At 31.6% G+C, this 61,937-nt stretch overlaps 5 protein-coding genes across 9 annotated transcripts; 1 reads left to right on the forward strand and 4 right to left on the reverse strand.

The window, feature by feature from the left end:
- Positions 1-14,031: 14,031 nt before the first annotated feature.
- On the reverse strand, positions 14,032-23,003 carry LOC108345994 (uncharacterized). The gene is made up of 8 exons (XM_017584896.2): positions 22,505-23,003; positions 21,212-21,306; positions 20,245-20,324; positions 19,999-20,040; positions 19,790-19,917; positions 19,186-19,366; positions 17,538-17,716; positions 14,032-14,890 (listed from the first exon to the last, which is right to left on the reverse strand). Exons 1-8 carry the CDS (start codon positions 22,894-22,896, stop codon positions 14,374-14,376), a joined length of 1,614 nt encoding a protein of 537 aa, XP_017440385.1. The 5' UTR covers positions 22,897-23,003; the 3' UTR covers positions 14,032-14,373.
- Positions 23,004-27,595: 4,592 nt separating this feature from the next.
- LOC108343879 (pentatricopeptide repeat-containing protein At4g21190) lies at positions 27,596-33,474 on the reverse strand. 3 transcript variants are annotated; one of them, XM_052867474.1, is made up of 7 exons: positions 33,339-33,464; positions 32,545-32,666; positions 32,161-32,253; positions 31,933-32,031; positions 29,122-29,265; positions 28,652-28,864; positions 27,596-28,487 (listed from the first exon to the last, which is right to left on the reverse strand). In XM_052867474.1, exons 3-7 carry the CDS (start codon positions 32,242-32,244, stop codon positions 28,017-28,019), a joined length of 1,011 nt encoding a protein of 336 aa, XP_052723434.1. In that variant the 5' UTR covers positions 32,245-32,253; positions 32,545-32,666; positions 33,339-33,464; the 3' UTR covers positions 27,596-28,016. The 3 variants fall into 3 exon arrangements, with proteins under 3 accessions (XP_052723434.1, XP_017437793.1, XP_052723435.1); XM_017582304.2 differs by lacking the exon at positions 32,545-32,666 and having other exon boundaries at positions 33,339-33,474; XM_052867475.1 differs by lacking the exon at positions 32,545-32,666 and having other exon boundaries at positions 32,161-32,263.
- A 637-nt stretch (positions 33,475-34,111) lies between these two features.
- Positions 34,112-40,375, forward strand: LOC108346066 (uncharacterized protein At3g49140). 2 transcript variants are annotated; one of them, XM_052867278.1, is made up of 12 exons: positions 34,112-34,258; positions 34,676-34,772; positions 35,332-35,376; positions 36,107-36,329; positions 37,279-37,381; positions 37,472-37,539; positions 38,005-38,178; positions 38,276-38,398; positions 38,544-38,879; positions 39,362-39,514; positions 39,892-39,987; positions 40,116-40,375. In XM_052867278.1, the coding sequence occupies exons 1-12, from the start codon at positions 34,198-34,200 to the stop codon at positions 40,218-40,220; spliced, it is 1,584 nt and encodes a 527-aa protein (XP_052723238.1). In that variant the 5' UTR covers positions 34,112-34,197; the 3' UTR covers positions 40,221-40,375. The 2 variants fall into 2 exon arrangements, with proteins under 2 accessions (XP_052723238.1, XP_017440499.1); XM_017585010.2 differs by lacking the exon at positions 35,332-35,376.
- A 1,620-nt stretch (positions 40,376-41,995) lies between these two features.
- On the reverse strand, positions 41,996-51,451 carry LOC108344820 (uncharacterized). Of its 2 annotated transcripts, none has more exons than XM_052866681.1 (14): positions 51,335-51,451; positions 51,059-51,204; positions 50,038-50,213; positions 49,764-49,910; positions 49,618-49,669; positions 49,321-49,495; positions 48,538-48,620; positions 46,159-46,371; positions 45,587-45,703; positions 43,989-44,145; positions 43,743-43,850; positions 43,412-43,477; positions 43,052-43,314; positions 41,996-42,440 (listed from the first exon to the last, which is right to left on the reverse strand). In XM_052866681.1, exons 1-14 carry the CDS (start codon positions 51,387-51,389, stop codon positions 42,333-42,335), a joined length of 1,866 nt encoding a protein of 621 aa, XP_052722641.1. In that variant the 5' UTR covers positions 51,390-51,451; the 3' UTR covers positions 41,996-42,332. The 2 variants fall into 2 exon arrangements, with proteins under 2 accessions (XP_052722641.1, XP_017438812.1); XM_017583323.2 differs by having other exon boundaries at positions 41,997-42,437.
- A 936-nt stretch (positions 51,452-52,387) lies between these two features.
- On the reverse strand, positions 52,388-56,227 carry LOC108344185 (DUF21 domain-containing protein At2g14520-like). The gene is made up of 12 exons (XM_052867887.1): positions 55,948-56,227; positions 55,678-55,754; positions 55,387-55,470; positions 55,176-55,289; positions 54,443-54,529; positions 54,236-54,375; positions 54,078-54,165; positions 53,829-53,902; positions 53,455-53,585; positions 52,872-53,131; positions 52,692-52,738; positions 52,388-52,608 (listed from the first exon to the last, which is right to left on the reverse strand). Exons 1-12 carry the CDS (start codon positions 56,225-56,227, stop codon positions 52,464-52,466), a joined length of 1,527 nt encoding a protein of 508 aa, XP_052723847.1. The 3' UTR covers positions 52,388-52,463.
- Between the last annotated feature and the right edge of the window lie 5,710 nt (positions 56,228-61,937).

Here is a 61,937-nt window from a genome sequence, read left to right on the forward strand (position 1 = left end):
AATCTGAGTTTAATATATATATATATATATATATATATATATATATATATATATATATATATATATATCAACTATAAATTTGCAAGTGTGAGATTATGGGATGTACCTTAAATGTAATGCTTCAATATATAAATTATGAATTGTAACATCCCATAATCTCACACTTGAAAATTCATAATTTATATATTGTAACATTACATTTAAGTTAACATATCGTAATCTCACACTTGAAAATTTAATGTTGATATTTATCTATGCATGTTTTAAACTCAGATTTCAACTCCAAAATTATAAATATAACTTGGATTCTTCTACTTTATTCTTCTATCTCTCTCTTCATTGGCACTGGATCAGACGACATTCCTTCATCTGCTCCCGTATAACGAATTATATGATCATCGCACATACCCAAACACAAACACAAAAAAGTAGGGTGAGCTAACATGCAACCAATCATTTATAAAACATGCATATTTACTTTGATGCACTCAACAAACCTCATATAATAATTATGTCAGTCACACTTATACCATCATACAACAATCGCATCATAGATACTCATGCATTACTTTGATACACTCAATATACACTCATTCCATAATTTCCAATAGACACTCATTCCACAAGACCCAATAGGCACTTATCCCGATGATATGTTGATGAGCGGTCAACGGGAGGTTACACACTTGTGATGCTTCTTAGTCCTCAACACTATGTCCAAAATCGGCACATAGACCAGGACCTCCTGCCCTCCATACCATCCACAAGGTTAGTCCTCAACACTATGTCCAAAACCGACACATAGACCAGGACCTCCTGCCCCTCTCACCACATAATTCATCCTTCTCTACTTGAGACTGGATGATTATTAGAGTATCAGGATAACCTCCAACTTCATGACCCTCAACATCAATATATACACACATACCATGGCATTACAAAATCTCTCCGCGAGACTCATACCATGCTCACATTCCTCAACTCATATATACCATTACAAAATCTCTCCATAATACTCATCTCATGTTCAGATGCATAAATTCAAATCCAATATAATAAATTACAATCATCACAGAAATCATACAAACTGAATATATCACAAAATAAATTAACAATACTAAAATATCACCATAAATGGTCACCGGAGAAGAATGAAATGTTTGACGAATCAAAGTCACCATAAATGTCAGTACATATGACTAGTCACAACTTACTGGATTGGACCAGGACTGCTCTATGATCAAGGATGTACCAACTCCGGTTTTTAAGATTCCTCTATCCTACCATCACAATTATAATTCATAATTCCATATCTACCACAATAACATGAATCCATCAGACATTTTCATTTCAACGAGATATATTATATAATAATTTAACAGTACTCAATCTGTACAACAAGATTTAAGTTAAAAACATATCGAGTAGACTTCCAGGAAAGAGAGGTGTGTCACAATGGACAACTTAAGTACCAAGTCTTTCCTTAGCCAAAGTGTTCCTCAACTAGTTTTTAATAAATTTTCTTAATTTACAGATTCAAAACAACAACATATAATATTAACACCGAAATTCAATATAAATAGATATACAGTAAACATTAACAGTATTCACACAGAATTTCAAGACATAAACAGTAATAAAACAATACTAAATCATAATATAAAAGCTTAGAAAGGTTAGCTTCCCTACCTCTATTCCAGACTTCTCTTGTTTCGAATTTGTTTTCCCCGAAAACCCTCTAGAGGCTCTACTATTCTTGCAACTAAAAATTTCTTCCTAACTCTTTTTTCTCTATTTTTCAAGGTTTCTCACTTGATTCTTCCTCTCTTCGTGCAAAATAGCCTCCCCTCATGGCTATTTATAGTCCAAAAATTTTACTATTCATCAATTTTTTAATATTATTTTATTATATTAATTTCTTAATCACCACTTACATAATGGATTCGTAATGGATTCCTCAATAATGCCTCAATGCTTTCTCCATTATCAATATTTTAAATTTTATTTTACTTTTTCGTTTTTTTTACAAAAAGATAGAAAAGAATTTGAACTCATCACCAAAATTTTCTATCAATTAAGCTACCAAAATTTCTTATTTAACTTTCCACATTTTATATTATAAACTTATTATATTTTCCATTCACAAAGAATATATTTTTACTAGTAATAAAATTGTAAATATTTTTCATGGGTCTTACATGAATTATCAAGTGTGAGATTTTGGGATGTTAAAAAACAGGTGTTGGAAGTTCCATATGCCTTTGATAAATAAGTATAGCCAAAACAAATTATTAATTTATCATATTTTTTATTTTAATTTTTTTGTGGGATAGTCTTTAACTTTAGTGGTGCTGATGACCTTGTTCACAAAAACTTCAACTTGATTATAAAATAAGTTATTTTATGAAAGAATATTAATCAATATCCGGTTTTAATAATTTGGCGTTAGCAGCCCCACTTGGAGTTTGGTAATAATATTTTGCTAACCGCATTAATTATCCACAAAATAGGTTACTATTAATAATTATCTTTTTGCCTAGCAAATTGTTTTACTTAAAGAAACACATTCTTAACAAAAGATCGGTGCTGTTATTAAAAATTATACTTATATTTTACAAAATTTCGAAATTAAATTTTAACACACGAATATATGGACCTTCTTGGTGAATAATTTATACTTTTGAATTATTTTTTGTTGACAATTAATTTTGTGCTTCCTATTTCACTCATATTTATTAATCTTTGCATGATTTAAATATCTGTAATCCAGAAATTGTATTTTTTTAACTATATTTTTTTTCTTATGAATAAGATTTTCGTGATGATAATACATAAATTTTACTCTTTTTATTATCTTTGTTTTCTTTTTATCTTGAGATCATATTTATAACATATTATAATCACACAGATTCTATAACGTGCTCAATTAGGTAAGTGAACTTCTATCTTATTTTTTTCCATACTGCAGTACGGATATATTCTTTGTATCTCTATATATTATAAATCTTATGTTTATTTGTGGTTTGTATAAACTTGCAATACTTTTTAATAATACTGTACAAGTGAAATTTTATATATAAAAAAATATCGTAAAGCTTGAACTTGTAATATGAGAAGAATTACTTATATTTCATATTAGATATTAAAATACGTTATGTAATGAATTTTAGTGATGACAAGAAACAAAGAAAACATTTGATAAAGATAAGACTACAGATTTGATTTTCTTTGACATTATCTTTATAAATTTAAAGATAGAATATAAAAAACTTGTCATGTTTCGAATATATTTATGGTTGTAGGATTTTAAAATTGTAACATTTAGAAATACTTTACAATTGGCACTGTTGAATATATATATATATATATATATATATATATATATATATATATATATATATATATATATATATATATATATATATATAACATGTTGCCATTAACATGTTATACTCATTCTTACAAGTGAATGCGATAGTGCACATTCTAGTGACACGATAAAAAAATAGAGAAAAAATTATATTTATAGGTTCTAATAGATATTAAGAAAAATTAACCAAATAAACATAAAACATGCAAAAATTGTGTCGAATGACCCATTTTAACCTCACTAGATAAATTAATAATAATTTTTGTATATTTATAAGCTCTCAACAGACGAACACTATTATCATTCCCATCAATCATGCATTCATAACAACACATCTCATATTATCAAGATGCACGGTATACTCAAATATGAATTTATGCATTAATCAAATACTAGAAGTCTTGTACCTATTAGTCCTAAATTTTTTTTTTTTATCTTACTAATGCAATTCTAAAATATTATATATTCTTTAAGAAAAATTACAATACCTTAATTACTCATTAAACATATTATATATGTATGTATCTAGTCTAACAAATAAGCTAAGAAATGTGATCCAATAAATCCAGACACTCATTCCATTAATTAAGAATTATAATCTTGATAGTTAATGTTAATAATTAATTTAAAAGTCCAATTCATAAATAAATTATAATTTTTATTAATAATAATGATTATTTTAGTGACCAATAATTTTTAATTTATAAATTAATATCTAAATTAATTATTATTGTAAGATCCATGAAAAATATTTACCTTAATTGTAACAATTTTATTACTAGTAGAAGAATTCGATCTATACTTATGAATTTGTAGTTGACATCTGAGTTTAAAACATATAGATATATATCAACTATGAATTATCAAGTGAGAGATTATAGGATACCTTAAATGTAATGCTACAATACATAAATTATGAATTTTCAAGTGTGAAAATTTGGAATGTTACATTAATGGTATCAGAGCAGTTCGTCCTTAGGATGACCTATGTGTTGTGGGTCTGTCGTGTCTTCTTTGTGAAGAATTGAGTCTAAATGGTATAATTTACCATTTCCTCCAAGTCTAGATAGTAGAGTATTGTGTCTAACTAGAGGTTTTGAGAAAAGAAAACGTCTTAATAGAAGTGATGAGGGTGCACACTCATGACTTTTACCATAGATATTTTCCTTTCTTAATTTTGAAGGTTTGGAAAAAGATAAAGTTGTGCTTGGAGTGTGGTTGTATAAAATTGAATTTAAAATTACTTTTATACTTTTTAACTTAAAAAATCAAGCTTTACTATCATGTGAGACTTGGCTATTTAATAGTTAATTTAATTTTTTTTGCAGTAAATGCTGCATAATAAACTAAAGAATATTAGTTAATATAATTATGATAATAAAAAAATAAATTAAAATAATCAAATTACTTTTGAGTATATAACTCAATCAAGTGAAATGTGTAATTTCTTCTTTGATATAATTTCTTTTTTTAATTTTTAACATGCTAATATATTAATTTTATTATTTTCAATTATTGTTCTTATTTTTAAATTCTAATTTACTTTTAACATTTAACATTTTACTTTGTATGTATAGAAAGAAATAAATCTGTTATGAGTGACCCACCACATATCATATTGAAGATCTATATATAATAGATTATTAACATATTAGGGGAAAATGTTATTTTTCATTTTCTATAACATAGGAAACATAGTTCTTTTATAACAGAGGATAAAAAGGAAACTTGCTTTGAATTTTTGAAGAGTATTTATCTATTGAGACCAATGAATGATTGTCAAATACAGCGTACTAAGACATATATAAACGATCACCTTTTCAAGTGTTGTTGTTGAAAAGAAATTAAAAGCGTTTTTAAAAGAAAAATGAAGCTAAATAAGGGAAAGAATCATTCTACTTAAGTGCTTTGTATAATATAATCTTAACAAAATTGCAGAATCATTCTCATAATCTTTTTTATGATATTCATCACACAGGGAATAGAATAAAGAGGTGGAACAGGAAAAGGAGAGAGGAATAGAAAGAACCATATACCTCCAGAAACAAAAAAAAAAGGGATACGTGTGCATAGTGTTACAAAGTTTAAAATAAATTATGTGAAAAAGACATGGTAACATCCCATAATCTCACACTTGATAATTCATAATTTATATATTGTAACATTACATTTAAGTTAACATATCGTAATTTCACACTTGAAAATTTAATGTTGATATTTATCTATACATGTTTTAAACTCAGATTTCAACTCCAAAATTATAAATATAACTTGGATTCTTCTACTTTATTCTTCTATCTCTCTTCATTCACACTGGATCAGACGACATTCCTTCATCTGCTCCCGTATAACGAATTATACGATCATCGCACATACCCAAACACAAACACAAACAAGTAGGGTCAGCTAACATGCAACCAATTATTTATAAAACATGCATAATTACTTTAATACACTCAACAAACCTCATATAATTATATCAGACACCCTCATACCATCATACAACAATCGCATCTTAGATACTCATCTCACAATACTACAATAGACACTCATCCCGATAATACGTTGATGAGAGGTCACGGGAGGTTATGGACTTGTGATGACTTCTTCTTACAAATACACTTCCAAAATACTACATACCTTCCACAAGGTTAACCATAATAAAATATCACTATAAATGGTCACCGGAGAAGAATCAAATGTTTGACAAATCAAACTCACCATAAACACCAGTACATATGACTAGTCACAACTTATTGGATTGGACCAGGGCTGCTCTATGATCAGGGTTGTACCAACTTCGGTTTTTAAGATTTCTCTATCCTACCATCACAATTATAATTCATAATTCCATATCTACCACAATAATATGAATTCATCAGACATTCACATTCCAACGAGATATATTGCACAATAGTTTAACAGTACATAATCTATTCAACAAGATTTAAGTTAAAACCTTGTCGAGTAGACTTCCAGGAAAGAGAAGTGTGTCACAATGGACAACTTAAGTACCAAGTTTTTCCTTAGCCAAAGTGTTTCTCAACTAGTTTTAAGAAATTTCTTATTTACAGATTCAAAATAACAACATATAATATTAACATAGAAATTCAATATAGATAGATATACAGTAAGCATTAACAGTATTCACACAGAATTTCAAGACATGAATATAAATAAAGCAATACTAAATCATAATATAAATAAAGCAATACTAAATCATAATATAAAAGCTTAGAAGGGTTAGCTCCCATACCTCTTTTCCAGACTTCTCTTGTTTCGAATTTGTTTCCCCGAAAACTCTCTAGAACCTCTACTCTTCTTGCAACTAAAAATTTCTTCCTAACTCTTTCTTCTCTATTTCTCAAGCTCTCATTTGATTCTTGCTCTCTTTGTGCAGAATAACCTCTCCTCTCATGGCTATTTATAGTCCAAAAATTTTACTATTTAACAATTTTTTAATATTATTTATTGTTTTAATATTATTTATTATATTAATATTTTAATCACCACTTGGCCTATTAATCCCTCAATAATGGCTTCAAATCAGAGTGCTTTATCCACTATCAATATTTTAAATTTTATTTTGTTTTTTTTGTTTTTTTTAACAAAAAGGTAGAAAAGAGTTTGAACCCATCACCAAAATTTTCTACCAATTAAACTACCAAAATTTCTTATTTAACTTTCTATATTTTATAAACTTATTATATTTTCCATTCACAAAGAAATTTATTTCTACTAGTAATAAAATTGTAAATATTTTTCATGAGTCTTACAGACATGGACGATGAATAGTATTATGAATGACTAAATTTATAAAAAAAAAATGAGAAAAGAACATCAGTGCAAAATAGGTATTCGAAATCACTTAATAGACTTTGGTTTTAAAATAATTGAAATGGATTGTTTAAAAATCGAAGCTTATTTTTATGTCTTAAGTTTAAATTTTTAGAAAATTTACATTTTTGTCACAATATTACACTTCTATCTCCATGGTAAATGTGAAACTCTTCTGTCATTTTTAAACTTATTTATCAATTGTTGGTCTCCTTTCTATACAAAGTTTTTTCTCCATTGTTAAACATCTTGTTCTTTTCTCCTCTCTTCACGAAGTATCTTATTTTCCTCTTTTCTCCATTTTTATTATTAGTCCCCACAAACTATATCTTATTGTTTGAATGTATGTTTTTCTCTTTCTCATATTTGTTTTGGTCTATTTTATGTCTATTCGTAACGAGGAGACAAATAATGACACATTTTAGTGTTCGTCACATGTTCGTCAAGGTTCGTCAAGTATCTTTCATTTGTTTTGGTCTTTTTAATGTTTTCTTTGTCACATACTAGCTTCAGTTAAAACTAATATTTATATGTTTTGATGATAAATTTTTCATTTTTTAATCTCATCTTTATATGTTTCGATGATAAAACTGAAGTAGAACTCTAAAAATAACTCATGTTAAATCCATTTCTTATACTAGTAAAAAAAATCTTATACTAGTAAAAAAAATCTTATACTAGTAAAAAAATAGAATGAGGGAAACCTTGTAAGACCCATAAAAAAAATAATTACAATTTTATTACTAGTAAAAGTATATTTCTTTGTGAGTGGAAAATATAATAAGTTTATAAGAAGGTTTAAATAAGAAATTTTGGTAGCTTAATTGGTAGAAAAATTTGGTGATGGGTTCAAACTCTTTTCTACCTTTTTGTAAAAAAAACAAAAAAGTAAAATAAAATTTAAAATATTGATAATGGAGAAAGCACTTCAGATTTGAAGGCATTATTGAGGAATCCATTATGTAAGTGGTGATTAAGAAATTAATATAATAAAATAATATTAAAATAATAAATAATATTAAAAAAATTAATGAATAGTAAATTTTTTGGACTATAAATAGTCATGAGGGGGAGGCTATTTTGCACAAAGAGAGGAAAAATCAAGTGAGAAACCTTGAGAAATAGAGAAGAAAGAGTTAGGAAGAAATTTTGAGTTACAAGAAGAGTAGAGGCTCTGCTGGGTTTTTCGGGGAAACAAATTCGGAGCAAGAGAAGTCTGAAATAGAGGTAGGGGAGCTAACCTTTCTAAGCTTTTATATTATGATTTAGTATTGTTTTATTACTATTCATGTCTTAAAATTCTGTGTGAATACTGTTAATGCTTACTGTATATCTATCTATATTGAATTTCAGTGTTAATATTATATGTTGTTGTTTTGAATCTGTAAATAAGAAATTTGTTAAAAACTAGTTGAGGAACACTTTGGCTAAGGAAAGACTTGGTACTTAAGTTGTCCATTGTGACACACTTCTCTTTCCTGAAAGTCTACTCGATATGTTTTTAACTTAAATCTTGTACAGATTGAGTACTATTAAATTATTATGCAATATATCTCGTTGGCATGAAAATGTTTGATGGATTCATGTTATTGTGGTAGATATGGAATTATGAATTATAATTGTGATGGTAGGATAGAGGAATCTTAAAAACCGGAGTTGGTACATCCTTGATCATAGAGCAGCCCTGGTCCAATTGAGTATGTTGTGACTAGTCATATGTACTGGCATTTATGGTGAGTTTGATTTGTCAAACATTTGACTCTTCTCCGGTGACCATTTATGGTGATATTTTAGTATTGTTAAATTTATTTTGTGATATATTCAGTTTGTATGATTTTTGTGATGATTGTAATTTATTATATTGGATTTGAATTTATGCATCTGAACATGATATGAGTATTATGGGGAGATTTCGTAATGGTATAATATGAGTTGAGGAATGTGAGCATGGTATGAGTCTCGCGGAGAGATTCTGTAATGCCATGGTATGTGTGTATATGTTGATGTTGAGGGTCCTAAGTTGGAGGTTATCCTGATACTCTAATAATCATTCAGTCTCAAGTAAAGAAGGATGAATTATGTGGTGAGAGGGGCAGGGGGTCCTGGTCTACTATGTGTCGGTTTTGGACATAGTGTTGAGGACTAAGAAGGCATCACAAGTGCGTAACCTCTCGTTGACCGCTCATCAACATATCGTCGGGATAAATGCTTATTGGGTATTGCAGAATGAGTGTCTATTGGGAATTGTGGAAGGAGTGTCTATTGAGTGTATCAAAGTAATGGATGAGTATCTATTATGCGATTGTTGTATGATGGTATGAGTGTGTCTGACATAATTATTATATGAGGTTTGTTGAGTGCATCAAAGTAAATATGCATGTTTTATAAATGATTGGTTGCATGTTAGCTCACCCTACTTGTTTGTGTTTGTGTTTGGGTATGTGCGATGATCGTATAATTCGTTATACGGGAGCAGATGAAGGAATGTCGTCTGACTGAGTGCCAAGGAAGGGAGAGATAGAAGAATAAAGTAGAAGAAGTCGAATTATATTTATGAATTTGTAGTTGAAATCGAAGTTTAAAACATATAGATATATATCAACTATAAATTTTCAAGTGTGAGATTATGAGATGTTACCTTAAATGTAATGCTTCAATATATAAATTATGAATTATCAAGTGTGAAATTTTGGGATGTTACAAACTTTACATTCACTTAACTTAGTGTAAAGAAATAATCATAAATATTATAAGAGATATTAATCATCTATATGTTGTACCTAGGGCTGGACATAATTAATCTAACTGTACTAAAATATAGATTATCTATACTATATTATACTATATTGTACTATAAAAGCTAAACTGTTTTTATTAAAAACTAAATTATACTGCTTTATGGTTCAATTTAAAAAAATTGAAGTTTCAAATTAGTAGTTCAGTTAACTAGTTAACTGCTTCAAATAAATGAACTTTACAAGGTGACCAAAACAAATTGTGATTCCATGCAAACATAATAAACGCAAACATAAGGAAAACACACTTTTATCATAACTCAAATAAATGAACTATTTGTTTTTTTATTAAATAAAAGTTATTGAAAAGTGTTTTTGAATAAACAAATATCTTAAATTAAATTTCTAAAATTACAATTTTAAGTGTTAGTTTAACAAAAAAATACTTTAAGAATTTAAATTAATTTTTAAAACTTATTCTGGAATAATTTTAAGACAAAAAAGAAAAGATACATTTAATACTATTTACAAATTGGTATGAATTATTTTTTCTCATAAAACATGTAACTTAGTCATTTATATTAATTTATATTTGTATATCATACTTTTCATAATTATATATCATACTAATTTATTATTATTTTTCATTTAAGTATTTATTTTTACTGATTTTAATAATTTTACTTAATTTAATAAAATTAGTAGAAACAATAATTTATATAAATCTATTTTTTAAAATAAATAAGTTTTACAATGTTATAGTTTTTAACTTTTAAGTACTTGAAAATAGTAAATTACACTTAAAAAAGAAAAAGAAGCGTAAATGAGAAAACTATTTTTGGACAGACTAAATATGAATGAACGAGCTACTTTTGGATAGGCCAGAGAAAAGACATAAATGATTAAGTTAATTTGAAGAAACATATTCAATTTATTATGTTAATGTTAATGAATTTTAAAAATTTAAGTTAATGTAGGTTATGCATGTCAAATACGGGCCAATCCGTCGTTGACGCGTGTAGATGACACCTAAACAAATCAACGAACTAAAATACTCAATTTATCTCACTCTTTTCACTTTTTCTTATAAATCTGTAAGTCAACTCATATAACTCATCCTATATTATCATCCTAGTAATTGAAACATAGATATAAGGCCTTATAAAATATTCATTTTGAATTACATACATTATAAGCTGCATGTACTCAAACACATATGTTATAGGTCTTTAGATAAATGTGCATGATTTGAGTTCCAACCCTATTACTTCAAATACAAAGAAAAGTTCCTCTAAAGTATATGGATGTTATATGGTATATCATTGATGATGATGGATTGTGAGAAAAGTTTATCAAGCTTTTCTTTTATGAAGGGTGATGCAGAAATTTCTTCATTGACATTGGAAATGATGAAAAAAAAGGGATAACAAGGACATGAAAGCATATATATAGATGGAACCTCAAGGAAGCTAAAATGTTTAAATGCATGGGACCACCACCATCTTTTTGGATGCAAATTCATGCTTCTTTTTGTTGTAGAAGAATCACATATTTCAAAGATAGTTCTTCATTCCATTTCAATTTGGTTGGCTTTGCCAATGGAATACCCTACAAAACTTGGATCTCTATCTCTTTGTTTTCAGCATTCCCCTTTTATGACAAAACCCACTTCATAAAAAGAATTGAAAAGTGATACTATGATCTGATCTATCTTTAGATTTTTTTTATAAGTTAAAATTATTTATATGCAAAACTTTTCTCATTTAAATATTTTTGAAAATTAGATTTTTAACTTCCAATAATATAAAGAAAAGTTTAGTAGTAGTGGAGGATAAAATCGCATGCATATTTCGCTGATATCACTCCATTTAATTAACAAGGATCTTTGATGTGTGTGTGCTAAGATGCATAAAAGTATCAATACATTAAAAAAAAGTGCATAAGAGAATATTTATGTTCCTATGTCTCTATTTACATGCTTTCAACTTTTATATGCATGACGACATGCATTTTTTCTCCAAATGGTTTTCACATACTACATAATATAGTTAACATATTTACATAATTAACATGTTAATTAACATAAACATTATATTGTGATGAATCTAACGAATATTTTATTAATTTGAGTGTCCAAAATAGCTTTTACAAGTGACCATCCTTTTCATAGTATTTTGGACTTATCTGAAATTTCAGAGAGTAACTATTGAAAGCATAGTTCACTTGGAATTTATCCTAATCAACATTCACCCTATATATTCCTTTTAAATATCTTATTAATGTTCACCTAATACACATAACCTTTAATTTTAAACATATTTATACCAATCATTATTGAGCTTGAATTTAAGGGGTTTTATAAAGTTACTATCATGACATTATTACATATTTTAATAGTCTCTAGTTGACTAAAATATTTTAATTTTAATTTAAAAATTATAATCATTTGAATTTTAAATATTGTTTTAAAAATATTTTAAGTCAAGGTTTGATGTTTGATATTCAGAACTTGAAAATTATGAAAATATAAGTATTATATTTCATGGAAATATAAATAGTGAGTTTCATAAAGATACAAATAATATATGATTAAGAAGTTTTAAAATTCTTTTAAAAAATTAATCAAAATTTCAAATTGAAATAATTATAATATTTAAATTTAAATAAAAAATAGCTATTAGAGACTAAACTAAAAAAAAAATATTTTCACTTGAAAGAAAATGATCACATAGCCGTTAACTTAGTAACTATAAAAGAAGCTTACTGTTTTATAAAACAATTAAATTTGTATGTAAGAGTGCATTAACAATGCTCTTTACCTATATTTTGAATCTGCAATGAATAGATAATGAAATGATAATAAAGTGAGTGATGAAGATTCTAAGTTATATGTCAAACCATTTCAAGCTTAAAATAACAGTAATTGTTGCTTTTCTCAAAGCTTTTGGTGTCAGAAACCTGACAATTTCATATATAACTATCGCTACTGATGATCATTGATAATTAATATATGACCAATTGTCTCTATTCAAGTGAGTTCAAGAGACAACTTGAATTTGTGAATGTTTTAATGTGTCCTTCAAGATAAAAAGAAAAGAAAGAAAAAGTGTTTAATTTATTTGAATTTTTTAAGTCAGCCGATTATGTTGGATCTTAGATGTTTCTGTTGATCTGTGTTGTTTATTTAAATATTATTTGAACATTTTGAATTTTTCATAAAATTAGGTTTTGTTTGAATAGATTTTTGTTAGGGAAGATTTCAAAATATAAGAATATACAGATAGATGTTAATAATATTTACGATTTTCTTTTGTTTGAATTAATTGAAAAATTACCGTTTCTAATTCAATTTTGTCTAAGATAATAGTTAAATATTTTTTATCTCATCTTGATGGAACCTGCAAGAAAAATATTATTTTATTTCATCTGAAAAAAGCATACATTTTTTTAATAAAAAATGTTGCATTTTTAGTAATTTGTCCAATTTACATTAAATAATGTTAATTGAACTTAAAATCCGGTTGAAAAATAACAAATTCGTTTAAAATCAGTCTGAAACCGGTAACAAATAAGATTGGCTCAGTCAAAAAAGAAGTTTAAACTATAATAAATTTCAGTTACATATCTAAAAAGTTTTATAAGAAAACCATCTGAAAAATATTTAAAAATACAAAAGGTGGGTCTTACTGGAAATTTTCATCAGAATTTTCACACAAAACATAATCTCTCTAAAATATTAATTGTAAGTATAAAAAAGGACATCTATAATAAGACCAAAGAAGTTTTGTTTTCTCTCTACTGTTGAGATTTTGATGACAAAAGCATTATTGTTCCTTATTATTTCTACTGAACCCTAATTAATTAACTCAATGTGCACTTAAATTTGCTAATTTAATTTCGAACACTAATTTAACCCCTCATCATGGAAAACCAAATAGATACTAATAACTGATTTAAGACTTATTTTCTTAATAAGCACTTTCGGACAAAAAAAAATAACAGTAACTTCATCTAAAATTGGATATCTACAAACTAAGTCGTAAAAATTAATTAATATTAACTTTCCAAAATTTAACCTTTACAAAAAAATTGAGGGAGATACAATAAGCAGCAGAATTTTAATTTTCTCCAGATGTAGAAAACCATGACCAAATAGTCCCTAACTGAAGACAACATTGACATAATTTTCTTTCTTTTACGCAGGGTCAAGTTTATACATAGTTAATGTCATTCTGTAACAGTTTTATTTAACTTCCCAGAGCAAAATGGGCATCACTGATGAATTACAAAAATTATCATTTACAACATCGATCAAAGACATAATCTCCAGCTTGATCCATCCACCGCAAACGAGGTTTATTTTTAGCTCGAACACTGTACCGTGTTAAATAGGTAACCTGAAAATGAAAATTTCTGCGACAAAAAATGGTTTTAGTTGTTTCCTCCTCTGATCCAGCGACCAGATCCTGCTCTTCCCAAACTAGAATAGTAATCGCCCACATTTGCCACAAATAGTGGATCCCTATCTTCCATTGTGCCCTCTTTACAGCCACCACCTGACATATTATCTAGCTCTGTCTTCTCTAACTCTTTCGTCAAATCCTCCATTGTCTTCTTTAAATTTGCTTTGCTCATCTGGCCTGCTTCCTCTGTAGAGAGACCAACCATTGTAACTTTTGGAAGAAAGGGGGTTGATTTCGTATCTTCCTTATTTACACCTTTTTTAGATGATCCTGCTTTTTCATGACACCGTTTTGGCCATAGGTGATGAAACCAATTACCAAATGGTAGACTTAGCCTGAAACTAGGTTGTCTGATTGCTTCAGTATTGTCATCCAAACTGCAATTAGAAGAATCTATGCATTCAGAAATTTTCCTATCATCTTCCACTTCAGGGTTCTCAAGGCAGCGCCTTGATTCGGTAGCTCTCAGATAAGAAGCTTCACTTCTGCAGGATAAGAAATATAATGTTACAAATCATTGGACATCCGACTTTAAAAGTTCTGTTTGATATTGTCCGCTGTTATATTAAAATTGAAATATTATCCAGATTGTCAGTTGCTTGAGCTTATTTGTCGATTAATCTCTAATCAGTAGTAAAGTTTATTTAAGTCGTCGAACAAAGCTTCCTGCTCATTTATTAACATGGTCGGTTGTCAACTGATTACAAAAATTATTTGAGTTTCATCTGCTACTCAAATGCAAAACATAAAATTCATGGAAATAGAGGGTTTAGCTAGCGTAACGAGTACAACACTTTCTAAACATATGAAATTAGTACCCAAAACATTTTTCAGTCAAGATTTCAGATCATGCACCAGTACTTGGGCTATGGTTAACGGAAGAAAAAATGAATGCACTGAAATGGGAAGGCACGTAGTTCAGTTATTTGAATTGTTTAAACCTTAAAATTAAAATACAAAGGAAACACAACTGAAAAGATATGGAAAACATTCCATCCAGAACCCTCTTCCTCAAATTTGAGGGGTATGGGATGGGATCGTATAGATATCTCGATGGATTGTATTAGTTCCATGATCAAAAGAACAGATTTTTTAAATTGGTAGCAGTAGACCATTTGATTAAATATTCTCATTTATGCCAAGGGGAAGCTGCACTCGTTGTCAACGGGGATGTTGGTTTACATGAGTTTCCTAGCGTAATGGTTTCAGAAGGATGCAACTTCATTAGTAAATTTTGGCTATGCTGTCTCTACTACAAGTTAAGTGCAGCATATGATCCACAAAACAGGTGGCCAGAATGACACCCTTTAACTTATTCGTAACACTTTGTGAATCACTCATCATTAACTGAAGTGGTAGAGATGGTTGGGGTAGTGGCGTATCATCTATACCATTGCCCTCACAAGAATTTATCCAACTTTTGCCAGGCTTAATTACTACAGACAGACATGCCAAACCAACAGCAATCTCACTTTTTCACAGCTAATTGGTAGCTGCCACTTACGTTGGTATTTTGCAAGCTCTAGAATGGGGTAAATAATTGGGTAGACGATGTCTGATTATGGGCAGATTATTTTCTAATAATATGCTGATTCCGTTTTTGCTATTCTTTCATTACTTCCTTAGAAGCTAGACACTATTACTGTAATTACTGCAATTCCTTATATTAGAAACTTGAAAGGCACAATTATCATTTCGGTAGCATAGGGCAAGGAGAGCAAAATGTACTTGGCAGCTTTGATCATCTATCTTTTATAGCATTGATCCTAAGTCTAACTCAACCTAACAAAATGAACTTGCAAATGTCTGCACCAATTTACATACTATAATTTGATCATATAAATCTATTAGAGTAAAAGATCTTCAACACATTCTTCACACCTAGGACTTACAAACACACCTGGGACTTGCATCTTAAGCTTGAAAATAAATATTTATGGATAATTTGATAGTAACTTGCAAACACACCTGGGATTTGCATCTTAAGCTTGAAAATAAATACATATGGATAATTGGATAGTGGTCCAATAATGGACAATATGATAGACCCCAAAACCATCACTTGAATCAGCTCTGACATCATCTTAGACAGTGGGCTTTAAGTGTAATTCAATATTGCAAAACTGACTTACAAGATGAGATTTTCACCTATTGATATACTATAATTTGAACATATCTCTAGTCTTGTGATTTTCAACAGTTCCTTTCCAAACCATAGTTGCTAACAATTTTCTTTTCCTAGTCACAGGAGCTTGACTCTGAATTTGCAATCATTTTTCAGTATTAACAATATATATCAATGACCAATCAAATAAACTCTTTCAAAAAGTTGCAGTAAATAAAGACCTACACCAAACATGTTCAAGTTAGGTCGATAAAGTGGAGAAATATATAAATGCTTATTTGAGATGAGAAAAAGAAGACATCAGATTACTTTTAGAATAATAAAACATCTTCAAATTGAACTTACACTAAGTGTGTCATGTATAAGTGAATTTTATGGCTTCGAAGACAGATTCTAGAGAAGATAACGGGGATGACTGACAACAGACTTCCCATTTTAAATCCCTCCATAATCCCGTCCATACTACATTTCTACAGTTATAAATAATAGGGAAGGATTCTTGAAGCAGTGACAGAACATTCTTGGTGGTTGAGACAAGAAAAGCTCTATTTAGATGAGGAGCCTAACAAATCAATGATATAAGTTTAACAAAATCTGAACCAAATTTACACATTTCCACAGGTGCAATGGTAAAGTCGATGCGAAGCACAAACGACTGAATATATATATATATATATATATATATATATATATATATATATATATATATATATATATATATATATATATATATATATATAATAATCTAATAATGCAGTTCTTGATTTCCCCCTTTTACCTATGTACAACAAACGTGGATATTAAGTAATGAAAAAACAAATCATATCCAACCAAAGTTATCTGAGTTTGTATAAATATCATTTATTCTTAGGCAAGATTTGCTAAAATCCTTCTTAATGCATGAAAACTCTAGACAAGGAAACCACTGAAGTAAAGACAGGAGTTCAAATGCCGCGAATTATACATTGCAGTTTCAAAGGCTAAAAAAAAAAAAATTAAAAACATACCTTCTCTCAAATGAGTCAACCAAATACGGAAATTTAGGTTGTATGCCTGTTGCTTTTCGCAACCACCTATTACCCAGAAATACTTTGTCAACAGTATAGTGGAACTGGAGTTCAGCAGCTTTTGAAATAACACTTAGTGGTATACTAGGATGACCCATTTCGTCAAGCAACTCCTGAACCTGTCAGGAAAAAATTCAAGTGATAATCCACCTTTTTTAAGAGAAATAGGACTGGATATTAATGTTATGTATAACTCAAGTTCATCCCTTCTAAACACATAGTGAATGAAACATCGAGCACAACTCTGATTTTCAGGAACAAGTTACATGAGGTATCTCAGACCAACCTTTCTATTAAGTATACACAGATCATTTTGGGTGCTTTTAATTGTCGAGTTTGAGACCATCTTGAATAGCATTTTAAATTGATAGGCCTGCTATTTTGAATTTGAAGAATTTTTAAATTTATGTTATTGACAGTTTTTTCTTGAATGTATTCAAAAAGTCATGATTTGAAGTCCGGATAAAAGAGTCACTGAGACAGGAATCTAAAATATAACACTTTCAGAACACTGTCCCTAGCATCAGTGGATCATGTATCAGAAAGCAAATATAGCCTTTTTCGAGGAGAACTAGGACAAAATGTTGTGCTGCATATTCCACTCTTACATAAGTTTATACTCATAAGCTTCTGAACGCAACAACTCCTTTAAACTTATGCTCTAATGAACTATCAAATTATTATATATCATCTAAAGTTACCTGACTCAAAAGATTTGAGAAAATTTGTTTTAAGCTTAAACTCTCTTTGTGTAAAATGTCTTGAAGGCTTTATTTGTTGTATATTAACTTCATTCTGTGTATTGTGTCTATTTGTAATATAAAGGTATCTTTTACAAGGCTTTATCATCAAAAGACTAATGTTACACATTTACCTCTATTATATAATACTAGATAACTGTTATACATAATTATGTATTGACGTTTTTTTCTCCATTTTTTTTTTCCAAATATTCTTAAACATTAGAGTTTCTTATAGGACAGTTTTGGATATAGAAGGGCGGCCAAATTTGGACTTGGGCCAAACAGTCTTTGACTTTAGAGATTAAAAAACCCTAATCACTTTTTCACATCACCCACTTTGATACCACCCGCTCCCAAAATTCCAATCATTTTCTCTTCTCTAAAAACCTTCTGCAACCCTAGAAAAGAGCAGAAGTTGTGAAAAGGGGCCAAGCAACTGCAGAATACACCATCAAGATGGTCATAATACTGACAGAGATGGCTGGTAAAGATGTGAAGAGAAATGCCAAATCAGGAGAAAGGTGACAAATTAGAAAAAACAGAATAGAGTCCCAATCCTGGCCACAAGGGCTACTACAGTCACAACCATGAACTACACAACCACGAAGGGCTCCATTGGCCAGGAGCTAATCAGCTCTGCCACTACTCAGCTCCACCATGGCACTGTAGCTAGCTACGCACAACCATGCTTATTTGTATTTAAATAAATTCTAAATTAGTCATTAATGATTCCAATCAAAACTCCATCTGTGAGATTCTTTTGCACTACCGCTGGAAAAAGAAAACTTTCTTTCACTATCACGTATGTTGTTTAACAAAATATTTTTTCTTCAATTTAATCATACCTCTGGTGGCTCCCCAAGACTATCTCCCATTTCCTCAATCACTTCTGCGGCCAAGTTGTCATCAACCACATCCCGCCGCCGCTGCATGTGCCGAGTTTGGATTAAGGTATGGAAATGTTGATCAACAGCTTCTTCCAGAATATTATCAAGCATGTTTTTATCAAAGAAGTAGGGAGTATACCTGATTAAACAAAGAGAAATACGGTAAGCGTAGTGTATTCAGTTCCATGCTCTGGTAGAAACGTTTTTTTATCAAAAGAATTTGGTATCAATGAAACATAATGAGATAAATAATCAAGAGTAAACACAAAACCTAACACAAATAGCATATCCCAAATCAATATTATTACTACTACCGAGGATGAAAAACTGACCAAAACAATCCCAAAGTAAATCATATTAAATCTGTCCATATACAATTGGAAAAGAAACAAGTACAGAGATTCCTGTTGAATTACTTACTTTAATAAAAAGAAGAGGTATCCATCCATTGAAAATCCAAAACAATTATTTGTTTGATATTAAATCTCGAATCAAAAAGATAAAAAGTTGTGGTAAAAAAACTATAGTTCACAGGAAACAAGGAAGAAGCTGAGAAACACACCATTTAATCCCATCTGTAGTTGCTATTGCAATATCTAAGTTCTCGGCACTAAACACAGGAACCCCGTCAACCTTTTTCCTGACACCATGCTGTGATATTGCCTTCAGAAGTTTATTGGCTGCCTTGACCTAATGTGGATGTATTTATTATTAATACAGAAGGCAGTGAATAAAACTCGAAGATATGCAACAATGAAAAACTAATAATACCTGCTTCTCATTTGGAACAAACTGGAACAAGTGAGGTTTTTCCTGGATGAAGTGTAATGTACAATGTTATAAATTATGCGTAAAAAAAATAAGAAAGAAGATTATATATCAAATTCCATAATTAGGAACATAAATCTGCATGCAATGCTATGTCTAAACAACCTCATCATTATTACATTACACAGAACCTTCAGTGGGCATGCTTAAATCAACACAACTACATTTAAATGAAAATGTCAACAGTACCTTGAAATGTTCATAAGCCAGGTCAAGACGACAGGCACCGACCACACCACTTGGAATATTCAGCTTTTTGACATATGAAACTAATACCATTAAAAATGTCAGTAACAAGTGAAAAAGTAATTACTGATCAGATATTAACATTAGCCAAGCTAAAGATGTTAATAGAGTAAATTCATGGACAAGCAGAGAGCTAACAGGGATAAATGGGAACAAACAAAATATATACTGTGTTAAGGGGAATATTTTAGTCAGCATGAGATCACGATCAGACACGGTAGGCCAGTATATTTGCATTGCAGGTAGCTCTATGTATGGAAAAACCCTTTAGGATTCTTGGGGCATGTACGCCAGTATATTAGTCCCTTCACTTTGGAACAGTTTTTGTTGGGTTCATACAACAATATGGTAAAAGTAAGGAAGATAATATTTAATGGCAGCATGTGGTATATACGATACCCTTTGATGCACCTGATTGGGCCCAAATGATTGCATCGTTAAAGGTGCCGATCTGCCACTTGCTTTGTGGCTTTTATTTGGTGTGCAGTACATGGCCACTTTAATTTTAGTTGCCATTTTCAGATATACATAGATTGGACAGCCTTGTCACATTCTTGAGTTTATTTTTTCCTTGTATCAGTTTTTTTTTTTTATGTTGCACAGAGCATATCTAATATCTTATTCTTCCCTACTTTTAGGTTCCTCAATCCACTCAAGCAAAATGTTTTTCTTTTCTATTTAAAATATTAATGAACATTCAAAGGCTAATCAGCCTTGTACGAGTTAAAGGACACAATGCTATTTATATATCATCATAAACATAAATTTCATCAAGTTCTATATAGAAAACTAGATAGGAATATTGATCAAAACAACCTTGAAGCAAATGATAAGAAAGAAATGGATATGTAAAGCAATAACATACAATTATACAAAGATTAGAGAAAAGCAGAACATTTATATATCTAACCTGCATCTCCTAGATCAATAAAAAAGCGAAATACAGGGCCATTCCTCTCACTCTTGGTGATCGCTGCAAATATTTTTTTCAGCCACTCAGGGGTTCTGCAGATGATATATATATATATAATACGTGAAAATTCATATCTTCAGACAAAATAAAGTTCGTAAAAGCTTGATCTATATGACTAACAATTTCAACCAAGCATCTTTATCTTTGCTGAAAATTCCTTTCAATGTTCACGAATCTATAATCAGCAACTCCTAAACTTCTTCAAAGCCTAACCAAGATGTCCCATGTTTGCTACACAAGTAAGAGATTATCTCACAGAAATCACATATTCACTCTTAGCATCTCACTCAGATAGTAAGATCACTAAGTGCAACCAAACTCAAGCATCACATATGATATGGTTGTGTTTGGCTTAGAATATTTATCCTATTTATCATGATTATATTATGTTTAGGATTACCTATTTATCATGATTATATTGTGTCTAAGGTTACTCTATTTATCATGATTATATTGTGTCTAAGGTTACCCATTATCATGTACTCTTGTATTAATTTACTTTTATAAACAGAAGACTACGAGAGGGATCAATTAAGCCTCAAGAATTATTTCTTTTCCATCTCAAGTATATTAAACTCTTATTAAGCATGTATCACATAAAAGACTTGCATATAAATATTAAGCTTAAGAGGTTATGCAATTATACTGTGGCAAAACACAAATCCAAACATGCATCTAGAGAGCTTATTGAAATATGCTGATGCACATAACATTTTATGCTAAGTCTCAATACACTTTCACAAATACTGATGCACATAACATTTTATGCTAAGTCTCAAAACACTTTCACAAATACTTACGCCGCAAAGTGAGCTTAAATAAATTCTTCCAAATAGTTGTACAAGTCCTTTTATCAGAAAATCTAGTTTAGATTTTTGTTTCATCTTTCTTATTAAATGCTATATTCATGTAATCAGTTTATCATCCATCCATTTCATTTTCTTACCACCTCTCATCCTATCACTTGTCACGTTTATCACTTTCTCTCTCAACCTTTCATTTCATTTTTCATTTTTTGTTGTCTCTCTATGTAGGTCCTACCACTCAAATCCACTCCATTATATGTCTCCCAAAAATGAAAAACTGCCATAATTCTTGAAATTAAGGAAAACACAAAACAAGAAAAAAATTCGCCAACCATTAATCAGAAACTAACAATCCCTTTTCTTTTCATCTTGAATTCAAAAGAGCAAAAATAAATAATACGATTCCAAGAAAAGAGAAAGGGACCTTTTCGACATGAAGGGAAGTTCAAAATGCGTGGAAACGGCCATGAGGCCCGTTCCGGAGAGGTCGCACATGCTGAACACCTGCCCAACGAAGGCAGGCCCCCGGCCGCCGCCCTTCCCATTGGCGCCTAGCCGAGCGACGCTCACCGATTTTGTGGCAGGGCGCGCGGGCTCGGCGGTGCTCGCGGTGGAGTCAAGGGCGTTTGAGGCTGAGAACGGCGGCCCGAAGAAGAGAGGGAGAGAAAGTGAAGAGGGCGGGTGCGGGAGCGTCAGAGACGGAGGGTTTGGTGGATTGAAGAGAGAGACAAAGTTGGAGGCAGTGGATTGGAGGAAGGTGGCGATGTGGTTGTTGTGGTGGCCGCGACGACGTTGAGGCTCTGACGGAAGAGCCATGCAGTGAGCATCGACGGATGAAGTGTGGGTTGGGAATGGGGGTTTTGAGGTGAGCGAGTGACGGAGGGAGAGTGTGGAGGAATCAGTTATTTTCAAAGGATGAAGAGCTAACGCTAACGTGACCTTTATTTTATTTTCCTATAAACATATGAAAAATAAAAATAAATAATAATAGTAACTGGACATCAAAATTATCTTACAAAGGAATATGATTTATATTTATTATTTAAAATATTGATTTAGTCCAATTTTGAAAATATAAGCTAAGGTAAAATGTTTACCTTATTCAAATTAAATAAGTGATTAAAATAATAATAACAATCATTATTTTTTTGATAGGATAAAAATAGGTTAAGCTAACTTTACATCAATTCATACTATAATATTTTAATCAACATGTTGTTTGTGGAACATTGAACTAAGTCTCCTTGAATAGGTATTGCTATTAGAAAAGAAAAACATATTTGAACATAAATATCATCAAAATCTATTTAATTAATGTTTTCATTCTAAATCCGAATAACATAGGTAGGATTAATCATATATATATATATATATATATATATATATATATATATATATATATATATATATATATATATATATATATATATATATATAATTAGATTTTTTTTAATTAAAAACATTCTCAAATTTGAGAGACTAACCTTTTAAACAAACATAGATAATATTATTGTAAACATTAGTATTATTATATTGATTAATTTTGTTATTGTATAATATATCATGCATTAAGTATATGTTTAAGTGTGACACGAGTTAATCATCACGTTAGAGACAATTTTAAGAATTGATTGAATGATTTTTTTTTTCTTAAACTTAAGCATTTTGTTGTAAGATAGGTTTTTTTTTAAAAAAAATGTTATCATGTATAAAAAAATTATCATATAGATTAGACTTTACGTTAATTTTATATAAACAAGACTCGAATTTTATAAAATTCCATACAAAGAAAAAGACTTAGGCTGTGTTCGTTTGGACTGATTTCTCTGTTCACGTGCATTAGCGAGGATTGATTTAGAAGAACAGCGTTGTTCTTTTGAGCCGATTTGCGAGGATTTGGTCGGATGTAAAAGCGCTGATTTGCGAGAATACACTGTTCAAGTCATCTCGCCTTAGGTGCGCAGATTTGGGATGAAATGGCATAGAAAGACTGATATGCCCTGCACGTATTCGATTACACGGAGGCGTAACCGGTTAACCGGTTACAGCTTATTCCAATGCCTATTGCGTTGCATAGTAGCTTCTCCATATTCGAATTAAATTATATTACAATTTAATACTACATTTTAAAATACATTCATTTTACTACGTTATAACTTTTATAATTTTTAAACATTAATTTTATAAATTATTCATAATTTTTTTCTCTTTATAAACATCTCTACAATTAAATATAACATTACAAAATAACATTTTATAATACTTTTATAACTAGGGGCATTTTGGTCATCTTTATTTTCTACCAATTAAATTAATTTTTAAAATCTATCACATCAATCAAATCCTAGACTAATTCTCAGAAACTTTACTTTCAAATCCACTCTCAATTAACCACAAATCCACTCAAAAAAATAACTAAAAAATTACCCTCAAATTCACTCAAATACATTCAAATCATCTCTCCCAAATCATCTCTCCCAAATACACCCAAAAGAACACACCCTTAGTAAGACGAATGTGAAAAATATTCTTTTGGATTGGACTTAGATAGATAATGACTAAAGAGTAGGAAGGAATTGATTTCATCATCTTTATAATTTTTGTTTGGGCATGCTACAAAAGTTAGGTTAGAAGTTTGCAACCAAAATATTATACTTTCTTGTGTTTTCAAATTCAAATTGGATCACACCATATTCTTTGCAACATCAAAATTATCTATATTAAGTTTTATCGGTGTATGTTAAAATAGCACTTCCTATTAAGGTTGGCTGAGGATTTCACATTTAAAAAATATACAAATTTTCTTTGGTTCTTGATTGGAGTTCTCCTCCATATACCATGGTGTTTGTACATGAGCATTTAGATCTTTTGTTAGCCACAAGATTTTTAATTTGTATTCAAAATATATCATTATGAATAAAATGACCCAAGTCTTTCTTAAGAAAATACATTTTTTCTCATTCAACGGTTTAGTCCTTGAATAGGAACTGCTAATCAATAATAAAATAAAATAGGTTAAGAATATTTCTCCTAATCAATAATAAAATAAAATTAACAGTCATAATGATAATATTTCAATATCTCAAATTGAAACATGAAAATCTTGAGATGTTAGTGGTTATTTCTTTATGAACAAAATGACAATAAACTTCCGTATATATTTTTTTTTTCGTGAAAAACCATATTTGTAAGTGAAATCACAGCAAATGAAACTTCTGAATTGAAAATATGATGTAAATATATCATATCGGTCTATTGGGTCTATCCAACCCACTAAAATCAGTCTAATTCAATTCAAAATCTACTCAATTTGATATATCATACTTAAATCAAGACATTTACTCAATCTCATTTATATCAAAAACAGTTAAATCACAATTACTTTACAAAGATAGTTTAATATCCAAGACACTTATCAGAATCTTATCATCATCATCAACTAGACTGAGTAATATTTTAACTCTTAGTAGTTCTTCTTACTTGAATATAGCTTTTCTCAATCCTAAATTCCACATAATATAAAAAACATAATCACTCGCAACTAAAGACTTACAGAAAAGTATTCCAAACAAAACAAAAATTCAGTAAATGATTAATAAATTAAGAATATCATTTTTTTCGATTGTTTTTACTAAAATTGATAATTAAAACACTATAAAAATTGGAAAGAAAAGATTTTATAAAATAAATAAAAATTTACTCTATTTTAAAATATGATATATTTCTTAGCTCCTAAACTACTGAATGATATGATCAAATGCATGATATGATCAAATTCTGAAATAGATAAAAGTTGAAACGATCAAAGATGAAATTTAGAAAAGAAAAGTGGAAAAATGACTTGGAGAAAAGAGGGTGAGAGAAAAGAGAAAATGTCAATGCTGGGGATGAAGTTTATCCCTTTTTTTTACTATTACTATTTAACTACTTTACAATAAAGGCTTAATACCCTATTTTGTTCCCAATTTTGCTCGAAAATGTCAAATTAGTCAATCCTTTAAAAAATACGTCAATTACGTCCTCACTTAATAAAATTTGCATCAATAAAATCCCTTCCGTTAAATCCGTACAAACGGCGTTAATTATTTTTCTCTTTCTTCTACTTAGATAATTAACGCCGTTTATACGGATTTAATGGAAGAGATTTCATTGATGCAAATTTTATTAAGTGAAGACGTAATTGACGCATTTTTTAAAGGATGGACTAATTTGACATTTTCGAGCGAAACTGGGAACAAAATAGGGTATTAAGCTTACAATAAACATGTAAACTTATTCCATACTGTTCCAGATTTCCGAGATGCACTCGAATGTGTTTCCTAGACATTTTTTAATTACGTAAGTACAATATCATCTCAACTTGACATATTACAAGGAATACTGTGAAAAATACTGAGAAATGAACCTATATAATGATTAGATAAGAAGAGTATGTTGGGTATCTTAGTAGAAAAAAGTGTCATTAGGAGGAATGAGCCGGACAAAACTATTCTTTCCCACCATAGCCATTATCTCTCCTTTGTCCAAATGGTAATATAATTTTCAAATGCAACTAAGCTCCAACAAGTTGCATCTGTGTTAATCTCATTTATTTTTAAATTAAAAACTTATTGTTCAATACAATCTTATAACTAGGATTAGTTGAAGCTGCGTCTTAAATATGTTCAGTGATTTAAAGTTAATTTTATAAAAGAAAAGAGGACCATCTCTTTCGTGATGAAAACTTATTTCAAACAAACAATTAGAGTTTAATAAATTATATCTTGTGGCATTGTAATTAGAAAATTCCATCGTAATGTGGGTTCTCTGTAAAACTACAATGTATATATATGTTCTCCATGTTTTAGATAAATATTTAACCAATTTGTTAGTAAAATGCATTTAAGTATTGAAAGAACTAGTTGAAGACATTTTGGAAGAACTTCATCATAGCTTAACAACTACCTTGAAAATCACACATTAAACCACAAATATGAGTAAAATCTAGCTCTAAGGTAAATGGTTCATAAGAAATTTCAATAAATTCATTACTATTCCTGCATGAAAACTTAAATAATGTCCTCCTCAATAAAATTACATTAACTTACACATTAATTGATTTATGAAAGACATCTCATTGCTTTTTTCATCCTACTTTCACTCGGTACATGAATGTTCCATTCAATCCAACAACAATTTTACTAGTATCAACTAGATTAACATCTCATCTATGGTATAGCAAAAAGATATTACTTTTTTTTGTCAAAAACATATCTTTTGACTTAGGGATAACTAACTTAGTTTATGAAAAAAAGAACTTTATTATTTTATTATTATTCCATATAAGTATTTATAAAAACTTATCTAATCGTATCTTACGATAGATTTAACAACAAATAACATGACATCGTTAGATGTGATGCAAAGAAGAGTATGAGGACAAACTTAGAGCATTATATAGACAAGGGAAATTGAACTACGGTAAACAAATTTATGCAACCAATAGTTCAAGACTATCATGCATCGTAGTGGTCAGGATTCTGAAAAAGTTACCCATAAAATAGAACTTTAATAAAATATATATGAACAACAATTTAACACCAGCAGTCACCCAATCTCGATATAAAGTCATGCAACTAGGAAATTTTCAACTCATAGCACCCACTTTTAATTATGCATTGATACTGGCTTGGTATATCCTCCACCTTTGGCTCCTTGATTGCAGGCATGTTAAATGGTGTATTGGTCATCGTCAAATGAAATGGCCATTAGCAGATTCTCAATCTCACATTGTGACAATTTTAAAAACATGATTCGCTTGTTCTACTTCTAGTGTGTCTTCATTCTAACCTCCGAACAACTTGAAGGAGATGGTCATGGAAACAACGATTCCAACTAATAACATTAACTGCCAACAGAAACTCATCTGATAGAGAAGTTATATCCTCTTTCTCCCATTAGACATCTAAAATAGTTTCCATACTGTGATTTGAATTTTCTGAAATTTGTTCAAGTTCATTGGATGTTACATCGGCCTCCTGCCTAAGTTGCTCGTCATCAATTCTCTCCGCAATGTCTGAAATTTGTTCAGGTTCCATGTATATTGTTACATCATTATCATGTCTGACTTGCTGGTCATCAATTATCCCCGAAGTCTCTTCTGAAGATTCATAATTCTTGTTTAAGTCTGAGTCTTGTTCAACATTCTCACGCCTTTCTGTGTATGTGTTGACCTGTTTAGATGGAGGTTGCACTTTGACTTTTATACGCCTTCCTCTGCTGTATCTATATTCCCATTCTGGTGGTGGATATTTTGCATGCAACTTATGGTATTTGTCCAGCATACCCAGCTCTATAAAGGCTTCCCCAACCATTGACACAATAGACATACTAGGTCGCATAGCAAGCTCCTCAATGTCTGCAAATATCTGCAGCAGATATCAAGAAATGAATATCCATGACGTGTTAAGTCTGAAGTAACTTCAGATAAAGTATCTTCTCATTAATATAGGGACATGTTAAGTTGACAACTATTACTCAGTAATGTTACTGAGTAAATAGTTTAAATTGATAGAGTTGAAAATCATAATACCTCAAACATCTTCTCATGCATGCCCCTCTTATGGTAGATAGATATCATTTTATCAAAAAATCTACGAGGCAAACTTTCCATATACCGCATTAATAACTTTGTCCAAAGCTCTTCAGCTTCATCAAGTCGGTCATCGTTTACTAAAGCATTAATTAATGTAAAATAGCTTCCCATTGTCTTTCCTTGACCTTTGCTTAACATCCACTTTGTTACCTACAGTCCCACGTGTAATTTGCACAATCGGATGTTAGTTCAGAGGCTAACCCCAGATGGAATGTAGATACAGAAGCGTCTTTCAAAGAATAGGAAACCAATAATAAATATATAAATAACATCAGAAAATACTAATTTCTGGCTGAACTTTCAGAGATATCAAAGCAATGGGTCAGTGCAACTCTAGAGAAAGAAAGAAAGCAAACAAAACAAAGAATATTTAAAGATATCATGTTACATTACTATTTTAGAAGTACCTGTATTACACGCTTCCACTCTCGTTCGTATTCTAGGGTCTTGAGCGCCTTTTTTACTGTAATTAAAGGGAACTCTAATTCCCAAGCAACATAGGAATCAAGAGCTCCATAAACTTCTTCTTTGACATTTGACAGTTCCTTAATCTGTACAAGACAAAAAAAACATTACTATTTCAGAAATACAAAGCAACCAAGAAAAATAAGTCCAAAATTTTCTGAATTAAATAAGGTCACAACTTCCCAGAGAAAAAAAAATGAAGCTAAAATTGACAACAAGAATGAATATAGGGTGTTGATAATCAAATAATATCTCTTATTGTAATAAATTTATTTTGTGGGCATGAACATCTCATTTAGGGGAACACACTATCATATAATCTAATCATGTGTAATGAATGCAATAAGCCTATACAATCATCGGTGTGCATTCTGACATGCGGATTTGTGCTCAGTACGCCTCCATTTTCTCTCTTGTAACATGGTATCAATGCAGTACCATTCTTTATGATGTGTTTTGTCACTATTTTGCTGAGTTCCCTTACACAAAGCAAATTGGAATGCTAATTAGTCACCCCTTCCGCCATGCATAATTGTTTGCCACTTGGATTTGTAGTTGTTGTTCACTGGCTTTGTTGTACATGCGCTGCTGGCCTCGACTTCTTTTCTAGATACACTAGCCATGACTTTTTCCAGATACACATGCTCTGCTTTTATCTCAATTTTTATGTTTTTCATTTTTATTTGGGATGAAATAAATGTAACAAGACTACTTTACCCTAAATAAAATAAATAAATAAAACATAAAAATTGAGATAAAGTCGGCCTAGTGAATTTGATAAAGGTCAAGACTAAGGCATGTGGGAGAAATTCGGGACCAATGGGCTTGGAAAAGCCAGGTCCAATGCATTTAGGGAAAAAGTCAGAAGAATGGACTGGATCTGGTAGACTGGTAATGGCAGGGAGAAGAATCTTTTACAGCCTCTACTGTGGCATCTGGAACCATAGTAGAGGTTGTTGTGAGAGGATCAAGAGGTTGAAGTCGACATTGATATGTTTGAAGAGGTTGCTCTATTGAAGGTCTCAACTAATTCGTCTATGTGCATGATATTATGATTACTAGCAGTGATCAATCACCGATATTGCTCAATCACGGACAACTTGGTAATTTCCCAAAGAAAGTGTGCACTTGTTAGGAAGCTAAAAGTTTATGAGAGGAGGAATAAAAGAGGAAGGAATGAAAGGCCGAACGGTATGAATAGTGTAGTACCGAACGGTAGCTGAAGAGGAGAGGAGAAGTGAGTTCAAGCCGAACGGTATGGATAGAGGAATACCGAACGGCAGTGGAAAAGGAGAAGGGAGTCAAGCCGAACGGTATGGATAGAGGAATACCGAACGACAGTGGAAAGGGAGAAGGGAGTCAAGCCGAACGGTATGGATAGAGTAATACCGAACGACAGTGGAAGAGGAGAAGGGAGTCAAGCCAAACAGTATGGATAGAGTAATACCAAACGGTAGAGAGTTAGAAGTCGAATGGTTTTTTTCCTGTTAGAGAAGGGCGTGGGTAGGAGATACTATAAATAGTTTTTACTAGAAGGTTATTAGGTTATTATCTTTTGGGTAAAGACTGGACATTCTTGCCAGTGGAGGAAGGGAGGCTTCCTTGGGATACTTACTTGTAATTCTGTTTTCCATACTTTACAGAGTTAATAAAATACATACTCATACATTTATCTTCTGTTAATCGAGTTTTGAGGTGAGAAGAGGGAATAGATTAGGTTATCATTATAAAGTAACCTAACAGCACTTGACCAAAGAAATTGGGTTTGTCAACGTTCAACTAGTTGACACTCGTATTGACCTGAATTTAAAGTTGTTAAATGATCGGGGGAGCCCTAATGGATCCTATGGAAAATAGAAGGCTAGTTGACAAAATGAATTATCTACCTGTCCCTTGTCCAGATATTGCTTTTGCAATGTGCGGTAAGTCAGTTCTTGAATTCACCTAGTTGGGACCATTGAAATGCGGTTGTTCAAATTCTAAAGTAAATTAAGTGATTCCCAATAAAAGCCCTAATTATGAAGTCGAGGGGCATTATAAAATTGCTGGGTATTTTCATAATGATTGGGTTGACTCAACTAGCAACAAGGGAACCACATATGCATATTGTGTGTTGATTGGTGACAACTTGATATCTTGGAAGAGTAAGAAACAAAATCTTGTAACAAGATCAAGTGTTGAAGCACAATATAGAGCCATGACACTAGTAACATGTTAAGATTATATAGATGAAACAACTGGTCAAAGAACTCAGGTTCGAAGATACTAATCAGATGACACTCATTTGTGATAACCAAGTTGGTCTTCATATTGGTTCAAATCTAGTATTTCATTAGGATCAAACATATCAAACTTAATTGTCAATTCGTCAGAGAAAAAGATCAAGTCAAGCAATATTATGACAATATTTGTCAACTCTGCTGACCAGTCAAAAAATGTCTTTACCAAATTCCTAAGAAAGTCATGAATTGATTATATATGTAACAAATTAGGTACAAAAATGACTCACACATTTCACATCAAGGGGGATGTTGAGAATCAAATCATCACATTTTAAATCTTATTGTGATAAATTAAGTTTATAGGCATGAATATCTCATTGAGGGGATATAAAATACGCTCTAACCATGATTAGCTAATGCAATAAGTCTGTATAATCATGCTTCTGTGGTGTATTCTAACACATGGCTTTATGCTGAATGTCCTCTATTTTCTCTCTTCTAATAGAGGGAGTGCCATATGAAAGGACTTACAGACTTAACAAGCTTCTCAGACTTGGAAATGGTCCCAATTTTTTTATTAGTCTTCCAAACTCGGGGATACCTTGGTCTTGGACCTTTTGCAGCACATACCTGATATTAAAAAAATGAAATTGAGGTGAGTTCACCTACTGTTCCTAGAGCTAAAACATTTGATGATAAAAGTATGCAATCTTGAAAATTTTGGTTTCCAGAATTTAATAATCATAGACCTTATCTTACCACAGTGCACCGTGTACTGGCTGGTATTTTAATGATTTCAAATGTTTTAGCAATAAGTAGAGGAGAATCCATCAGTGCAAGCATCTTGAGAACCTGAAAAACTCTAAAATATAAGACACAACAATATGAGGACATAAACAATTTCTAGCACTTACAAATGGTACATCATGGTTATCAAACTTGTCAGTTGACCATTAACTCAGGTTTACATTTCTACACATAGCTTCCAAGTCAACTTAGAAGCAGACTCGATTTTGATGTAAATTCGGTGGAATCTTGAACTCGGTCAAACTGGAAATTTTGCAACCGACTTGGCAAGTTCGAAGAAAATATTTTTTAAAACCCAGAACAGTGGTTTGGTGTGTGAGAATGAAGAAAACTCACTGGTTAGGGGATTAGGGTTCCACTCGTGTTCTTCTGCTGCCCCTCACTGGTTAATCTGCGGCAGGTTGGGAGTAGAAGTTGCACGAGGTTGGGTGGAGAAAGGGAGACCACTCCTCTCTGCACTGTTTTCCTTCGTGTAAGTGGTGGAGGTGGGTGGGATTTTAATTGATCTCCATTACGAGTTTATGATTCGAATTTAGTATTCGAATTTACTAGACTTTCCTTTGAAACCTTGTTGTACAGTATTATTATTTTGTAAGCATATTCAATAAATCATTTTTGCATTAAAAAATTGAGTGACTGTTTGGTGTCAGTGGGAAAATTTTGCATTGATCACGAACATAAAAGCAATTTAGTCAGTTTCTGATTCCAATTTTTGCTATTAGCAGATTCCTCATGTCCCAACTTCAGTGTTCCACAACATAATCAGTAGATTAAGGAGACAGATACATAAAAACAATACTTGTTACCAGAAAACCAGAGAAACTATTTTCCTTTATGAACCTATTTGAAATGAAACAGCTTTCTTCTATGTTAGAGCTAGGTCAAGTGGCTATTAAGCATAAAAATACATCACTTAAAAATACCATTTGCATATACTCTTGGACCTTTGCCACATATTGTTAGATGGGGCTTAAACAAGAATATCATCTTCAGGCATTACATATAACAACCAAAGTATAAATTTACCCATCTTAATAATTTTTTTTCAACCACAATCATTCAACAGTCATCATTACAGCGTGCAATTGCACTGAAAATTAAACTTAAGAGATACAAGAAAATAAACTCACCAGGGCCTAATACACTTGAACACAGTGTTGTGGAACTTCGAAACTCAAAGTTTTGAACTCTTACCCTTTGCCACCATTTCAGGGAGAGAAACTAAGATTATAACTGTAAGCGAAGAACAACGAACGTGAAATACCGCTAAGGAGTTTGGAATGGATATTTTAATCGCTCGACACGAAACGACGGCGTTCTGTCACGTGCGTGTATTCGGGTCTTGGGTTAGGTAAGTTGGACAGAGCGAGTCTTCCCGAACCGATTCAATTAATAAAAAATGGGTCGAATCCCGTTTAGGTGATAAATTTTATTTATTTATTTATTTATTTATTTAGTTATCAGTGTTTAGAAAAAGAAAAAGAAAATATTAATTCATGCTTGCTTATCATTATTTCAGCAGCTGCATTTTTATATTTTACTATTCTTATTTTTATAAAATTTACAAATTCATTAAAATTTTAATACAGTGATTAAACGACCAGAAATACGTGGTTACTTTATTATTTTTTCCCCATCAAAGACACTACTCTAAGTAAAATTTAATAAGTTTGATGATAATAAATGTGATAAAAAAATGAAGATAAAATCTGTAAAATATGTAATAAGGTTAAGAAACTGTATTTGAAACTAATTCCAATTTTCTTTTTTTGGATCCGAATGAACTTGATAAGTTGGAATAAAATCGGATCGACCCGTCAAAAGTAAGACGGGTGACCAGGCGTAGAAAGTTTACAATGCTTTTGTCCGTACCTGACCATAAAGAACCATAGCAAAAAAACAAAGCCTCATCTTCTTCTACTTCAAATCACTATGGATCTCTCATAATATTCTCTGTCAACCGAAAACCACACCAATAAAAAATATACTATGATGATAATCGAGCCTCCCATCGCCGTCCGCTTCCACGCCGGAGCCGCCGCGCCACCTCGTACTCTCTCTTAACCGTTCAATCTCTCTCTTCTCTCTCTTAACTGTTCAATCTCTCTCAATTTTTTTTCTTCCAATTGGTTCTGTTTTTAGAATGCTTTCGCTGACTCACCTTAGTGGTTGATTTTGATTCACGGAATGTCACGTTGGAGATAAAACGGTGGCGTTTGCTGTGTTTTGGACTTCTAATGGAGTAACAGTAGTTGTTATTCATTCACTCGTTGAATTGTTTTGGCTGATATTCTTTCTTTCAAGTGTTTGTTTATATTTTCCGAATGCTTTCTGTGACTCACCTTAGCTTCGATTTTGATTGATTGAGTATGATGCTGTGAGATGTTTTAATTAAAGACGGCGGTGTTTTCGAATGTAGTAATAGTAATTATTATGTATTCGTTGATTCAGTAACTCTTTTTGGCAGATAATAATCGTTCAATGTGGAGTGCTGATGATGTGAACGGTGTGCGTTATGTTGCGTCGTGCCGGCTCGCATGCAGCTGTGGTTTTGATGTGCCTCGGTATGACGAGTTTGGTATCTTATGATCATTTATGACGTAGAGAAGTGTGTGTGATGGTTATGGAATGGAATTGTGGAACTTAGTTAAGTAGTTTTTGTGTTGTGGTTACAAAAGTAATGGGTAATTGTGGAAGGATGCTGCTAATGGTGAGACCTCAAATGAATTTAATTAGAATATCCAATCATGGGTTTTGTATAATTGAAAATAATTGATTTCTGCGACAGTGACTTTTGTAATAGTTACTATAAATGTCGTATTAAAGATTATTTCTTATTGGTTGACAATGAAAAATATTTATAATATAGTGCACTGTTAAACTTCACCGCCAAAATCTTTGGAATGAAACTGAACTGAAAGTACTGGTTTTATCTTATTCGCTTATTTTCAAATAATAACCACGATGTTCTCAAATATTCAATTTTTATATTTTTATCTACGATAATTTTTTGCTTTCAATTTCAAACCATTTAATTCTTGTGTTGTTGTTATCGAGATGATTGCAACTTTCTCTTTCAGTGGAATTGCTATCAAATCACTATCATTTTATCGTTCATGCTAGGATTATTATCAGAGATCAAAAGCACTACAGCCGCCCTTTATTGAGGTTCTTTTTAAATTTGCATGATTGTCAATCCAACATGGCAGTGACAATAGTAATGCTTGAATGGGGATTGGTGTAATGTGATGTAATTGTTATAGATACCATATTAACTAGAGATATGACCAAATTATAGTACATAAGTAACTGTAAACCTTACTCTGATTGCCGATTTTGTGAATTAAATTTGGTCTAAAACTCACTTTCTAAGAGTAATCTTTTTCTTTTTTTGAAGAATTCTTTGGTGGGGGTAGGGTATAATGGGTAGGGTTTACCATGCTTCAAACATATAGTCATACACATGAAAATATATTTGAATGGGCAAATGTCTAGTGTTAATGGTGCCCACTATGAATTAGTCTTGTTTTTCAACTTTTTTATCGGGATTGAAAAGTTCTCTACCTCCACATTTGATGCTGAATGATATGTTAAGTATTAATATTCAGTTGGATGGACTGCTGGTCATAAATGTAAAGGGAGATATATTGTAGTTTTCTCAAGAAAGCTATATGGGTGCATGTCTTGTAGCAATGTCAGATGCAGTTCCCTAAAGCAGCATACTTTCAAATTTTATATTTTTCTTTAATCTGCAGACATCTGCCAAAGTGTGTTGATGTATTTAGAAACGTCTTGTTTTATCTGTGATGCTTATTTTGAAAATTTTGGCTAACTTTCATGTCTAGAAATACCAAACGTTTTTAAGGGAAATGTTTAATAAATGAATATAATTACACAGGGTAAGAAGTAAAGTATACACAGGCACTCCATTCACAAGAAGAAACAAACTTGTAAAGAGTAGAATTAGGGCATCATTGGAGAATCTGGGCTCAGCTCAGGATCCTATAAAGAAAAATGAGAAGTCATCCTATCATCCATTTGAAGAACTTGCGGTGTCGTCATCAGAGAATACTGAAGATGCAACACTTTCAGCTGCAGAAACAAGCAGAACAATTATTGAGGTACTCAGTTGTATTAACTTTGCTAATCAATAATGTAAACTTAAAGAAAGTGAAAATAAAATTTGGTAAATATTTAGGTTTTCTCATTTTAGTGCTAAATTGGGCAACAGAGAATGAATAACTTTCTGTTTGGATTAAATGATTGCTAGAAAACACCCTATGTTCCAATAAAAAATCTTTAATGTTCATATATGAAGTAATGAATGATGGTAGAAGTAGATGTCAAAACAAATAGCGAGTGTCCCCCTTTCATTTTACAAGGTTTTGTTTAGCATTACTCATTTTTCATGATGTATATAAAATTTGAAAATAAGGAAAACATCCTTTTATTTTTTAGGTTGATATTTGGGTATGAAGTTAGTTATAAGGTAAAATAAGTGAATAAATTTACTTTTGTGAGGTATTATTCATTTTTTGGACCCAGGTGTTAATTGAACTTTTGGAAAGAACCGCACCATAATTTTTTTTCTGCTTTGTTTGGACACATGGAAAGTACAGAAGTTGACAAGGTTTCTTCAAATCCTACGGAAGAATAGCTGGAAAATTTATATATGAAAAAATATTATTACAAATTTATTGGGTTTGCCAACTATAAGTCAAAATAATCAACTAAGTTTGTTTTTCATAAAATTATCAATGTTATAGAAGTTTATTAAAAAGAATTGTCATTTCATTCCAGTCAAAATCATTACACTCATCGTGCCTGAATTTATCTCTGAAACTTCAATGCCAAAACTATGTAAATATTCTATTCTATTAAATATTTTAATTATAGAAGAAATTGTTTGGTGGTAATAAACTGTGAGTCTTGGATTCTTTATCCCTAGGCTTAACTCATTTAGCTAAAACTCTGAACTGGGGGGAAGAACTATATCAAGAATAGTTGCATTTATTCTTATTATCACAACTGGATTGCTACCTAATGATGATTGCGGTATATCATTTTTAGGTTAACAGCAAAGCAACACTGATGTTCTCAAGTTTGATTAGTGATGAATTTCATGAAAATATTATTTGGCCAGATTTGCCTTATTTGACTGATGAGCATGGAAGTAAGTGAGAGCGATTGTCATTTATTATGTATTAATTTTCGTGGGCTTGGGAAGCTTTATCCACATAATTAAATTCTGAACGTATTGCAGATATCTACTTTCAAGTGAAGAACGGTGAAGATGTCCTGCAGTCCCTAACAACAGAAAATAATTTTGTGGTATGGCCATGCCTATTCTGATAATGCCCTTGAATATATATTTTTTTTGTTTGAAATAGCAACAGTCAGCTTAACATTGAGTGTTCCAGCATGCAGTATATTTAGTGGAAAGCTTCATTTTACTTAAATTTCAGTGCCTGATTTTTGTGAATTAAATTTTATGTACTAGCTATTAACTAAACTTCCCTGCATTTTCTTGGTGATCATTCTATATTGTTGAAAATGTAATTTGTGAACTTTTGGGCTTCAACAATCTGTTTATTTCCTACACTACTTGCTTGTTGTGTTTCATTATACTATTTAAAGCACAAGCAATCAATCCTTTTGCATAATTTGTGTGCTGCATTTTTAGCTTACTTTTCATCTTTCATTTGAGTCTCCTTTTCTGTTGCATAATTGTAAAATGTGTGTCTCATGACATGTTATAATGTTTGGTTTATGGATTGTTTGTTCTGCATCTTGTAGCAAGTCATTGTTGGTATTAATTCCATGGAAATGATCTCCGAGATGGACTTGTCTGGTCCTTCAGAAATTGACTTTGGGATCGAAGAAATTGATGAGGAAGATTCTGAGGGTTTTGAGGATAGTGATGAAGGGGATGAAGATGAAGATGAAGATGAAAATGAAGATTATGATTCGGTCTGATTATTTTTTATATTACTTTGAGGCTTATATTCATTTCTGAACTATAAACACCATCAATAGGAATTCATTATTTCTATGTTGTTGTTTGCAGGAATGGGTGGCTGCTTTCTCAGATGACGATGAGCAAGATGATGATGAAACACTTGCAGACTGGGCAAAATTGGAGACTATGCAATCTTCTCATCCAATGTACTTTGCCAAAAAGTTGGCTGAGGTAGATATCACAGTTAACATGTTGCTTATACCAATGATTTTGATTGACCTAGTGTGGGGTTTTAAGAGACCTCATTCTAAAATCCTTTATATATTAATTTTCCCTGGTTTTGTGGTATCAATTGGCTTCATTGTTATTATTATAGATTGCTTCCGATGATCCTGTTGATTGGATGGAGCAGCCTCCGGCTTGTGTGGCCATCCAAGGGGTTATAAGGGCTGCTTTTGTTGAAGAACATTCTACAATACAGAAGCACCTATCTGCTGGTCAATCCAGTGACACCGACATAAGTAAAACCATAGAAAGTAAAGGGGAAAATATTGGTGTGATTAATGGTCATGTGCTTAATTCAGGATCTTCTGGAGATGATGCATCACATCAGGTTGAAAACAATGAGAATAGTATTGTCCCCATTAGTGAAGCTCCATTTTACAAATTGGAGATGATTAAAATTCAAGTGTTTTCTGCACAAGGGCAACCTGTAAGTTTACTGACTTGTATGTTTTCTTGTGATTGTTTGGAGACAACCACTATGAATTCATGCATCTTGTTCATATTAACTGATCCCGGTGCCTTACCACGCAATTTTCTACCCTAACCAAGTTAAGTAATATGGAATATTTTACTGAGGAAGTTAAAATACTGCAAAACGTAACTACATGTACAATAATTGATAGATACTGGCCTTATATTTGATTGTCTCAAGTTTTTTTTGGTCCATGGACATTGTCTGTTAGTGCCTCAAGGCTTTTAGACTAATCTGTTTCAGCCGAAGTAAAGTCTGACCAAGATTTCTTTCAACTTAGCGTTCAGCACATTAATCACTTGTGTCCAACTCCTTGGTTTCTATCCCAAGATTAAACATTAATATTTTAGACCTGGCTGGCTTATTGTCAAAATGTGAAGTATATGTAAGTTAGACCTGTTTTGAAAAAAGTACATTTTGCTGCTGATTCTTTGTAGACTGTCCTTGAAGTAGAAGATTACATGAAAGCCCAACCTGATGTTATTGCACACTCTGCTTCCAAAATCATATCTCGTTTGAAAGCTGATGGAGAAAAAACCTTGCAAGCCCTTAAGTCCTTGTGTTGGAGATGCAAGGGTATTCAAGTGGAGGTAATACATAAACTCTTGAAAATTATGTCTTTAGAGCACTTCTATAAGGAAGTTTTCTCTAAATCTCCCACTTAGTCTTTGTCACCAGTAAATGGTTTTGTAAACAATTTTGGCATACTTCGGTTACATTTTTTGATACTTTTGTCATTTGATTCAACTAGCATCAAATTAATGCACTCTCTTATTCTGCTGCATGCCGTAGATAGCATTTTATAACTGATGGTACTCACCATTATCTTTATAAATGAAGGAAAGGACATCTATGGTTTGAAATAAAACGTTGAATCATTTATGAAGTGTAGAAGCACTTGTGCACAAGCATATGCACATTCACGTATGCTCCAATCAATAATCACTTTGATTGCAATTTATTGCAGGAAGCACAACTTATCTGTGTAGACTCGCTCGGATTTGACCTAAGAGTTTGTTCTGGGACCCAGATTCAAACACTGAGATTTTCATTCAAGAAAAGGGTACTCAAGTCTTTTTTCATAGATGAGTTTAAATACTTCTACATTTCATAAGCTTTTATATTTGTTCTGCCATGTATGCCCTTGTAGTTTATTCCAATTATTTTAACTTACTGAAAATACATTTCCAGGCCACATCAGAGTACAGTGCTGAGAGACAACTCAATGATATACTATTTCCAAGAACTCACCCCAAGCAGCAAAAAATGAAGCAAACACATCAAAATGAATGCTAAAACTGTCTACTGATTTTTGTATGGTTTATGTCTTTGGTCAATGATTGTGTATAAAAAGCGAAAGGCAAGGAAAAAGATCCGATGTAGATGCCAATCAGGTTATGTAGTTTGTTTACATTTAATTATTATTTTAGTTGGAAGTAAATTTTTCCCCAGTTGCTTCCTTAGTTCTGACACTTGATTTCTTATCCACACTTTTTGTATTCATCACTTTCTTGGGATTAATCTTAAACCTGCAAGTACAGGACAAACAATTAGAGGCATTAGACCCCAATACAATAGTGTGGTCAATTCCCATGGAACCCAAAGTTTGCCTTGTAGAAGTTGAAACCCTATTATGACCTAGTTCTCCAAAACTGAACGGGTTCCATGGTTCTTAGTAGCAATCAATCTTTTCTTTTTGGCTACTTCGTGCATCTCCAAGACCAACGGAAAAAGTTCAAATTGTTTATACATAGATGTAGTTTAGAATAGAGTTTTAGATCGTGCAATTCAAAATTCATTATCAAATTGTGTAATTCGTAATGCGTTACAAGATCGTGGAATTTAGAATATATTACCCCCACAAAACCTTCACTTCTAAAGCAACAGTTCACAAGCATGAAACTAATGGAGTACAACAACGAAGATTGAACGAAGAAAAATAAAACAAGGTAAAATGACATTTAAAAAAAATGAGGGTGTAGGAGAAAAATAAAGAGGTAAATGAAGAAATTGTCTCTTTTTAATTTTTGAAATTGCTTTAAAGACCGATTTGGACTACTATATTTTAGTTTTATTTTTATTTTTTAAATTTAGTATAAAATATTTTATCTATAAATAGAAAACATATATTTAATATTAAATATCTTGAATTTTTATAGTTTTATATTACATTGATATGTCATTTCGATTTTTTTATTTTAAATGTAAATTTGTTATTTGTCAGTAGACACTATTTTATTTTATTAAAATTAAGTTAAAGTATTATGATATTTTTTACTTAGACTTTAATATCCATTTTGAATGTCAGTAGTGTAATCCGATGTATTGAAATAACGGTTAAGCACTTTACATTTTTTTTTCATTGTGAATATTTATGTCAATAATAATTATAATATTTTGAGGGAGATTAAACTTTATCTTAGTGGATTGGAGATATCTATAATAAGACCAATAAAAATAATGTTATGATATTACATTTATTTAGTATTATTTTATAGATCATTTAATTATTATTATATTTTACACCTAATTAATTGCACTAATTCAATCACAATTCTAGTTAACAATAATTCAATAATTTTAATGTTTTAACCAATGAGCTATCAGAAAAATTTGGAGACGTAAATGGTTTCAACATTGTATTTCCTGTCATTATTCTGTCGATGATGAACATTTTCATGAAGATTGTATACAGACGGAATTAGTACTTATTTGAAATGTGAGACTGACAAGATCAATTAGATATACTTATTTGAAATGTGAGACTGCTTGCATATAAACAGGTAACAAATTATGCCTACACTTAGATATATTTATTTTGCCATGCTCTTTTCAAATGTGAGACTGACAAGATCACTAAAGGCAATAGATGTTTTAGACCCATTAAATTAATTAAAACAAAATTACGTCCCCGTGAAATTCCAAACCATAAGTTAGAACAATTCCTTGCTATAATTTTCTTATAAATTTAATTATTTCAAGAATACACACAATCTCGGTTTTAAAATCCTGTTTAACAAGGTTTCCCAAATATATAAACCTTCAATATTCATTCTACAATACAGGAACGGCTTAGTGCTATAAAATGAAATTGATTGAGATGACTTGAAAAATAATAATAATAAATAAAAACTATAGCGTGTTAACTCGATTTATTTCACTAAGGTTATGAAAGTCATGAAATGGATAGGAATAGTTAAGAAGAATTGACCTGATTATTAACATCGACACAGCAAATGGTTAAAATTTACAGTCAAACTCATACAGCTCGTGTATCAGCTGTCAATCCTCTTCAAGAGCATTTTCTATCCTTTAGGCGGATCAGTTCACATGATCCATAAGTTGCTTGCAGCAGATTCTGAGTTTTCAGCTATCAAGTCCTGAAGATATTCTTTGTACTCAATGGACTTAGATGGCGCTAAATTCTTGTTGACTAAAGCTGGCTAGGTCAGCCTGGGATGCAGTATTTTCTACAGCCAGCCACCACTCCTCATCTTCATCATCAATTGCCTCCTGCTTTAAGATATTTTATTGAATAATATTAAGGGTTATGTAAATGTAATTATGTGGCTGCTTAAGATAAAACAGACACATTAATTCACTGTTACAAAAAGGTAATATTCATCTTAGGTTCTCACAATCGCTTGCAACGGATTTCACCAGCTGAGCTAGTTGACACGTCTCCAATAGTTTCAATTCAAAAATAGCCCTACTTCAATAGTTGAAGACCCGTTTGAAAAAGGTCACATAGTAAAGGATTATCAAAGGTCAAGTTGGGTCAAATTTGTAAGTGACCAGAATCAAATCTGTCCAACTCAAATTGGATTGAATAAAACTATCAGGCTCCATTCTTTACAATCTAAAATGCAATCTAAGCAAAATACCCAACGGAACCAATTGTGATCAGTTCGAGTTCGTTGAATTTCACAACTTAGACTTGATCCTACCTCACCCAATAATTTTCCAACAAAATTCATATTGGAAAACACAATCTGCCACTACGGTCTAAATAATGGGCATAGGCCTCTAGTCTCGTAGTGGAGCAAGATAACAATAACTGACTAGGGAATCCTATGGCCATTGTAATGTAAATGGTAGGGTTTAAATCAAGTTTAGGATTTACTAACCATCGTGCTTAGCTCTGTCCTTGTTTGCCTATTCTCCATATCTTCAACAACTCTTATGGCTTCTCGCCACCAGGAATCGTTAGAGTTGTCCTCAACATCGTCATCATATTGTAGAGAATTTTGTTCTTTGTTATCATAAAGTTCATGTCTCCACTTATTATCTACTAATTGTTCATCATCTAACAACCCAAAGGAGGAATCGATTACATCTGAAGGATTGGAGAACACATGAACTGGGATTGGTCGTGACGGAGACCGGTAACCTGTTTTCATGAATAATGAATTAATAAACATGTTAAAACAGAATAGAGAACTGAGTGTGAAAAGGGTATTCAAGCGCTTCACTGTAAATATATTAACCTCTGCAGTCAGGATCATGACATTTCTGATAGTACACTGCCATTCGTAGATCAACCACATATATCACTGGACCAGAAAATCATCAAATTAGTATGTTCCAATCCTATAATAGAGAACACAGCAAAATTGAAGACAAGGTGCAACCACACTTCTAAAAACAGAAACGAGAAAGAAAAAATCCCTGGCTTCACTACAGTATCATAATCAAAATACAAGGAATATCTACCTAAAAATAAAAATTCATTTGAGAGGATACTTAACATTCAGAGATAGCCAAGCATCCGTTCCAGCCTTTCAGGATAAAAAAACAAAGCACTTTCAGGGGATTTACCATTATTGCTTTTATGTTGTCTGCCAATTCGCTCACAGTATCTATTTTTTGTCATGCTGTAGACCATTAGTCTAAATTCCGATAAAAAATACCAGCTATGAATGTTTCCTGTAATTGCAGAAAAAAAATCAACACAATGAGTAGGGTAATACTGAAATCTCAAGCTTGAAAAGTCCAGGGACAACATGAAACCATGAAAAACATGTTAAAATAATAAAGTCAACATTACAAGCTGACATGTATCACCTAGTATATTCCCGACAGAGGCAACAGATAGTATAAATTTGTCCAGAAATGGGAATGGTGACTTTCCCATGAAGTATGTAGTTGAAAGATCACTTGTGCCAATATCCATTGTAAATTCTCGAAGCATTTGGCATGGAATTTTAACATTACTACTCTCCTGTCAAAGTTAAATAAGTATAATAATTAAGAAATTAAGCGCATGAAAGTTTAAATTTCAAGGAAGCTGTCCAGTTATGGGTATGTGCAGACATGGTAAAAGATTTTGAAGAAATCTACAGATTTAATCATTTAACATGATAACACTTTATAAACAAAGAAAGTAAACTTTTCACCGTTGAAAAATATAACCAAAGAATGAAGCACCGGTATTTCAATGAATTATCTAAATCTATGAATCACCAATATTTCTATTTGTTTCTTGTATCTGATACCGATACTTTTAGATACTTCACCGATATGTATAGGTGAAGTGTCCGCACCTTTAAAGCACCTATATCTAACACAACTGCATGAAACATATAAATATGCATAATATAAAACCATAGAAATATTGTCTCGTGATAAAGAGAAGATGAAACTAGTTGTTTATAAGTTATTTCAACAAAGACATGAGATTAATAGTAAAACTGCCAAAACGGGTAATCCGGCTTAATCCAGTCCGGTTCACCACGGATTGGTCACTTAGTGAGCCAATCCAACCCGACCCACTTATTAGCGAGCTTAAAAAATTCGAATCCGACCCGATCCACTATGGGTTGGTGGGTTAAACGGATTGGCTCAATGATTCATTTAATTATAAATTTTTTTTAAAATAAAAAAAATTATAATTTTTTTTTAATTCAAATCTAAATAAATTTCATCCTAAAATGATGTTAAACTCCAAAAATAATTCAAAATAAATAAAAAATATCATAATAAAAAAAACAAGCACAAAAAACGAACAAATAAGTCTTTAATATTGATAATTTTTGTATCACTTGTTCATTTATAATATTAGAGTCTTAAATAAATAAATCTATAATATTTTTCTCTCTTAAAACATCTTTTTTTCTTATCCCCATCTACAATATAATAAAAAAAATGTTAACTAATAATATTGAAACACAAAATAATAAATAATTAAATGAGTCAACCCAATTCACCACAGGTTCAACCGGCTGAGCCGGTTTTTAAGTAAGCCAGGTTGAAAACTAACCCGCATAAAAAAATTATATTTTTTTTAAACCCAGCCCAACTCAAACCCGTGATGAACCGGGTTGGCTCATGGGTTATAACTCATTTTGAGAGCACTAATTAATAGTACTACTCCCAAGAAGTAATTTATAATGACAATGATTTATAATTTTTCTATTTTAGCAATGTTTAAAAACCTATGCTTTTAATTTAGATTTCAGAATTTCAACTATAAACTTATTATGATTCATGAATTTTTATACATTTTAAAATATGTATATTATTCTATTATTTTTGAAATAATCGTACGGTCCAAACAAACACATCTTTTCGGATACGTGCACATTATCCAAGCATCATATTGGAACAAAAAGAAATAAAATTTGATGCAATAAAAGATTTATAAATTTAAAGCCCAAATCTACCTCTGTATCAAAATGCAGAGTTTTCACACATTCTAAGTCTGTTTTGCAGACCAGATATGTTTGGCAATCAACATCAATATTGCATATCAAGGAAGCCATGAAGATGTCTTCTTCACCCTGTCACTTAACGAAATCAAACAGAAATATAACAAACGAAGAAAAAAATTGCACAAAATGAATAAAAGGCATAATGAAGACATATATACACTGATTTGCTCATGATAATGCATACCGTTGGCTTTCATTGCATTGAATAATATCCTACATCTGTCTTCAGCAGGAAATTGACAACAATACATGTTATTACCCTTTCTACATGGTAAATAAATTCTTTTCATATACCTAATACCCCAATAGGATCTACTAGAAGAATCATGATAATGACCAATTTCTTAAAAGGAGCTCTGTCAGATAATGGCTCTTCGTGTTCCCATTTTAATGATGCAAGAACAAATACTAAAACTAAACATTCAAAATTTCATGTAATTTTCTTCTAGGTGAAACCCTTTCGAAATAACATTATTTTGATGGAATAATTCAAAAAACAAATATTAGTAAGAAAAGTGTCATACCAAGTCCTTGCACTTAAATCGCTTTGTCGGTAGAAGAACTGAACTTTTTCCTGCTTTTGAGGAGAGAACAAGACGGAAACAACGATTCCGAGAATATACTGCAGTATCCACAAAAAGTTGGTCTGCAGATTCCTCGCTGCTAGAATCTTTCCTTACAAACAATTTATCAAAACCTTTATCTTTCGCCCTTGCTTTTTGAACTCTTGAGCATATCTACTAAAATGCAATCGAAGTGGCAATGGTCGATAGTGGATAGTGGATACTGGATGCTATACAAAATAAATATCATAGAGCATTGCATAACTACTATAAACTTTCCCTTTCACCAACTAAGAAAAACATTTTCATAAAAAGTGTTAAATATATTGCCTTTCATGTTAATTAAGGAAATATAGTATCGATCTTAATTATGTTATTTTTACATATTCATTTGTTAATTATGTTATTTTTACATATTCATTTGTATTTGTGCTTAGCCTCCTTCTCATTATTATAAATGCATGATCCTATGTGTATTTTCCACACAAGGAAGATTAATCATATATCTAGGTTTACTATATTCAATATGGTATCTAGAGAAAGTTTTTTATAGTCAATATTTGAATTTTGAATTCATTGAAGAGGATTCTCTTGGTTCTTGTCATAGAATACAGGTTCTTATTATAGTAAAACTAGGTATATGATTAATCTTCCTTGTGTCTAAAACACACATAGGGTAATATATTTATAATGAAAATTGATACATGTATATATGACAACCAAACATAAATATGGTAAATAGAAGATATTGTTAAAAACAATATCTACCAATATCAAACAATAGCAAAAGTTTGTTTCCCTAATTAACATAAAATGTAATATATCTAACACTTATCAAGGAATAAAATTTTTGTGGCAAATCTTCATTGAGTATTCAATATGTTAGATTGTGGCATCTTCATCTTTGTCTTATTTCAGCGTTCTTCTCTGGTTTTATATGTTTATGCTACGAGAGGAATTAAATTCAGAAACGATCATACTTGTTCCTAAATAGGATCATATCATTTGGGCAACGATCAACTGCATTGTGGTCGCCTCTTTCTCCTCTTTTGGGATCTATGTTTGTTCCCTTAATTGGAGAACCTTGGAATTTTAGGGTTTTTCTTTCTACATTACTACTTCCGCTGCCTCTTTTGATAGTGCAAGTCAACCTATTCTTTCAAATGAATTTCTAAAATGGTATGAAGATCATCAAAACTCTAGTTCTGCTACTTCTGTTGCACGCATATCTTTTGTTGGCCTAACTCAACCTTCTTCTCTTGGACCTTAGGTTCTCGACTCAGGTGCCACAAATCTCCAAACAAATTTCCTACGGTTACAATGGTTGATGGGTCTAGGGTCTTATATCCCATGGTGTTGGTACTATAAATCTTTTTCCATCTGTAACCATTATCATGTTCTTTATGTCTCTAGGTCCCACTTTAAATTAGTCGTCTAATTTAGGTTTTCAGTATTTTATTACTTTTATTGATGATTATTACAGATGCACTTGGTTGTTTTTAATGAAAAATCATTCTAACTTATTTTCTATATTTCAATCCTTTTATAATAAAATTAAAACTCAATTTGAGATTTCCATTCAAACTTTGCAAAGTGATAATGGTCGAGAATACGTTTCTTATTCTTTTAAACATTTTATGGCTTCTCATGACATTCTAAATCGAATTTCATGTGCTTATAGACCTCAATAAAATGGGATGGCCAAGTGCAAGAATATACATCTTATTGAAACCACTTGCACACTTTTAATTCATGGTAAGATTTCTCAACATTTTTGAGATGATGCTATTCTTATTGCATGTTATCTTATTAACCGCATGTCATCTTCAGTTTTAACTAACAAAATTTCTCATTCTATTTTATTTCCTCATGCACCTTTACATCCCTTACCTATTAAAGTTTTTGAGTCTGCATGTTTTGTTTATAATTTTAGTTCTGGACTAGATAAGTTATCTCCTAGATCACACAAATGTGTTTTTTTTAGGATTTATTTGATCACAAAAAGAATTTAAGTATTTCTTTCCTTCTCTTAACCACTATTTTATTTCCTAGATGTCAAGTTTAATGAGTCTTCTTTTTACTTTAAGGGTCCTTCTTGTTCTTATGTATCTCCGTCTACTATAGTTACTATTCCTAATGTTTGGGATCCTCCAATCGTGCATAGTTCACCGTTAGATTATCCTCCTCTTCCACCATTTCAGATTTACTATATTCAATAAAAAGTAATTAATAATGAACAATTCATAATTTTACTGAATCTAAAATAATAGAAAGAAAACCATCCTAATCCAAAATTTATGTCTGGCTAAGGTTGAAAATAATGAAAATACTCGGACTTACTTCTGAAACAAATGCACCTGCGTGAGAGTTGTTCTTAAATGCAGCCTTTGGTATACAAACTAATACATGACGAGAAAACTTCTCTGCAAATGAAAATACTGAGATAAGGGTCATTCCTAACATGGGAAAAATCATAAGTCACAGTAGAAGCACTTAACAATAGTTTTACTTGTAAAAATTAACAAATAAAGAAAAACTACTGTAAAACGATGTTGGAATTAACAATATGTTTTAATATATGAAAATTTATTTTTGTATCTTGGATTATGTTTTAGTAGTAGTTTCTCTATATTTCCCATTATCTCTTAGAATTTGTTGTTTTTTCTTTATCCCGTGATATGTATCCTTAACTGGTTAGGATAATAAGTGCTTCAGGTGTCCATTGATTCAAAGATGAAGTCCTTAGCACTTGGCACAAAGTCTTGAGGACTGAATCCTCCAACCAAAGCATTCCAGTGAAAATTAGAAAAGACAAACAATCTTTATATTCACTACTCCCAATGTTTTGGTCAACAAACGGCACCAATGATAGCTGCCATATAATTTGAACAAGTCAACACTGATCCCTAAGTGCAAATCAATGTGCCAATGCTACTGTTAATATACATGGATTAGCCACAAATTCTTCGGTAAATTATATTTGGCAGAAAAAAGAGAAAATTGTACACAGATGGAAGGCATAAGAAAGCTAAGGGATCAAGAATTCATGTAAGCAAACAGAAAAAGCTCATCAAAGATATAGGCTACACACATAACAGTAATAGACCTGGAGAAAATCCATACCTTCAGTTGAAGAATCAAGTTCTAAAACCCAATCGTGGTCTCCTTGGATTGCATATTTTTCATGTAAGGCTTCGAAAACCATTGATATCAAGAGATCAACCATTTCCTCTCCATTCTTTTCTTTGTTGACTTTCTTATTAAACTCCAAATCAAAATAAAGGTGACATGGTAAACCCTGGAAGCAAAAAGGAAACATTACGACCGGAAAAAACAAATAAGCACATAGTTTAGAGACAATGCAACCACAACCTCGTTTTGCAAGTTATATAGTGAATATAAAAAACACGAGATTATTACCTCTTGAATAACTTCATAATGATGTCGAAATTTGGGATTCATATTCTTGTACCTGAGTGTATGGTCATCCGCAATTATATGGTCTCAAGGATATTACTAATTAGTTGCAAATAATGAATCATATGAGAAAGAAATGGGAAGTAAACCTTCGCCAGAATTCTGTATAAGTAGACACGAGGAACCTTCTTTGGCCATTAAAGTGGTCTTGATAGCTGAAAACATGAACATCTGTTTGCCCTTTGGAAAACTTCATTGCTTCATCCTGCCTAGGGAATGTCATCCAAACTTCCTTTCTATTCAAACACAAAGCAGGATTAATTCATATTCCGCATCATACATAAAGTAAAAGAATAGTAAATCAGTAAACATATGGAAACCGTAACGGGAATAACCAACATGCACCATCTAACAAACCAATACCTTACGTTCAATGTCTTTTTCTGAGAGAGATCAGGACATATCTCTCGTAATAATCGCCATAACATACGTGTTGGCCTTTTGGGAGGCACACCATGAGGAGATCCATAAAATACTATTGGAGAGAATTGCTTCCCAGGACCAATACTTTGTGCTTTTTTGGCTACTGCTGATTTAAGCTGAAATTGAAATGCAAAGGATTTTAATTTTCATGGAAGGATAGTGTATGAGCCAAGTTGCACATATATATGTAGAAATACAACAACATTCCAAAAACGGCTTGGGTAGAAGAGGAAGCAATCTAATGTACAAAAATAAATAAAAAAGTAAGCATCCTCTGTTTTCATTTCCAAAAGTTTGTATGTATAGCAAACAGTTAAACTTATAAACTTTCAAAGACATAGCAAAGTGAAAATAAGATAGTATAATTATAACTGAAAGTGAAAACAGGAAACATGCTCTCAAACCAAACACTCACCAATTAAACTGAAAGATACATCAAATCCCATGACATTTTAACTCCACTAATCCAATAAGTTATAACAAGCAAGCTAAAGTTACCTAGCTACTTAAAGTAAACAAAACGTTTAAAGGCAGTTGTGATTTTGTTGGAGTCCAGTGTGAAATGGAGTTCCACATTAGGTGAAAATAAGCAAGAAGAGCAACATATAAGGAGAAATTTCAGAAAAAACCTATTGGCTTAAAAATTTGGGTTGAAGGTGGTGTCTTAGTTCCTTATATGAGTTCCTTGACGAATTATGTGTTCCAAATTTCCCTATTGGTCTTGATGACTAGCTCAGATAACTACCGACATGGATTGGGTGAAAAAAACTTAGACAGAGCTCCTCGTGCACCTTTTAGAATTGTTCTTCAATCAGAATTGAAGTTTTAATTCCTAATCTATATTGACATTTCATGAACCTTTATGACACTGATCAATAAAAAGAAACTCTAATTTGATTAGAAACAGCATCATAAGCTTTATCTAAATTTAGTCCTTTACTAACAGCAGAAACTACATTACTTTCTCCATGGAAGATTCAATGTTGGTTTTTCTGATGCGTGATAAGGGGGTTTTCAGTTCTTCTCCGACCGATCCTGGACCCGGAGATTCCGAACTCCCTTGCTCCAATCTTCTTCTGCTTCGTTTCCTTTCCCTCGTAGCAGATTCTGAGGCAACAACACAATTCATTTTGTTATTTATTTTTTTAATTTCACACAAAACAGTAAGAAATTGGAACTTCATTGCTTCTTAGGGGTTTGGCAGAGAGAGAGAAAAGAGAAAAATTAATGAACATACTCGGTGGTGTTAAACCACACTTGAAGCACGCGAACAAGCGATCAACGTCGCTCATGTTGTTGCTGATTGTGGTGGTTGATGCTGATATTTTCGTTTTGTTTTTCTTTCTCTGTAATTTTTCACTTTTCAGCGGGAATTTGAATTTCGCAGAGAAAACAAAATAGAGGGTTTTGACCGGATCGGGTCTTTTCGGCCTAGGTGGATCGGGTCTTTTCGGCCTAGATAGTTCGGGTTAGTCCAACCAAAACGGACTTTCTCTTCATGCACCCCTATAATAATGATAATAATAATAAAAATAAGGAAGAAAGAGATATTTTGGTGTTTATGATATTAGTATAGAGTGCCAGAAAAAAAAAGTCCCAAAAAGTTGTACTGGATAAGTATAATTAGGCTAAATTTCTTGTTTGAACTGGACGATAGGAGATTCCGTTTTGCACATCACGATTTTCCTCTGCAACTCCGAAATTTGAAAATCTTAAGTTTGTTCTTGTTGTATTAAATGACAGAAAATATATTAAAATCAATATATATATATATATATATTGAATTTTAACTTGTAATATTCTATAATTTGAATGAAAACATTGTTAGAGACACAATATAGAGTGTATGAAATAGGAAGAAAGGAAAATAATAGTATTTAAAGAATAATAATTGGTGGCATTATTTTAAACATATGATTAACTTTTTTTATTATTTTTTTCCTTATTATTTTATAGGTAGCAAAATAATAATTTTGTAATCCAAAATATTAAAATTTTAAAATATAATTAAAGACAAGAACATAAACATACACTTAGTTCTATTTATATATTGCATAGGTACATAAATTACGAAATACATAAGTTAAGCAATGGTTGGAATCTCAACTATTTTTTCAAAACTGGAAAAAGAAAATTTTTGACTATTTTATTACTTTTTATGTTAACTACTTCGAAACATTTTTACTTAAAATGATTCATGATTGATTAGTAACAAAAAAAAACATTTACTTCTAAAAATTAAACTTGATAAATTTGAAACTTTATACGATTTTATACATCAATCACCACATGATCTCATAATACTCCTCTTAGAAATTTATGACAAATATTTCTTGAGGTGAAACATGGGTGGTGAATAATTCTGGTTATGGAGAAACAGGTAATACATATGAAGGAGTTAAAAAGTAAAGTCGAGATGCATCTGAACTTCTCCTTTGTTGACGAGAGCTTGAAGCCCTTCTTGATGACCCAGATGACACTCTTCTTGCATTTTGCAGTTTTATTTTGATACTGATCAAACAATATAGAGAATGAATCAATTAATAACATATACACTCAATGATCATGAGTTAAAGTTTTGAAACGCTACTCACTTTTGATGAACATCAACATATTGATCAGTTTCATCCAATATATCTTCCTTGAATGATGAAAAGAACAAAAATATCAGCAATCTAAGAATACCAGAGAAAGAAAATCGCTAACTATTGTTGCTGCTATTGAATTGCAAACCAAATTTCTAAGGAGTATCGATCATAGTGAGTAACATTAACCTGAAGTAACTCTTCCATAACATCTTCCAATGTGATTATCCCAATCACTTCCTCATCTGTTGTTGGAAAAGACTCCACATTCTCAAAGGATGAACTTGCATCAGGTTGTTCTGATATTCTTTGTGGAAGACCTGCGTCACCCTCACGATTCATGGCGCTCTTCAGGGTTGCACTGTAATATTCTGTTTCTTGTGAATGCCAATCTGATGCATCAGTTGAGATGCGACTATAATCTCCTGGTTCACATGAAGATCCAAGTCCTATAAAATTCACAGCTACAAGGTTAGATGCTTGCAAGAACCAACTATGTGATACTAGTTAAATGTCTGTGTTGATCGAAATGTCTAGTGACTTCACTGGTGTCTGTGATATAATGCAGATAAAACTTTAAGATACATTAGCAAATTGAATGTTGAGTATCAAATGACTTTTAATTTTGGAGGGATGAACATTAGCAAAAAAAATACTTTACAAGGACTAATTTAGAACAGCCAAAAAACAATAGTTTTAAATTTTACAAGGATAAACAAGGAAATTTTTTTATGTAATCAAAATCAAAACTTGGTCATTGGTATAATCAGACCTGGAGTTTTTCCCTCTTTCTCAGTTGCAGCAGTTCTGATATTTTTTTCACACTTGAGGACAACAGCCATGTGGCTTTGACCATTCTTGAATTGATTCAGAATATCATACAATGGCCAATCTTCAGCAACTCTGATAACCAAAGTGGAACATTATAAGCTCTACACAGATAATAACAGATTAATCCATTAGTGGAACATTCTGAACATATGAACTTTATGTTGGCTAGTTATGCTGTTTTTTCCTTTATTTTTTTCATCTTTGCCTTTGCCTTCACCTTCATCATCATAAGCATTGTCATCTTCCTATGATAAATATATGTCATTCAAAGCTTCCTTTTATATCATCAGCAAAACAGGGAAAGGAGTTTCATACCTAGGAACTCTCCTGATAGTCAGATATTTAATTGGTGTTTCATCTTCAGGACGACAGAAGATTAAATTCCTGACCTAGTCAAGGTTGAACAGACATATCAGAATAAAATGTCTGTTTTGTGGAGTTGAGTTAGACTTAAAATCCATATCTTAATATTAATATCTTAATATTAATCAGTAAAAGTGGTACTTAGAAAATGATCATAGTATAAGTTGCTATAAACTTGAACATATCAAACTAATACATTACCAATATGATACCAACAATATTTGTCTGTTTTCCAGAGTAGATTGGTATGCGGCTATGACCTTTGCTCATTATTAAGCCCATAGTATGCCTAAAGAGTAGAAAAATTAAGTTCAGGTAAGGTAATGCTTAAACATCAAAGAAAGACATGAGGGACATACATGTCAAGTTTGGAGTTTATGTCAAGAGAAAATGTTTCACTTAAAGGTGTCATAGCATCTTTAGCAGTCTTCTGTGTTAAGTCCAAAGCTCCAGCAATTATTTTAGTTTCATGAAGTGTCAATTCTCCACCTTTCCCTGCCTGATAGTGAACTTAAGCATATAAAAGAAATGCTATCATAGTTCTATAGCAAATAAAATAAGCTAACCTCATCTGCATGTAAATGGACTAAAGTCTTCAACTCTGCTCGTCCTAAAAGTGCACTATGCCCCTTGCCAAGAAGCCAATCCAATAACTACCATGGCAGGATTTGCCAACATATAAATAAAAGAAAATTAAAGTATTAGAAGCTAACATTTAGGCTTATATTGTTTATCTTATTGATTTGTTACTAGTGAAATCTGTTTTTTTTTTTGGAGTTGCATTCGTTGAATATTTCGTTGGAGTGATTTGGTTTTTGTGAATGTAATTAATGTGAGATATTAAAATAAAAAGTGATATAATTTGCATTACTAATTGAAGAGTAAAAAGGTATAAACTGAATGGTTATTGTTACATATTGCTTTGGTACATTCAATAGTCTCATATTACTTAAAAATGAAGATTAAGGACAATTTAAATACACTCTCCTCCAATCTTCCGAAATATCTTTTAAGAACAAAATTGTGAAATAGTTTCATATTTCACAACAGATAATATCTCAGATGTGTTGATTGCTCTAACGATATTATCTCAACAGATTTGAGGTTGAAACATTGACGCTAAGACGAATTTAGATAACAAGTTGAAAACCCTTATCTACTTCACATCTATAATTTATTGGAATACATTGAGTCAGTAATTCACTGCAGATTTGTTTCACATCTTAAAAAGGCTGTCCTAGTTCATTGCAGATACTAAATTTCTGATAACTTTTCTTATTTGGGTAAAGATAAGAGTACCTTACTAAGTGGATATGCAATTGGGAAGAAAATCAGCATAAGAACTCGAACAAAGGGAGACAATGCTGCTCCAACACTTAAACCATATCGAGAACACAAGGCTTGAGGGATAATCTGAGATCAGACTCTTGGATGAGAAAGTAAAATAGTGATACAAATGTATGTATGTAAGTAACTAAATATATTAACAGTAAAGATAATTTTTCTGTACCTCTGCAGTGATAGCCAACATGGTGGCAGACATCAATACTGAAATCCACTCAGGGAACATTTTCTCCATAAAAACAGAAACCCCCTTCAATAACAAAATTTTTGTTCAGTGGTGCCAAACCATAAGCATGATAGGTATTGAATCTCAGTAGGGCATATATATTTAAAGTATGTTTGGATTTGGAATAATATATGGATACACAGATAAAGTTCTGGTTTTCATTTAGTAATCAGTATGCAGAAGCTTACTTTAAATCAGAAGAAGGTTCTTGAAATGATCTGATTAACATACCTCCAGTGCCAGTGATTTAGCTATAAGGAGGGTGCATAAAAGTAAATGCTCATTCTTAACAACTGACATAATCTTTGCTGCAGATAAAGAAACGTTTTCATCACTTAACAAGATGAAGCAGTAAATAGTTGAGTTTCATACCCCAAATTTCTTGTATTTCTTTTGCTAAATTTGTATACCAAAATGAACATGGCTAAGTCTTTTATTTTCTTGAGTGTTAAGGTACTCTTAAATGAAGAAAATTACCCTAAACAAAAAGCAATGAACTACCTGCATTTTTCTGAATTTGAGGCTTCCCAGCTTTAACAAGAACCTCAAGATCAACTTGGCTGAAAGACAAGAGTCCTAGAGCAAGACCAGATGTGATAGCAGCAAATAACACAAAAGCCCAACAAGTGCTAAGTAAAACCCAAAAGTGAGATCCACAACAAGGTGCCTTTTCCTCAAAATATGAACTCATTTTTTCTTTGGATGGGAGAAGACAAACAATTACAAGAATTGCAACATGGCATGTAAGAAAGCAGAATATAAGCAAAAACCAGGATGCCATTGCCTGCAGATGCTTAAATATAAAAATGGAGTATCCCACCATTAGGATCAAAGGTCCCAAATAATGAATTCCCAACTCTTGGGAGAGTTGTAAGAGGCAAAGTTAAGCAATTGACAGAAAAATTAAGTTGATAGGTGTATACTATTTTTTTGTTTTTAAATTTTACACAGGTTTCTACGTGATACTCATTTGTTTATAATCAATTTCACACGTAAAAGTGCTGTCCAATTGAGAAAATTAATATATATATATATATTTCAAAGTTTTGGCAGTACTAAGTTGAAGTGTCGTTTTGAAAAGATGTGATAAAAAAATTGTAACTTGAGTAGGATTTTGAAGAGTGGTCCAATAGTTAATTCACTGTAATATAAAGACTCAAAGTTGATGTTGAAGGTAGCATGTTCTTTCAGCAGGTATTGGTTATATATGGAGTTTACATGCCCCATAAATAAACTAAATGGGTTATTCCCTTGAACTTTGTACATAGGACTACTTTTATTTATGTTTAGAAAATAAAACTTTTATTAAATAATTTTATACATTTTCTGTTTACTAAAATTAATACTTTTTAAGATTATTAGTCTAAATAATAAAAAATCATAATAAAGAAAATCTTAAATCTAATTCTCACTAAAAACAATTGTATAACGAGGTTTAATTTTAGAAATAAATGAGAAGATGATGATACTTGTTTTTTTTTTTTCTGATAATCAAAATAAATTAAATAAAGAACAAATTATAATTGTGTGGATAAAAGAATTCAATTGGAATGAAGTAAAGAACATATAAATTGATTAGTTAAGCTAATTAAAAAAATATTAAAAATTGGAAATATCGAAGAAATAATTTAAGTTTGACCAAATTATCTTTATACTTATTTTTACGAACATTTATTTATTTTGAACGTAAACCTGAACCTAAAACATTAAGAATACATTATCAAATGAAATTGATAAAATAAAAATATAACAAAAATGTTTGAAGAAAGAATAGAAATTCAAACTTAAAATTTAAAACTAGTGTGCATCCAACTTGGTCTGGTGTACTACCAGTTGGTCACTTAATGAATCAACTTAACACAATTTATTTGTTAGCGAGTCAAAAAGATTTGAATCTCATTCAGACTATGACGGGTTAGTCAATTAAATGGCTGACTCACTTAATTACTAACTTTTTTTTTCTGAAACAAATAACATTTTTTTCTAATTTAAATTTAAATAAATTTCAATCCAAAATAATGTTAAACTCTATAAAAAATTCAAAATAAAAAAATACAATACAATCCAAAATCATTTTAAACATCAAATACAATCAAAAAATAAGCACAAAAAAAAACAAATAAATATATAATATTAATTTACTTATTATCCATCTATAAGATTAAAGTCTTGAAAGGATAAATTCACAATATTTTGCTCTCTTAAAGCATTTGTTTCTTTATCCTCATGTACAATACAATAAAAAAGAATATTAACTAATAATATTGAAATACAAAAATAATAATTAAATGGATTAGCAAGCAAACTCAGCTCACCACGTGTTGAACCCGGATAAATCGGACTCAAAATTAACCTATATTGAAATTTTAAAAATTTTCAACCCAACCTAGCCTGAACCCGTGATGGGTTAGGTTGGCTTACAGATTGTAAGAACCTATAAAATATAGTAATAGAGTAGATAAGTGTATTAAAATAATGAAAAGAGCATTTTTACTTAAAAATATGACTTTATAAAATAATTGAACTTCATAAAGCTCGGTTCATTATCTTAAACACTTCATCTCTCTAAAACTCTACTCTCTACTCTTTCTCTGCATTCTCTCTAGAATATCTCTCTACTGAGTTGTCGGATTGACGATCAAGGGGTGCCCAGACGTTCACGGCGTAGAGGGCTACACAACTGACCGATCAATTTCTGAATTTTAGCGAGTAAGTTGTTCTTCCTCTTTCTCCGTTGTTCTTGAACTTCAATCATGCAATTTCTGCTGGTTGCATGTGTCTTGTAGCGTTCTTCTTCAATTCTCTGTTCAATTCTAGCTCTAAGAGCTGTTTCTATCACCAATTGGTGGTTTGTAAGGTTTTATGGAGTTTCTTGCTGTGTAAGGTGTTGTTGAGGTGTTTCGGTGAGCTGGGCTGTGATCTTTGAGGTAAGGGGAGCTAGAATACTTCTTTATAATGAGTTATATGTTATGTGTGTATACAAAATTATGCATTAATTCTACTGTTTGGGTTACCTTTTTAGTTTTAAGTGTATGGAATGGTATGTACTGTAATGTTCATCTGTGAACTGAGGCTTGTGAACTATTGTAGATGTGATGTGTAACTGTAATTGAGTATGTTAGATGATCGTAATATGTTGTGATAGTTGTTATGTGGAAAGTTAAGTGAATTGGTAGTGTTTTAAGTCAAATTAAAGGAAGTGAGGTAGTGAATTTGAGAATTAGAGGTAAAGGGATCATTTGGTCTTCAAGGAGTCATTTAAATGGTCAAAAACGTGTGCAAAGTGGTAGAATTGAAATTGGGTCTTTAAGTTGAGGAATTGAATGTTTTAGAGTAATAATTAGTTCATAATCACTTTAGATTGGTGGTAGGCATGTTTAGAATCATTTAGAAAAGTTTAATTAGGTATATAATACAATCTAGGAGTGTTAGAAGTTGGGAAAAATAGTTAGAATTAGTATTTTGTGGTTGAGTTGAATAAATCTGCAGAATGAAATTCTGCAGATTATGCAGACTTGCTGTGCGAATAGTTTCGCATAGCGAGTCGTTATGGCGAGATGTTCTCTGCCAAGAGAATTCGCACAGCGAGTTGGTGCACTGTGTGAGTGACTGGAGAGTGTTGCTCTATGTCTGCTGATTCGCATAGCGAATCTAGTCGTTGTGCGATTGATAATGGTCTCGAATCAATGCTAGATTAATTCGAAGGGCGATTTTGTGTGCACATCGAGGGGTTTAGGGGTGTGGTCTCTATTTATTCTCTCGCATAGTGACCCGTGTGCGCTATGCGAGATGCTTGAGGTCTGGTACCTCATCGAGTTAATTCACATAGCGAAAGGTGTCGTTGTGCGAGTAACTCCTGTCTCGCCTTGCAAATAGGGTGCATTGTGCAAATCATCTGAGTCTAATGTACTCTTTAGTTCTTTATCTTGGTTTGGTTTTAGTGCAATGTTGTTTGAGTTGTAAAGTATAATTGGTGTATATTGTTAAAGTAAAAGTGTATGAATACAAGAATTATGAATGGTGTTTAAAGTAAAGTATGGTTAATGTACGTAATTCCATGATTCTCAAGGAGAGGATACATGGTGGTGCCCTATGTTGTGATTCAAAGTGAAATCTCTTGTTGAGATTCAAGTAAGTTTAAAATGAATGCAGGAGCTTAGTCTTGGGGGTTATCCTGAAACTACAATGGTGTTTCATTCTCAAGTAGAGATGATTGATTCATGTCGTGAGGAGTAGTAGGAGGTCCTAGTCTTGGGTGCTTCTAGTATGACCCAAGGTGAGTGATAACGGACTAACCTCGTGAGTGTGGTAGGGTGAAACCCATTGGCAATGGCTTTGTAAAGCAGTAGAAGCCACCACGAGTGCACGACCCGCCGTAGCTCGACAATCATTCTAAGTCCGGATGAGTCAAGTTTAAAGTATAACATGTTATGATGTGTGATCAAGTTTACTTGAATTAAACATGTATGTGTGTTATTGTAATAAGTATGATCTTTCTATATCTAGCTCACCCTTCTGCTTGTGTTTATATGTTGTTCGTGTGATGTTTTGTTTTGCAATGATCATCCATCTGGATGTGAGCAAGTAGATGAGGTGCCTTTGGAGCAGGTCTTGGAGGGTGATGACTCAGCTGTATAGTCTAGTCAGTCTATATATTTTGTTCTGTGTAGTTTTGAAATACTCTATTGTATATAAAGTTTAAATTTTATAGCCATTTTTGGATGACTGTAAGCTTAACTCTTTATCTGCAAGTCTTAACTGTTCTATTATATTATGTGGACTACTCTTTTATATAGTTTATACTATATATTTTGGGGATGTTACACAGATTCTAACCCGTTTTTACAATACTACTTTAAACATAATTTACATAACTATTAAAAAAATAGTTTATAACATCTTATTTAATAATATAAACTAGTAAATAAAATATTATATAACTAATAAACATATACATGGATAAATAAAATATATGACTAATGTATTATAGTCATCTTATAAGATATACAGAAAAAAGTAATGTATATATAACCCTAAAAGATGCTAGACATATAACTAAAGAGTATACAAGAATTTTCAAAAGATTCACAAAACTAAAACAACAAGTCATATATCTATATCACAACACCAACGTCTTCTTCTAGATATGTCTCCAAACTTGTATTTTCATATGCTCAGATCATTTAGGTGATCATTGTAAAAAAAAGGAATTCTAAAAACACATGATCCGATAATAAAAATATAGGGTAAGATAACATATCAAAAGATTTACCAAATAATAGATAAACAATTCATAATCATACTACAAAATTTACATGGATTATAAAGTACAAGCCACAAAGATAAAAACTCTTCTAGACTCAGTCATATAAAAGGCATTAATGTTGGATAGCTTGGAAATCATGCAGTGATACACTTTCTCCTAACAAGGTTAATCCTTTATTGTCATAAGAGCTACATTGTTCTTTAGACTACGATATCTTACGACTCTCACCTTCTAATCCATTTCTCCTCTATATGAGTATGAATGATTAATAGAGTCTCACGATAACTGATAATGTTGAATTTTACCTATATTTCTTTTATGAATAAAGAAACAAAATCAACTCTTTCTTAGCTTTCTACCTTCTTTATGCCTCAATTTGTGGTGTTTCTAAGTAGATACATATTGAGTTGTATTGATTTAATTTCATCATTAATCTCCACTTTTTACTATGTTTAGATCATTCACATGAAGCTTGTATGTCAATCCAAAAAAGTCAAAGAACCATAGAAGCAAGAAGAAGTGTGAAAAGAAGAACATTGAACATCAATGTTGTGGCTGGGGTGCAGCTGGCGTGCAGCTGAGTCCCATTCATCCTGGCTTGTTGTAGCTGAGGTGCAGCTGGCGCGCAGCTGAGCGCCAACTCTCTAGAATGTTGCCGCTGAGGTGCAGCTGGCGTGCAGCTGAGCGCTCTGTTACTGGAATGTTGCCGCTGGGGTGCAACTGAGTGGTGACAATGCTGATATGGCAAATTTGATTTATTTAGGGCTGAAACTCGAAGGGATTTGGATCTTTTGGTGCCCAAACACGATTTCTCTCATTTGGAGCTCTTGGAGGCAAGCTAGGAGCTGTGGGAACAGTCCTTCTTCACCCTTGGGTCTTCTTCCTTCTTCCATTTCCACCATTGTTGTAAGCTCAAACTCTCCATTCATGGAGAGCTAGTTTCATTGTTGTTGGGGGATTGATGTAGCCACTGAACTCTTATGTAAACTACTGTGCTTTGAATGAATATATGCCTCTTTGATTGATTGTTAGTGTTTAATTTCTTTTCTTAATGCTTGTTATGAAGTTGCTACTCATGGCATGATTTTAGAATTTGCTTGATATTGGGAAATGTTGGGTAAATCTGGACTTGGATTAAACACCTAAAGGAAATAGTATTTAGGGATAGAACTAGGACTTTTGGTTGTCTTAAATCTCAATTCTTAATGCGGAAATAATTGTTAGA

The sequence above is a fragment of the Vigna angularis genome, chromosome 8, assembly GCF_016808095.1.
Source record: "Vigna angularis cultivar LongXiaoDou No.4 chromosome 8, ASM1680809v1, whole genome shotgun sequence".
NCBI classification, from domain to species: domain Eukaryota; kingdom Viridiplantae; phylum Streptophyta; class Magnoliopsida; order Fabales; family Fabaceae; genus Vigna; species Vigna angularis.

Coding starts and splice junctions, on each gene's coding strand:
- LOC108345994 (XM_017584896.2), bottom strand. CDS start 22,896: ATGGCTCTTCCGTCAGAGCCTCAACGTCGTCGCGGCCACCACAACAAC. Junction 19,918..19,998: donor TTGTTCCAAATGAGAAGCAG/GTATTATTAGTT, acceptor CATCCACATTAG/GTCAAGGCAGCCAATAAACT. Junction 17,717..19,185: donor GTCTTGGGGAGCCACCAGAG/GTATGATTAAAT, acceptor TTTTCCTGACAG/GTTCAGGAGTTGCTTGACGA.
- LOC108343879 (XM_017582304.2), bottom strand. CDS start 32,244: ATGCTTGCACTGATGGATTCTCCTCTACTTATTGCTAAAACATTTGAA. Junction 29,266..31,932: donor CTGAGAAGCTTGTTAAGTCT/GTAAGTCCTTTC, acceptor TGTCTTGTACAG/ATTAAGGAACTGTCAAATGT. Junction 28,865..29,121: donor AGTGGAAGCGTGTAATACAG/GTACTTCTAAAA, acceptor GTGGGACTGTAG/GTAACAAAGTGGATGTTAAG.
- LOC108346066 (XM_052867278.1), top strand. CDS start 34,198: ATGATGATAATCGAGCCTCCCATCGCCGTCCGCTTCCACGCCGGAGCC. Junction 38,179..38,275: donor AAAATGAAGATTATGATTCG/GTCTGATTATTT, acceptor TGTTGTTTGCAG/GAATGGGTGGCTGCTTTCTC. Junction 38,880..39,361: donor TTTCTGCACAAGGGCAACCT/GTAAGTTTACTG, acceptor GATTCTTTGTAG/ACTGTCCTTGAAGTAGAAGA.
- LOC108344820 (XM_052866681.1), bottom strand. CDS start 51,389: ATGAGCGACGTTGATCGCTTGTTCGCGTGCTTCAAGTGTGGTTTAACA. Junction 46,372..48,537: donor CAGGTGCATTTGTTTCAGAA/GTAAGTCCGAGT, acceptor GCATTTTAGTAG/ATATGCTCAAGAGTTCAAAA. Junction 42,441..43,051: donor GGACAGAGCTAAGCACGATG/GTTAGTAAATCC, acceptor AATATCTTAAAG/CAGGAGGCAATTGATGATGA.
- LOC108344185 (XM_052867887.1), bottom strand. CDS start 56,227: ATGGCATCCTGGTTTTTGCTTATATTCTGCTTTCTTACATGCCATGTT. Junction 55,755..55,947: donor TCAAATTCAGAAAAATGCAG/GTAGTTCATTGC, acceptor CTTTATCTGCAG/CAAAGATTATGTCAGTTGTT. Junction 55,471..55,677: donor CTAAATCACTGGCACTGGAG/GTATGTTAATCA, acceptor TTGTTATTGAAG/GGGGTTTCTGTTTTTATGGA.